This window comes from Prosopis cineraria, unplaced genomic scaffold, assembly GCF_029017545.1.
Source record: "Prosopis cineraria cultivar Desert tree isolate PC_DT_omini unplaced genomic scaffold, ASM2901754v1 PC3, whole genome shotgun sequence".
NCBI lineage: Eukaryota > Viridiplantae > Streptophyta > Magnoliopsida > Fabales > Fabaceae > Prosopis > Prosopis cineraria.
The window spans coordinates 10,348,069-10,420,157 of NW_026555334.1; the positions used below are offsets into that span (position 1 = coordinate 10,348,069).

A 72,089-nucleotide genomic window follows, 5' to 3' on the forward strand; every position below is an offset into this window, starting at 1 on the left:
ATTAAAATTTTCTGGACCCATTAGTTTAATCAGTAAATTGATGGATTACCCAGTCGAGTTTGAAGCATGCATTAACAACTATATAACTACATATTTTTTAAGAGCAGGTTAGGTTGGCCTTGAACCAATCAAATTAGCAGTTTTACCCCTAGTAAAATTGAATCGATAAATTGTTGAATTATTTATTTTGACTTGTTCAATAAAATGTCCTGCTCAAATCAACGATTTTACCCATGGTACAATTGGATTGATAAACTGTTGAATTATTTATTTTGACTTATTCAATAAAATGTTGTGTTGATAACCAATCTGATCATAATTCAAGTGTAAATTTCACCATTAATGTTTAAATCACATTGATTCAATTATTGATCTTGTTTCTAGTAACTTGGTTTTACCGGATTCTATGGAGTAAGAAAAATTACACATCCAAGTCGGGGAAAAAAAGAAATAGCATTGAACCCCTTGTCCTTGGATTGAGCTGGCTTAGGGTTGAGTCCTCTCACATCATGGAGGGGGTTTGATTATTGAGTTGGTCGAGGCGCTGAAGAAGGCATCCTAATTTTAGGGTGTCTAGGTAAATGCTTGAGAATAATGGATGGCTTGCGCTGCCCAACATTGGTGTTACTTAAAAAAAAAATGAAGATTTCGCCTTGCCCTTAAATTGTGGGTGAGCCCGGCCCCCTTCCAAAAATTTGTTTTATGAAAAAAAGAGAAAAGAAATAGCATTGAAAAACTAGAAAAGAAGGTGATCAAAACGTGGGAAGATATGTAAAGAAGAAGAAAGAAGAGAGAAGGAAGAAATGAGGAACAGTCCATTGTCAAACTCAAATGGCATGCCGGGTGCCTCATTGCGTTTGTTATGCTGCGGATCATAGTCAAATGCGAAAGCGGTTGTTTGGATGTTCGTTTAGAATTAATTCTAGGACTTTGCTCAAAACAAAAAAAAAAAGAATTAATTCTAGGACTAAAATTATAATTTTGTAAAAACTTATTCAAACACTTTTAATTTGCAAAACTTTATTTGATTTTTGAAACTTTATTTTGAAGAAGTTATTTTTTCCATTTAAGAATTAATTCTTAATATTTAAGCATTTTCCATTTTGTCTTATCTTTATAATTCATTCTAAAAAATTATTCAAACATTTTTAATTATCAAAATAAATTTTAAAAAAATATTATCTAAATATTATTATATTTTGTCGATTGATTTTTTCTATAACTAAATTTTTGTCAATTGAAATCCAAACACATTTTGGATCCAAAATGAAGGTCGGAGGAGACTGTACATTGGTTAATGGTTATTGGATGAAAAGAGAAGTGGTGGATAACCCTCCAATCAATATGAAAGAATATGAAAGTAGAATGATAAATAAATTTTAAAAGCATTAATTAATTTAAATTAGGTCTCAATTGTTAAATTTTAAAAAATTATAAATTTTTTTTAATTTTATAATTTTATTGTAATGAATTTAAAACTTATTTTTTAATTTTTAACATGATTAAAGAATAAAATTTTTTATTAAAATTTAAAATAAAAATTATAAATTTATTATAATAAAATTTTATAAAAAATTATAAAATTAAAAATTAAACTTATAAGTTTTTAAAATTTAAAATTTAAAATCTATATTAAATTAATTGATTACTCTAGATCTCTCTATCATTCTCCTCAATATCAATGGGTATGATTGCAACGAGTCGCATTGCATCGCCGTACACTCATTAATCATGTCCCTCACTTCGACTGTTCCACCGCAGTACAATCAAGCAAGCTAAGCTGCTGAAGAGACATTCGCATTCCGTGCGCATCAACATCAAGGACTCATCTGAGTCCTTAATTTTATTTGCCATTTTATTTTAAATTTAATTGAGTTTTTCAATATTTTTAATATTATATTATTAAAATTAAATTAATGAAAATATAAAAATATTATTATTAAATTTTGATTATTCCGGTGCTACCATGTTCCTCATTACAGTTAATAAGATCTGTATTATCTAAATTTAAGATTTTTTACTTTTATTTTATATTTATCGAAATAAAATTTATATATTTTTTAATAACTTTATTTATAATCAATTAACCGGTATAAATTTAATCTAAAATATCTAATTTAATATTAATTTTTTTGTAATTTTTTAAATTAACTATATAGATATATTTTAGATAATATAGATATAGTCTGTACAATCTAATTTAATATGAAAAATTTTATAATTTTTATAAATTAACTATCTAGATATATTTTAAAAAGTACAAATTTAAAATTAATTTTTTATAAATTTTTATTTTAATAATATAATTTCAAAAATGCCAAAAAATTAAAGGATTAAGATGTAATTTTACCTTTAAACTATTCTTAGAGAAGCAATGTTACCCCTACACTACTCATCGTACCAATGTTTCTCTTAAACTAATTAAAGCTAAGCATTGTTACTCTTGTTGTTTAAAAGTTTGCTACTATGGCTGGTAAGTGTAACATCCTGATTTAAAAAAAATGATAATAATAGGAATTTATATTATTTGAGATTATTCAGAAATAATAATATGGTTAGAAATTTAATTATGAATTAAAAACTTAGGTTTAAAATTATATAAGAAATATTTTGTTAATATATAATTTTAAGATTTAAAATAAAAAAATTATGTGTGTGTGTGAGTTAAAAAAATTAAAAAAAATGGTTAAAATAAAAAAACAGAGAGGCACTGTTGAAGTCCCACATCGATTGGATGTGGGAAGGTGAGGTGCCTCCTCACATATAAAAGGAGGAGGCACAGGCGAGGAGGAGCAGGGAGAAAAAGAAAAGTTTATGTAATTGTAAAAATTGTAACTAAGGACCCAAGATGCAATTTAGAGAAAATTGCAAGTAATGGCCCAAAAGTTTGAATAATTAAATTCAAACCTATAATTTTTTTTATATAATTTTCAGACCCACAATCCTATTTTTATATTATTTTTCTCTCTTTCTCTCACATTGCTCGGCGTCTTCTTGCAAGGGGGGATTATTTTCTTTTTCTTCAGGTATGTTCTAACTTCCTGTTTAGATTAACATTTAAAAATTTATTTAATTACAAAATTAATTTTATAGTTATTTTCTAAATAATATTAGCTTTCTAGTGATATGATTATTTTGTAGGATAGGGTAAATATTCTGATTAAGATTTTTCTATAGGATAGTTAATTTGATGATATGATAGATTAAAAATATAGGTTAAAGCTCTTAGGAATATAATAAATATTATAGAATATTTTCTTGAGGTTGAAACTCATGTTTAAGAATTTTTGAGTTAAACTCTAGATCTATATAGTTGAATTTTGTAAAATTTGAGATGTAGGGATGAACTTCTAATTATTAAATATTTATTTAAGTATGAATAGGTATTTTTGAGGATATAGAAAGGTGATTTGAGGCTTCAGGATAATTCTAAAATTTTTAATTTATTTTTGGACGAATTTTTAGAATATAGAAGGATGAAATTGTGATACTAGAAGTGATTTGAGGCTTAAAAATAGTTTATTAGGGTACGAGAATTTTAGAAAAGAATTTAAAAAGTTAAATGAGCATAAATCTTAAATTAGTGTTAATATGGATTATAAATCTAAGACTTTTTAACTCTTTAAATTAGAGTTATTTATTAATTTTAATGTAAAATTAATATATAGTATTGTGAAATAATTATGTAGATTATATTGACAAAGATAGTGGTGAAAAAGGAGTTGTGAAGGGGAACTTGTTATTCAAGATACAAAGTAACCATTATTAATGTGTTGTGATGGGTGTGTTTGTGAATGGTTATGTGTTGTTTTATTGCTTGGAAAAATTATGAATTAATAAAATAAATACTGTATATATATACTTGTTTGAAATTATTGCCAAGTGGGTCAAAAATTTATTTTTGTTTATCGTGATGAGATATTATTGTTCGGATATATTCTTGTTTGGATATTTGAATGATGCATGACTTGTCAGGGTATTTTAATATATGGTGTTAATGGGATTTCTGTTCGGTTAATTAGTACCACGTGGTAAGCCCTCATTGGACCCAATGAGTGGCGTGTTGCTTGGTCCAACTCATCTTTAGCCAGGTAATTTGGCGTCCGAGCATGGCGAAAGGAGGATATACGGTGCAGTCATGCAATTAAATACTTGTTCGGTTTGTTTGAAAGTATTGTTCAGTTAAATATTTTGTGTGCCCACTTAGCAATCGCATGATTAGTTACATCTGCATGCATCATTACATATTAATTTTTGGTTACTAGGACTTTTAAGTCTCATTCCCTGTGGTTAATATTTTTACAGGAGCGAGTCCGGCCGAGAAAGCATTAGAGGTGTAACTATGGTGTATGAGACACCATCTTTTACGTTGCCTCTTATTTTGGATTATACAATGTATCTTGTGCCAACTTAGGACATATCTTCTTTGTAAAGAATGTAAACTCTAATCCTTTTTATTAAAAGTATTTATATGACTAAGAGGATTATGTCTGTCCCTCTTGATGTATGATCTGATTTGAATATCATGTCATGAGAATTATGTCTGTCCCTTATGGTTTTAATTGCTTTTTTTGGATATTTTAAGACTTATGTTATGTCTTGGATGTATCATGGTAAGAAAATTTTCTACCACATAATGGTTATAATAATTTGCGAAAAATTGGTTTGTATTTTTGAGGGTGTTACATATTGGTATCAGAGCATCATGTTTTGAGCCTCTATTTTAGTGATACTTATTTAAACTTTTGTTTGAAACTATTACTTATGTGAATTTAATGTATATTTATTATGTGTGGTGCATTGCATATAGTCGATTGGCAATATACATTGTTGTGGTGCTTCTCATTGTATGGCCATTGTATAGTTAGGCTAATTTTATTATTTATATCTTGTATCCTTTAAGAGGGGAGAGAAAATGCCTGTTACTCGCGGTAACTCAGGATTCCAACATGAGCACCTACCACCGCCACTGCCAAATGAGGAGCCTGACTTGGCGGAATTGAGAATGCTTGTAAAAACACTAACAGACAAGGTTCAAGGATACGAACAAGAGTTGACAGAGCTAAAGAGGCAAAAGGTAACTAAAAATGGAGATAGGGCTCGTGTTGAGAGTCATGTGGGGGAAGGCAGTTCCTCACATCCTACCACTCCGAGAGATCATGAGTCTAGAAGGGAGGAAATTAGGCAGAAGGAACAGAGAGCCCCACCGACCATTACTGATGTGTGGGAAACTGTTAAGAAGTTTAACCCTCCTACATTTGATGGTAACCTTAAACCATCTGTGGTAGAGGAATGGGTGAAGAAACTCGAGTCCATCTTTCGAGTAGTCACATGCACCAGCAATCAGAAAGTACAAGTAGCATTAGTGCTCCTAGTGAAAGGAGCAAGAGATTGGTGGGAGATAGCAGGGGCCCAGGGATGATTCTACACTCACTTGGGAGGAATTCAAGGAAAAATTATTCAGGCATTACTTCCCATCAGAGTTAAGGTCTGAGAAGGAAGTAGAGTTCCATGCCTTTAAGCAAGGGAACCTCGATGAGGACACATTCATTGCTAAGTTTCAAGAGTTATCTAGATACTCCACGTACCTGCAGTATAGGGATAATTCTGAATGGAAGGCCAAGTGCTTATTGGAGAAGGCTAGACCAGAATTGAGGGAGCAACTGGCTCATCTAGATATCCGAGATTATGACAAAATGTGCATAAAACTACAAGTAGTAGCTCGCAGTAAGAAGGAGGTCGAGAGAGAGAACAGGGGTTATTTATATAGTAGACCCCCAACCTACCCTCGACCTACCGGAGGCATTATGAAGAAAAACCATCAGGGTTCGAGTAGCTCATGGAACCAAGGAAGGCAGAAAGGTCCATTTCAAAGGGGCCAAGGACATAGGAGCTATCATAGTAGTTATCACGGGTCACAGAGGAGCCCAACAGTATCTACCCCTGCCCCAAGTACAGCGAGCTCTTAGCAGTACACTAAATGCGGGCGCCGTCACTTCAGACAATGATGGGTCTGTTACATTTGTGGGAAACCCGGTCACATTGCAAAGTTTTGTGGGTATAACCAGAGCTCAAATATGAAGAACCCTTCCCAGCATCCTACTGTCTCTGGCCGTGTGTTTGCCCTTACTCAGGACACGATGAACTCCCCAGATGCCATTAGAGGTAATATCAAAATCCTTCATCATGATATTGTTGCATTGTTTGATTTAGGTGCTACACACTCTTTTATTTCTGAAACTTGTGTAAAGAACCTTGATTTGCCTGTGTGTATTTTACCTTTTTAAATGAATGTGTCTACTCCTGCGGGAGCACCGCTAAGGCATGCCTTAACCTAATGGTCGAGTTTAAAAATAAGAAAATAACTATAGACTTAATTATCCTACCACTGAGAGGTATGGATGTAATTGTGGGAATGAATTGGATGGCTACAAATGGTGCTATCCTAGATTGTAGAGAGAGGAGTGTGTCTTTATCTTCTTTGTCGGTGACTCCAGTTGAGACTCAAGATCATGTTTTCTTGTCGGCGGCGCAAGTTGATAGATATATGAAGAAGGGTTGCCAGGCCTATATGGTTTTCTTCTCTATCCAAGCTGAGATTGATGAAGGTATGAAGAATATCCCAATTGTCAAAGAATTTGCGGATGTATTTCCAGATGAAGTCTCTAGTTTACCCCCAAAGTACGAGGTAGAGTTCTCAATTGAATTGGTACCCGGTACAGGGCCAATTTCTAAGGCTCCTTATCGGATGTCCCCTTTAGAGTTAGCAGAACTGAAAAAGCAAATTGAAGAGCTACTTGAGAAGGGTTTTATCAGACCGAGTGTTTCACCTTGGGGATCTCCAGTCCTTTTTGTAAAGAAGAAGGACGGAAGCCTCCGATTGTGCATTGATTATAGACAATTGAACAAAGTAACCATCAAGAACAAATATCCACTTCCAAGAATCGATGATTTGCTAGATCAGCTTGTAGGATCCGCAGTTTTCTCAAATGTTGACTTAAGGTCAGGGTACCACCAATTGAGAGTAAGAGTGGAGGATATACCTAAGACAGCATTTCAGACGAGATATGGGCATTATGAATTCATGGTGAGGCCGTTTGGACTTACGAATGCTCCTGCGGTGTTCATGGATTACATGAATAGGATCTTTTGACCCTATTTAGATAAGTTTGTAGTAGTGTTTATTGATGACATTCTTATTTATTCAAAGGATGAGGAGGCTCATGGTGAGCATTTAAGAATCGTCTTGTGAGTTTTGAGGGAAAATAAGCTTTATGCCAAATTAAGCAAGTGTGAATTTTGGCTCCAAGAAGTAAAGTTTTTAGGTTATGTTGTATCCAGAGATGGCGTTACGGTGGATCCTAGCAAGATTGATGCAGTGATGAAGTAGGAACGGCCAAAATCTGTGACGGAGATACGAAGCTTTCTAGGTTTAGCAGGTTATTATCGTCGCTTTATTAAGAGATTTTCGCAAATTGCGATGCCCTTGACTAAGCTGACTAAAAAGGATGCCCCATTTATTTGGACTGATAAATGTGAAGCTGCTTTCCAAGAATTGAAAAAGAGGTTAACCACTACTCCAGTATTGACTATTCCTGACCCTGTGGTGCCATACACTCTGTACACTGATACTTCTTTAAAGGGTTTAGGATGTGTTTTGATGCAAGATGACCGAGTGGTTGCCTATTCCTTTAGACAATTGAGGCCATACGAGGAAAATTACCCTACACATGACTTGGAGTTGGCTGCAGTTGTGTTTGCTTTGAAGATATGGAGACACTACTTGTATGGATCTAAGTTTCAAATCTTCAGTGACCATAAGAGCCTGAAGTATTTATTTGATCCGAAAGAGCTTAATATGAGGGTAGCGACGATGGATGGAATTTCTGAAAGATTATGACTTTAAATTACATTACCATCCGGGTAAGGCTAATGTGGTAGCTGACGCCTTAAGTAGGAAGACTATTCATGCTATAAATTTGATGGTTCATGAATATCATTTGTGGAACAGTTTTCATGATGTTCCAGTATATGTGATTGAACATCAAATAGCCGTACTCCAGGTAGTAGATTTTGAGAGCAAATTCTGGGAAGATCTCAGAGTCTCACAGCAGAATGATGACTACTTGAGGAATATAAGGAAGGAGATAGTGACAGGTAAGGCCCTAAATTTTATCATCTCTGAAGACACAGTGATGAGGTATAAAGGTAGAGTTTGTGTACCTAATGATCCAAGATTGAGGAATATCCTTTTAGAAGAAGCTCATAAGAGCAAATATACAATTCATCCTAGTATAACTAAAATGTACCATGATTTGAAGCGAGGTTGGTGGTGGCCAGGAATGAAGAAAGATGTAACTGAATTTGTTTCTAGATGTTTAACGTGTCAGAAGATAAAGATAGAACATCAAAAGCTAGCTGGAACACTGCAACCGTTAGATATTCCAAAGTGAAAATGGGATGATATTTCCATGGATTTCATCACTGGATTGCGAAGAACACCCTCGAGTAAGGATGCTATTTAGGTGGTAGTAGACCGACTCACCAAATCGGCTCACTTTTTGGCGATCAAGTTTACCTCTACATTAGAGAAATTTGCTGAGATATACATTAAGGAGATAGTTAGACTTCATGGTATACCCTCTAGAATTGTGTCAGATCATGACCCAAGGTTCACTTCAAACTTTTGGGGTGTGCTACAGAAGGCTATGGGTACCAGACTGAGTTTTAGCACCGCATACCACCACCAAACAGATGGACAAACAGAGAGGACGATCCAGATTTTGGAGGACATGTTGAGAGCTTGTGCCATTGAACTACCAGGTAGTTGGGATAATCATTTGCCATTAGCTGAATTTGCTTATAATAATAGCTATCATTCTAGTATTGGGATGGCGCCTTATGAGGCCTTGTATGGAAGGAAGTGTAGATCGCCTTTGTGTTGGACAGAATTAAGTGAGAGGAGTATCATTGGTCCAAAAATTATAGAGCAAACTACCCAGAAGATTGCTATGATTAAGCAAAAATTGCTAACAGCTCAGAGCCGACAGAAGAGCTATGCCGATAAGAGGAGACAGTCATTAGAGTTTGAAGTAAGAGATCATGTATTTTTAAAGGTTTCTCCGGTGACAGGCATTGGTAGATCCATTAAGGCAAAGAAATGGACACCTAGATTTATGGGCCCGTATGAGATCTTGGAGCGAATTGGATCTACTGCATATAGAGTTGCATTACCTCCACAGATTGCAGGAATCCATAATGTGTTCCACGTGTCACAATTGAAGAAGTACAACCCGGATCCCTCCCATGTTATTGAACCTGAAGAAGTGGAATTGAGGGAAAATTTGACCTTTAGATCCGAACCGGAGCGAATTGAGGACTTTAAGGACAAACAACTGCGCAATTAGACCATCCGACTTGTGAAGGTAATTTGGAAGGGTGGAGCCCTAGGTGATGCTACCTGGGAGACCGAAGAGAGTATGAGGCGAGATTATCCACATTTATTTGCTTAGGTACATAGTTTCTAAGTTTACCAATATTAAATTTTGAGGACAAAATTTCTAAAAGGAGGGGAGAAATGTAACATCCTGATTTAAAAAAAATGATAATAATAGGAATTTATATTATTTGAGATTATTCAGAAATAATAATATGGTTAGAAATTTAATTATGAATTAAAAATTTAGGTTTAAAATTATATAAAAAATATTTTGTTAAGATATAATTTTAAGATTTAAAATAAAAAAAATTATATGTGTGTGTGAGTTAAAAAAATTAAAAAAAATGGTTGAAGTAAAAAAAAAGAGAGGCATTGTTGAAGTCCCACATCGATTAGATGTGGGAAGGTGAGGTGCCTCCTCACATATAAAAGGAGGAGGCACGGCGAGGAGGAGCAGAAGGAAGAAAAAGAAAAGTTTATGCAATTGTAAAAATTGCAACTAATGGCCCAAGATGTAATTTAGAGAAAATTGCAAGTAATGGCCCAAAAGTTTGAATAATCAAATTTAGACCTATAGTTTTTTTTAATATAATTTTGGGACCCACAATTTTATTTTTATATTATTTTTCTCTCTTCCTCTCACGTTGCTCGGCGTCTTCTTGCAAGGGGGATTATTTTCTTTTTCTTCAGGTATGTTCTAATTTTCCTGTTTAGATTAGCATTTAAAAATTTGTTTAATTACAAAATTAATTTTATAGTTATTTTCTAAATAATATTAGCTTTCTAGTGATATGATTATTTTGTAGGATAGAGTAAATATTCTGATTAAGATTTGTTTATAGGATAGTTAATTTGATGATATGATAGATTAAAAATATAGGTTAAAGCTCTTAGGGATATAATAAATATTATAAAATATTTTTTGAGGTTGAAACTCATGTTTAAGAATTTCTGAGTTAAACTCTAGATTTATATGGTTGAATTTATGTAGAATATGAGATGTAGGGATGAACCTCTAATTATTAAATATTTATTTAAGTATGAATAAGTATTTTTGAGGATATAGAAAGGTGATTTGAGGCTTCAGGATAATTCTAAAATTTTTAATTTATTTTTGGACGAATTTTTAGAATATAGAAGGATGAAATTGTGATACTAGAAGTGATTTGAGGCTTAAAAATAGTTTATTAGGGTACGAGAATTTTAAAAAAAAAATTTAAAAAGTTAAATGAGGCATAAATCTTAAATTAGTGTTAATATGGATTATAAATCTAAGACTTTTTAACTCTTTAAATTAGAGTTATTTATTAATTTTAATGTAAAATTAATATATAGTATTGTGAAATAATTATGTAGATTATATTGACAAAGATAGTGGTGAAAAAGGAGTTGTGAAGGGGAACTTGTTATTCAAGACACAAAGTAACCATTATTAATGTGTTGTGATGGGTGTGTTTGTGAATGGTTATGTGTTGTTTTATTGCTTGAAAAAATTATGAATTAATAAAAATAAATACTGTATATATATACTTGTTTGAAATTATTGCCAAGTGGGTCAAAAATTTATTTTTGTTTATCGTGATGAGATATTATTGTTCGGATATATTCCTGTTTGGATATTTGAATGATGCATGACTTGTCAGGGTATTTTAATATATGGTGTTAATGGGAATTTCTGTTCGATTAATTATTACCACGTGGTAAGCCCTCATTGGACCCAATGAGTGGCGTGTCGCTTGGTCCAACTCACCTTTAGCCAGGTGATTTGACGTTCGAGCATGGCGAAAGGAGGATATACGGTGCATTCATGCAAATTAAATACTTGTTCGGTTTGTTTGAAAGTATTGTTCGGTTAAATATTTTGTGTGCCCACTTAGCAATCGCATGATTAGTTACATCTGCATGCATCATTACATATTAATTTTTGGTTACTGGGACTTTTAAGTCTCATTCCCTGTGGTTAATATTTTTATAGGAGCAAGTCCGGCCGAGAAAGCACCAGAGGTGTAACTATGGTGTCATACACCATCTTTTACGTTGCCTCTTATTTTGAATTATACAATGTAACTTGTGCCAACTTAGGACATATCTTCTTTGTAAAGAATGTAAACTCTAATCCTTTTTATTAAAAGTATTTATATGACCAAGAGGATTATGTCTGTCCCTCTTGTTGTATGATCTGATTTGAATATCATGCCATGAGAATTATGTCTGTCCCTCATGGTTTTAATTGCTTTTTTTTGGATATTTTAAGACTTGTGTTATGTCTTGGATGTATCATGGTAAGAAAATTTTCTACCACAATAATGATTTTAATAATTTGCGAAAAATCGGTTTGTATTTTTGAGGGTGTTACAGTAAGACCTATTTTTTATGAATCAAGGTGTAATTTACTTCTAAACTATTCTCAAAAGAACAATATTGTTCTCACCATTTTGAAAATCATAAGCGTCTATTAACAAAAGCTAATGAGACTCACTTTTCATTATCTCTCTCTAGTAATGATTTAAAAAGCAAACCAAACTGGATAGTCAGATCATCAATTGGAGCCATTAACGGCGTGATTTGGACCAAAAAACTATTTTGATGATTGAGTCAGATTAGATATGAGTTATGCCATTATTAATCTAGAAAACTAGAGTTGAATCAGGAACTAAAGTGGTTTTCAAAATATCGGATGATTTTAAACATAATATTAAAAAAAGCTTAAAAAATTTAAAAAAATAGAAAAATGTAAAAAATAAATCATATTAAAAGCCAACTTTATTTTTAGATATTTTTCATATATAAAATATGATTTGGGACCATTTTTTTATATAAAGATGTTGATAGTTATAGTTGCAAAGATAGATACCATTATAAAGATATAAGTAGACTCAAAGGTATTATCATTTGCATCTATAACTGTCAACATCTGCATATAAAAAAGGCTCCAAATCATATTTTATATATGTGAATTGTCCAAAAATAAAGTTGGCTTTTAGTAGAATCTAATTTTAATTTTTCTATTTTTTTAAAAAATTAAGTTTTTTAATATTATGTTTAAAACTATCCGATTTTTTGAAAAACCACTTCAATTTCAAGTTCAACTTTGGTTTAATAGTAGCTTAACTCTTGTCCAATCTAGCGCAATCATGAAAATAATTTTTTGGTTCAAATCGAGCTGTTAATAGCTTCGATCGATGGTCCAATTGTCCGGTTCAATTTGATTTTTAAATCATTGCCAGAGAGATACAATGAAAATTGGGTCTTACTAGCTACAATTAACAAATGTTTATGATTTTTAAATGGCAAGGGCAACATTACTTCTCTGAGAATAATTTAGGGGTAAAATTTTACCTTAACTTAAAAAAATGGGTTCCTCCAGTTACAATAATAAATGTTTAAATAGTAGGGGATAATATTATTCCAATTTAATTAATTTAGGAGCAATATTGCTACAATAGGTAATTTAGAAAAAAAAAATATTGTTCCTCTAAAAATAATTTAGAGATAAAATTATATCTTAACTCAAAAAATAATTTTAAAATGAATGACAAAAATCAATTGATGATAAAACTGAAAGCTCATATGAGCCTTTGAGCTAATGAGCACGCCATGCTCATCATAGCATGGAATGTTATAAAGGATTCTTAATAGACTGTTTTTTTTTTTTTTTTTTTGAGTGAAAAGGAGAATTCGTGGATTGAAAAGATCAACTGTACAAGCAAAGGCCTTAAAATAGAAAAGAAACAGGCCAAACAATTACTACATCAAAGTGCTCAAAATAGAGAAAGCTTTAATAGTATGATCTACTATAACGCTAACATCACGTAGAATACCTTCAGCAGTGATTCCCCAGCAAAAATTGCAAGGTTTCTGGCACACTCCAATCTTCCAAGAAACATCAATGTGGGTGTTTGGAAGGAGATGTATCAGCCAAACTTCAAAATTTTTCTTAGAAAAATCAGCATACAAGTCAATTGGCAGGATTTTTTTCCAGACAGTAGTAGCAAGAGAACAGTCTTTCGAAAATATGCTCGATGGATTCCTGAACCGCAAGGCATAAAGATCAGGATTGATCAAAGGTTAAGGTCGTATGAAATTGTTCTACATTAGTGAGTAGCTAAACCCTTAAGAAGTAACCACAGGAAGGTTTTGATTCGTTGCAACATAGGGAGTTTCCATAGGCTCTTCCATTTCACTTCAAGGGTATTCCAATTCATAAAGTAAGTAAACACAGAGAAGGATTTGACACTGATATTTCCCATTTGCATTGAGAGACCAGTGACATGTGGGTTGCTCAAGGCCATGAACATTAGGGGAAACAACAACAACATGACATCTCTTGGCATCTCTGGAGGGAAGGGGCGCCTTAGAAGGGACCATTTCCATTGACGAGTATCAGTTACGAAAATTTGAGATTGGTTGGGTAAGTTCTAAAGGAGGAAGATCAACAAAAGTGAAGATTTTCAAAGGACCCATATCTGATCTCCTACCCAATAATCAGACCAAAATTTAAGGTCGTTACCACTACCCAGACTCCAATTGACATGGAGCATTGTGTCTTGCCAAACCGTGGTAATATTCCTCTAGAGGTAGGGAGATTTACATCTGGATATATCCTGCGGAAATCTGTCTGTCAAACGATATTAATTACCTCTCAAAACTTGTACCCAAAGTGTGTAGGGTTTAGAGACAATTTTATAAGCAAGCTTGGAAATGAAAGCTTTGCCCTGGGCTTCCAAACTTAGCAGACCACGTCCTACATTAGCTAAAGGTTGACAAAGTTCAGACCATTTTACGAGGTTAATACCCCTATGGTCATCTCTATCATTCCACCAAAATTTCCTGATTGCCTTCTCAATGGCCTTGTTATTCGGTGGGGGAAGTAAGGTGCTCTGTATTGTGTAGAGTGGAATAGAGCTAAGGACTGATTTCGCCAAAGTGATTCGGCCAGCAGGAGAGAGTGATTTACTCTTCCGTTTCAGCCATTCCAGAATATAATTGTAGGTAGTAGAGGTAACTTGGCCATTAATAAGTGGAACACCCAAGTAACGTCCCAGGGAATCGGTGCGTTTAAACTTTAAACCCAAGCTTGGAGCAAATGGGACGAGTAGAGGTGAGATTGACATTCTTAAAAAAATAAACTTTAGTTTTAGACTTACTAACTGTCTGCCCAGAGGAGGCACAAAACTGTTGGAACACCTTATTTATAATCTCAACTTGAGCATCAGAAGTGTTACCAAATAGAATTAGATCATCTGCATAGAAGAGGGACACCTTGTTGTAGACTTACTAACTTTTTTAAAAAAAAAAATTAGAGGGACAAGGCATAAAATTATAAGCAAGATTGAATTGCATCCTATTTACAAATGCATGTCATTAGGCTACAAGATTATTCATCTTCCATTCATCTTCAAGTGTTTTCCTGTCTAATAAGTGGTTCTATCAATTTAATGACTAATGTGCTAATGAATTTTTTTATATATTTATGTTAAATTATATCCTCTATATTCAAAGTTTTAAATTAACAATTTGTAAGTAATAAATTTATTTTTGATGGGAGAATGATGGTAAAATTTAAAAAGAATGAATTAATTATAATTAGGTCCTCGACAAAATTTTTTATTAAATAAATTATAAATATCAATTTAAATGGTTCTAAATAAGAATTTAACTTGTAAACTAATTGTTATATTTAGACTTTAAATATTTTATTTGCAATTGAAATTTATAATTATTTAAATTAATATTTACAATTGATTTTTCAAAAAAATTTATTAGGGATCTAAGTGTTATTAATTTTTTCTTTTGAGATTTAATTGTTATTTTTTCTTTTTTATAAGATGATGTTTAGAAAATTATTTTATTTTGAATTTGCACTTATAGTTAATTTAAAACATTATCTAAAATGCAAAAATAAAAATAATATTAAATTTAGACCATCTAGTTTTAGATAATTTATTAAATTAATGATAGATTTAAAATTTAAAATAAAACATTTTTATAACCATCATTTTATTATTTAAAATTTATAATATAACATAAAATAAATTGGATACATTGGCCATTGGCTAAAAAATCTTGCACCCAAAAGATATGGATCAAAGTTTTAAAAATTAAAAAATATGGCCGAATCACAATGATATACAAAAAATTTATTTTTGATATGCAAAAAATTTATCATTGATATATAAATAGTTTATCATTGAAAATTTGACAATGTATAAGGGGTATATCATTGATATATAATGGTATATCATTGACAAATATAATAAATCGATCATAATATAAAATATAATAAATATTTTACTGTTTGCTTTATTTGATCCGACAATATGAGTTACATCTATAAAAGCTTTTAAATAAGTTCAAGTTGTAAGTGTTAAATTTTGAATTGTAAATTCTCAAGTATTTGTCATGAATAAAAGGCCCTAAATATTTTTTAAGAAAAATCACATTCAAGTACTACTCAAAAAAAATTATTTACAAACAAAAATTAATACAAAATTAATTATTGTTAAAATGAGAACATAACTTTTTTTTTCTAATAAAACTTATTATTAATCTTTATCTCTAAATAATTTGTTTGAGTAGTTTTTAAATATAATTGTCCTTTTTTTAAGGGTCATCACTCATCATTTCTTAGAAAAATATTTGTAGAGGACTTTTAATGTTTAGCAAAATATTGTTTTTTTATATATATAAACAAATTTTTCTTTAATTTAATCATGTGTTTACAAGATACGCTCTTTTTCATTTTTGGTATAAGTTAAAATGAAAATAAATTTTGTGGATAACTTCGATATACTCCAACCGTTTAAAAATATAAAATATTTTTTAAAAAATTAAATGTTAAAAAATATAAGATATTTTTAATTTTTTAAAATATAATTATTATTTTTTAAAAAAATATTTTTATTAATAATAATTTTATATTAATTGTAAGGTATTTAATAAAGATAAATATTAAAAAATAAAATTAATTAAAAAGTAAGTAATTACTTTATTGAAAGTTAAGATGTAATTATAAATATTTTATAATTTTAAATGAAAGGAGTACATTTTTTAAAATTTGAGTATCCACATGAATTAATAATAATATTATTATTATTTGGATGAAGATTATGATTATGATTATACGCAATTTACACTACTTTATAATGTTCTTTACTTATGTATTACTTTTTATCAATTGTATTGTAAATAAAACAATGCTTCCAACTGTTATTATGTTAGACTTAACGAAATTATTCATTCTATTTGCTGGCAAAAAAAAAAAATATGAAAACAAAATTATTGTTAGGCTTTTCTTACCAAAAAAAGAAGCCAGGTCGAGAGAACGCCCGCAGCCAAGAAGATGAGAAGAAAGCCCTATTACGGACGAGTTTGATCGAAGGAAAGGAGATTAAGGGGGACGTGCGACGGAGGCGATTCGGTGACAACGCCTGAACGGTGAGAGCTAATCTTGAAGCAATCGTGCTATTGGACCGATTCCCCTAATGTATTTTTCAATTTCCGCTTCCGAAATTTGTTAGCTGTTGAGTGGGGAAATTCGAATCGAAATAGGGTGGAATTTGAGAGGGATAACAATAGATTTTGGGGTTATATGGATTTATTAACTGTTGGGTTCTGTTTATGCTTTCTGTAATACCATATTAACTTATTGTTTGTTGTTGCGTGCTGGTTTAAGACTGGGCTTATGAACTCTTTTTAACGATAGAAGATACGATGTTTAAACTCAAGAAGTTGGCTTAACGGTCAATTTGATATGCATCATTGGATTGACAGTTCTAGATCGATGTTGACTTCTATCTGCTGGATCGGCTGAAGATTGTGTTGGCATTGTTGAAATTACCCGGTCTTCAATAAGGGGAGAGCATGGCAGTTATTTAGAAGGGACCATATTTCACATAGTTGCCCCATTCTATAATTGTTAATAAGAAAAAAGTTGACTAATTGCGGGTAAAGGGTTATAGCTAAAGCTAAACGTGGTGATTAGGTTGATAAGGGACTTATCCTTTTTTGTTTTGTTGTTTTGGATTGAATTGGAGGTTTTGCTAAAAGATAACGAAAGCAGTGTAAAATAGAGTGAGCAACAGAATTTAATTGAATTGGTGTGTTCGTTTTGATTTCATGTTTTCTAGAATCATAAAATATGTGCTGAAAGTGATGTTGACAATAAGATGGTTTTAGGTTTCGGGTATGTAAATTGTTTAAGATTTTTGCTCTCTCTTTATGTTGAAATCATAGTTTTCCAATGAAGTGAACCATCTTTCGTTAATATGGATGCTGCTTACATTGCCAACAACCTCTATAGAATCAGCATTCACAGTTTGAATTGGAGAATTAGGGTTCTTCACAGGTTTTTTGTCTTTGGGCAATAGTTATATCAAAGAATGGGGGAACGGAAATGTACATAGTTCCATAATGAGATGATTTATGGTCTTTTGATTATGCGCCCTATTTTATGCACATACATTATATTCTTTTTATAATTATGGAATACTGCTACTGGGAGTTGTGAAATTATAATCTCTTGACGTTGTTAGGAGCATAGATTGGATGGGAATGAAAAGGAAAAATGTACAAGAAACAAGAAATGGCCCTTGTGTCTCTGTTTTAAAAGAAAGATGTATAATATTGAGTAGTAATAACAGGACATATCAGGCATCACATACAAAAATGGCTTTTGTCTTTTGTGATAACTGTTTCCTTTCTGTTAAACTGGCCATGAAAGACATGTTTTTTGTTCCTTTATCAAGTCTCCTGGAAGCATATTGTTTTAATTATAGATATTTCTTTTCATATTCTTCATTTAATTAAAATTGTTCCCCTTTCTTTTTTCTTCTTGCTGATTTGTTCAGCCGCTTAAATGGATCTGGAGACTGAAAACCGGCTAGCTGCTCTTCTTATGAGAGAAGCAGCTGAGTTGCGACGACAGGCTGAAAAGGAAGGTGTTCTTGCATATCTTCAACAGCCTAATAAACGTCATCGGCCAAATTCACGCTTCCTCACAGCCACTGTACTTGGGGTACAACAAGGTGGGTCCTATTTGCTGTTTTAGAAATATAACTTGGTCATTGTATAATTTGTATTCGAATTTTATTAAATACAACAAGTTTTATCCCATTAAATTGAGTTGTTCACATAGATTGCACGATATCATTGTGCTCTGTCTACAACCTAATCTTTGGGTATATTTTTAACCAAAGCAAGCCATTTTTTAATGACTCTTTTCTTACCCAAGACCATTTATACTTAATTTTCCTTTCTAATAGTTTGTAGAACTTCTGGATAAGTACTGGTGACAAAAATGTAAACTGCTTCCTTTTTATGAATTGTTTGGTCGGAAGCAATTTAACACCCCATCTCACATTGTCCACAATAATAGCTATCCACTTCTTTGTGACTTCTGATTCATGGACCTGCTGAGCATTTGTGGTTTAACCTCTTATTGTATCAAATATGCCTATTTCTGATTTGATATCTCAGTCTGCGATCAAGTTTGAAGTGGGTTCTCTTGTTAACTGTATGTATGTAAATCATGATCTATTTCTTACTGATATTTTAACTGAGACCTTGTTGTCTTTGCAAAGTAGTAGCATGCCGTTCAATCTTTGATTATTTTAAGAAGCATGAGAAAAATATTATTACATTTGCTTCAAGGTATCATATGAGCCGTTTTCTTTTTACATGCTGGAACCGACCAGTTTTTGGTACAAATCGTCAGAGGAATCAGCCCAATAATCTCAATATTTAACCATTCTTAAGATTAGAAAGTGCTGGCAACTTTATTAGCTAGAGGTGGTTGAGTTGTCGAGCCTGTTGCAATTGAAATTTATTTTTTGAGCAATTTGAAAATCCTCCTGTCTGTGTGTTTCGTTGTTATTGTGTTGAGCACAAACATTTTTGTCTTGAGCTGCTAGTTTATGTTCTTTTCTGTTTGTGCTTCTTTCTTTTATTCTTTTTCAGCAAATCGAGCTGTAGAAGTAAATGAAATGTGGCGAGTGCGGCAGAAAGAATTAGATCTTGATAAAAGGCGTGAAGGTACATCTAGAGATCAAAACTCTGGCGACAGAAGCCGGAGGGATGGTAGCTCATCAAGAAGCACTGGAAGGTTTGCCATGGATGATAATAATGCTACTCCCTTTGCTCCATGCTCTAGTAAAGGAGAAACTGACCATTGCCCGGAAGGTTTAAGGGATGAAGAGCTTGAGATGTTTCTAAACTCTAGGTTAATATATTATTGCCATTTGAGTGCCTTGATTTTGACTGGCTGATTTTCTAAGTTTTTAACTGATGAAACTCCATCTTTGCAGGACCAAGCGAGGCAGAGGAGCCATTGGTCCGAGGATGGACGAGACTGGTCCTTACCTTCCACGCCACTCTGGTGAGGAGCCAAATACAAGTTCTGACGTAAGCAACCGCCGTGTATATGGTCCAGAAAGGCCTGCATCTCTGAAGTCATATGAATCTTCTGAAGAGGAGGAGGTCCATGTCAAAAGAGGGAAAAGGGCTAAAAAATCTCACTCAGGGAGCTCAGACAAGGAGCATTCTAAGAAGCACAGATCCAAAGAGAACTCGAAACATAAGAAAAAGAAGAGGAAGGAAAAAGGAAGCAAGCATGGCCTCTGAGATGTATTCTGATATTTGGTAATTTACAAGAAAGTATTGCAACTTGCACGTTGTGTGCCAAACTGTCAAATTTCGATTACACGCATGCCTGACTGCTTGCTAGATATTTTCTGTAACATCAAATGCCATATATTTACAGCTAGTGACTTACCTTCTAACCTTGAGTGTCAATAAATTGAGTCACCTCTGAAAATTCTGGATATTCAAATTTACATATTGTTCACCAACAATATTCTCACATCAATATTGAGATTTGATCACATAATGTAGGTCAAATTCTTATCAACTAGATTAATTTTTATTAATAATTTGGCTTGATCTTTGTTACATGAAATGCTAGAAACTGTTGTAAGCCCCCTACGAACTGGGGGGTTCGGGACCAAGAGACGCAATTTTAGATCATGGCCCATTTTGTCTTCTTTATTGTACAAATAGAACTGAAGAAAGTATTATTGTAAATTTTTTATATTTAATTTAATTAATTGCCAGCTGAAGTACTGCTAGTGATAGATTAGACCTTGGAACCAAAGATCCTTAGGTAGTTCATGGCAATGTGTCCGAAAGTCTTCCTGGTGACCATATCCTCAAGTTGACCAAGAAATCTATCACGGTCCATGGACTATGCCTTCCAACTCTTATCCTAATTACCTTGCTGTTCATAGTTGGAAGCTGGAAAGGTTAGTAATTCACATCATCACTCATTGGATTTGAAACTCTCCTCTTTGCTTTCCATTTTTTTTATTATTTCAAAGATTAATATGGGGGGAGAACATATTTTAATCCTCAAAGTTTCACTTAATTTGCATTCATTCTGGTGTTTTAGATTTAGTTGATATATTATTGATATGGTTTCAACTTTCAAGATGTTGTAAGGGTTTATTTGGTTTCTATTTTTAAAAACTTTGTTCTGTTTGTGAAAAAAAAAAAATCATTTGGTTGGTGTTTTGAATTTAAAAATTTTTAAAACTAATTTGATTTTTTGTTTTGGAAACAAACTATAGTTGTTTTCGTTTTATATTTTTAAAACATATTAGATTTGACTATTGAAATCGATCTTCAGTTATGATCAACCATTATCATATACTATTATTGTTAACCATTGGTGACCATCACTATTAATCACTTTTTTAACTTCAAAATGATTTTTAAATTAATATAATCAAACAGATTTTTCATTTACTTTTGTTTTGAAAAATAAATTTTTAAAAAGTGATTTATAAAATAGTTTTTAAAAACAAAAAATGAGAACAAAACCGAACAAGCTCAAAATAAAAAGTTTCAAAATATCAAATAATTCAAATTCTCTAGTAAATATCAATATGGAAGTTTATTAGTCAACAACAGAACAATGCACTTTTGTTGAAATTTTATTTGACATTTATGGTATTTAAGGTATAATTTGTTTTGAAATTACAGGGACTAAATTAGTGCCAATAAAAGCAAGGATTAAATAATGAATTGAGTGAAACTTTAATACTTGGTTTGGATGAAAGGAAAAGTGAGAAAAAAAATAGGGAGGAGAAAAAACAAAAAAAATTCCAAAAATAATAATTTTTATTATTTTTATAAGTTTTTCCTTGGGAGAATTATATTAGAGTCACATACAAGAAAATTAATTACTATAAGGTTCATTGATAATTGAACTAAACTATATTGACAATACAACCAATTGTCAATACAGTTTAGTTCAATTATTAATGAACCTTATAGTAATTAATTTTCCTGCGTGGGACCTGATTGTAATTCTCTCTTTTTCTTTTTAGTTTTCATTCCTCTTTATTTGTCTCTTCATCTAAATGAAGAGTAAGGATCAAAACCCCATTTCCCTTAATTTTATGTCTCTCTATTTACACTCTCATCATGTCATATAAAATATTTTTTCATAAACAAATACTATTCCACCTTTCTCCTAGTAATTTTTTTTAAATTAAAAAGATAGGCACTAATAATTTAAAATTATAAGTGGGATTGAACTCACACTGAGAGAAAATATATGTGCCATTAAGCTACATGGCCATTAGCCTTAAGGGCAGACCAAAGTTACACTTGGATTGGATATGGCTTTCTAAAGGGAAAATTACTGCTTTGACCCCTTAGTTTTGCAGTTTTAATTTTTACCTTAATATTTTCATTGTGCATTCCTCATTTCCTGCACCTGCTCACGTGGCCTTTTCACTCAATGAAACAAATCTCTATTTTAACATGAGTTATTCTTATTTATCTCTCTTCATCTCTATTAGTAATAGTAGATAAAAATATAAATACATTCTTAATTTATTTTAATTTTTATTGATAATCATTTTTATAAATTATGAAAGTGTGAATTTTTTATAGGACAAGACTTAAGTACTTAGCATTTTATACTTAATATGCTTTTATCTAATCAAATCAAACAAGTGGATTTAAATATGTTAATAATATTAATAATAAGAGTTTATTATGATATAAATAATCTATAAAGAATACACATTGTCTTTATTTAATTAGAACAAGCATATTAATTATATAATTTTTCTTTCTTTGTAATCAAGTTTTTCCTTTTTTATATGTATTATTTGCAAAACTTTTTTCCTAAATTTTATGCAAAATTTCAATGTTAATTATTAAAATTTATTATTGACAAGTTTTATATAAAAAAAATTGAAGGTCAACTATCTTACAGGTAAATCTTAAATTTTTAAATATTAATCAATCAATTTTATACTTGCCTTCTAAGTCAGATTTCTTAAAAGAGAAAAGGGGGGGGGGGGGAGTGGGCCCATAGTAGATACTGCCGCAATTTAGTGAATTTACTTCCAACCTAACGTCACATCTTTAATTGTAGTTTATTGATAATAATTCTGCTTTTTAATTTTGAACGGACCATTGTGGTGATTTGTGAATGCAACATTTTCAAGTAACATCTTTCGGTGGCAGCAAAGAAATTAAAGGGGGATCACTGGTTCAAAACTGCAGTTGAAATGCTGTACTTTCTAGCAACAATGATGAAGATTGAATTAGAAGAGTGGAATGTAATTTTAATGATATCTTATTTAGGTTAGTTGGATAAGAGAAGAAAAAATATTCAATGATATCTTGTTTGACTCAAGCAGAAGATGAGAGGAGAAAGGAAGGAAAATAATTGAATATGTATAGATCTACTCGTATTTTTTATTGGATTACACCCTTGACAAATTGGATTAAGTGAGCATGCCCAACTTAGGTCAAATAATTATTTGTTTAATTAAATAATTAAGAGGGAGCAGATATGTAATTCCCAAGATATCCTTATCATTAAATATGGGGTGTAGTTTTCATTCAAAACATATTATCAATATACTCACTTTGATCTTATTTATAAATCACTTCTAATATATTTCACCGGATTTAAGAAAAACTTTAAATCTTATTAACTTTATCTTAAAATTTAATAATTTTTTACTTTTACTCTTAATAAATGTTCTTAAATCACATTGTTGGTAGGCGTTTAATAAGGATAAAAATGTAAAGAGAAGCATTGAAAATTTATGAATGCCCTATAAATATGATCAAATTTTTTCTTTTCTTTCTGCCCTATAAATAGGACCAGAGAAGTAACTCCTTTTACTTCACTTACTCTCTCAAAATCTCAAATTTCTCATTGTAATCTGAGATTTCTGTGTGGTAAAAGAGAAGTTTCATAAGTACCGGTGCATGTTTTTGGACCTTAAAATATATATATATATATATATATATAGGGAGAATGATAAGTAATGATCCATAAGAACATTAATATTAAAGTAGGATTTTTTAACATTGACATTTTTAAATTTCAATACTCTCTCTCTCATATTTCAGTATTTAAAGTTTGGATTTGATATTAATATTCTTATAAGGTCCTGTCATTCTCTCAAATATATATCATGGTTTAGCTAGTAGGGTAATTTAGGAATATTGAAACAAATCATGAGTATATTAGTCAAAGACACAACAAAGAATTACCCAGCCTCTCTAAATTCTTCAATTTTGGAGGAGAAGGTCGGGAAGGGAGAAAAAATTAAAAAATGTTTTTACAAATAAGGGCTCCCATCCTCTCATAATTTATAAACGATCAACAATTAAATTCATTTATTCTAAGAGAAATTGTTAAAAACGGGCCAAATCATAAAGATATTAATTAAAAAGAACTACAATTTGGAAAATCATTTTAAAAACCATGGCACTTAAAAAGAAATTAAGTTCGAATGAGATTTTGTGAAATGTGGATTTTGTTTTCAGTGCAATAAAAATGTGTTTATCAAAAGTTTATTTGTCAAAAATCAATTGAATAAAAATTAATTATTATAACAGGATGTTATAAAGCTACACTAACCATTGAGTTGGTTAAGGCACCAGTTCACAATCAATGATAAGACCATTTCAAACCAGTCATGAAGACATCAATGTATTTTAAATCATGTGTTTAAAATAAAAGAAATAATCATCTATTATTATAAAAATGAATATTTAAACCCAACAAATAATACATAATAAAAATGAAAGGCAATATCCATCCATACTTCATCTTCTCCTATATATTTTTTATTAATTAATAATTTACAATTTTACAATAAATACGTATATAAATATTTTTTTTATATTTGCTCATTTTTATTTCCTTTCAATGCTTAGTAGGTATGTGTGTGTATGCATAAATTATAATTTTAGAAATATGAATTAAAATTTAAAAAATATTCAAAGCGAGAATTTCAGTTAAGGACTAGGAAAAAAGGCTTAATTTCAAGTGAATCCAAGAACATTTTGAAATTTTAATTCAGTCCAGAGAAAAAAAGTAAAAAAAAAATTGATAGTAAAAAGATTAAAATATCCTTCACTTGTTATACAGAATCACAAGTTGTTAATTTTTTTAATATACTTATTAATTTTTCTAATATCACTTATAAATTACATCCGTTTATCAGGCAATTAGCAATATTAATTGTTAATTTATTAACTTTATTTGTTAATTTACTAACATCAGTTGCTAACTTTATTTATTAATTTACTAACATCACTTATAACAAGTAAAGTTAGCAATTTAAAAACTGCTGCTCCTTATAATTGAAAAATTAATGTTAAATCTTATATAATTATTGACATATTAATTCATATAATTTACAATTCATATTCATAAATTTACAAGTGAAATAAAAAAATTAACAACTAATGATTTTACATAATAAGTGAAGAGTATTTTAATTTTTTTATTATCAAAATTCTTTTAACTTTTCTTCTCTATATTAAATTGAAATTTCAGAATTTTTTGAATCCACATGAAATTAAGGCTTTACAATAATTCTTAACTAAAATTCTCTCAAATCAAATTATGGGACCACAACCTCAAAAGTCAAAACTGTGCAAAATGGTTAGTGTTTGTCGGAAAAACCCTTTAAAAACATTGAAAAAAAGTGCAGAAAGTTGAAAAATAACCATGGTCTTTTTTTAGAGATAATTTCGTAAATTCACTTTTTAATTTAATTTCTCTTGTGGAGCATGGTCTTTATAAGATGACATTTCAAATTGTTGGTCCTTTTTAACAAATATCTTTATGATTTGGTCCTTTGTAACCATTTGCCCTTGTTCTATGCAATGTAAAAAAACGAAAAATTCTTGTGACAAAAAAATTAGTATGCGCGTGAGACTGAGAGTGAGATTGTGAGAATCCGATGTTGGGGTATCTACTGTCTATGTCGGAGCCGCTGCTTATTAGTCGTGAATTGTGACTATTTAATATCACATCACACATATATATAATACATATAGTCCTGATTGCTTTCTAATGATCTTTTGACCAACTAGGCAAGTAGCTATTTATGTGGCTCCGATTTTCTGATTGATTTCTGATCAAAATGTACGACAAATCTGTCACCTTGTCGTGGCATTACTTGTCAGGCGAGGCTAAGGCCACTAACAGACACGGCTAAGATAGCGACAATTATTCATTTTAATATTCACATGAAACTATTTCTATTTTATAAATAATATTATTTTTCAAGTATTTTATTGTATATTAATAAATTAATAATATATTGATTTATTGATATCATTTTAAAAGTATACAAAAATTTTTCCGGAAAAAAAGGAAATTTATATTTATATTTTCTATAAGAACGATATTTATACTCAATTTAAAATTTAAAAAAAAAAAAGCAGAGACAGACGAGCTACCTATAACAGATACTTTAAGAGCAGAAACTCAGACAGGATTACAGGAACCACTTCCTTTGCTTAACAGTTTCAAGAAATAAGAATATTCCAGAAAAAGTAAGAATCTATTTTAAAAATAAGAATAAGAATGTAATTTCCAGACCAATCAATTTACATAACCAATTATGGGATGACTAAAAGCTCAAATTTTTAAAAAACTTGCAGGATGACTAAAAGCTTATAAAAACTAATATATGCATGGACGTTGATTTTAAGGGGGCAAATCCCCGAATTTAGAGAAAATTATGAGAAAATATCATACGTTTCACTATTCCACACTCTCTGATCTAAATATTTTACACCCTTAGCTCAACTTTAAAAATAATTGGGTTTCAAAAGAATTTCAAATATGTTCAGCTGAAAGCCAAAAAAATTTAACTCAAAAATTTGATAAAAAGAATGTTAATTGAATTTGTCAAGTTCTATGTGAATTTTCCTTCTTTGATTTAATTATGCTTCATAATTAACTTGAAACTAATATCATTGATATGCAAAACGAAACTCAATTTGCATCATTAAAGGAAATTGGTAGTCTTGCCAAAAAAATTGATAAAAACAAGTAGACATATAGTTTATTTCTTATTTTATACCCTCTTGAAGTTAGCAATAATGTTACTGATTGTCATAGCAATGATATAAAAACTTTAAAAATCTTTTCTGTTATGAAGTTTTTGAAAAATTGATTGCAAAATTGAATGAAAAATCCATAATGAATAATTCTCTAGTATTTATATTAAAAAAAAGTTTTCTTTAACATTGATAATAAAATAATTGCTCAATGATTTCAAAACATAAAATCAAGGGCTTTTTTACTGATATACTATGTATAATAAAAAAATTACTTAAATGCTACATCCTGAAAAGTATTTATCAGAATGTTACACTAAAAATTATTTAGACAAAGAACAATTTTGTAATTGTGAAGTAATCATTTACATCAGGAACGATTTTTTAGTTAAGAATTATTTTTTTATTCAATCAAAAGTGAAATCGTCCAAACCAAGAACGATTTCAACTTTTTTCATTGACATGACATAATATTCATTATCAACTATGATAATCTCTTACTTTTTCTTATCATTATTATTACTCCTTTTCACCTCTCCCAAACCTACTCAATTCAAATTTTATTACATGTCACTTTTATCATCTTTTTTCCACTCACCCACTTCTACTCATTTTTTATTGTTCATGCATTTACTTGATGATCCCGCATTATTTTTGGTTAAATACAGTACTTTTACTTTCAAACATGGTGGATCATCAAATGAAACATATGTCACCTCTCAATAGTCAATTTCTTTTAATTTATTAAATTAAAAATTGTCAATAATTATTAGACTTTATGAGAATTAATAATAAATGATTAAATTATATGAATGAAAAGTGAAAATTAATTTACCTTACAAATAGTGACTTCTGACACCACATCTTGTTCTCCTTCTCATACATTATGGTTGTTATTGTTGTTGTTTCTTCCCATCTTTTTGAAATTCAAGTGTTTCATATATTTGTGTTGTCAACATATTTAAATCAAACCAAAGTGGTTTAACTAAAGAAATCAACCGTCGAGGGGTGACGTATGCTTCATTGGATAGTCTACCATTTAAAAAGGTAGAAATGCTGTATTTAACCCAAAATAATACCAAATCATCAAGTAAAGACATAAGCAATCTAGGAGTGGGTGAGTTGAAAAAGGATAATGATAAAGGTTGCATACAATAAGACGTAAATTGAGTAAGTTTTGAAAAGGTGAAAAGGGGCAATGATGATAATAATGAGAGAAAATAAGAGATTATCACGATTGACAGTAAATATTATGTCATGTTAATAAAAAAAAGTTAAAATTATTTTTGAATGATTTCATTTTTTATTGAATAAAAAAATAATTCCTGACTAAAAAATCATTCTTAGTGTGAATATAAAATCATTCTTGAATTGAACGATTATAAGTATAACATTTTGATAAATACTTTTCGTGATGTAACATTTGGACAATTTTTTTTATTATTTATAATGTATTGGTAAAAAAACCTGAAATCACGCGAATGTACCTTCTCTTTCCAAAAAGGTTCCTAATTATTTTAAAATTATTAATTTTAAAAATATTACACCCTTGACCTAGTTTACTCGCACAAGCGCTGAATACATGATATCTAATTATCAATTAATTTATAAAAACCTTAACAGTTTTTTTTATATATTTTTATTAAAAAATTCGGTAAGCACTACCAAAAAAAATTTTCCATTCATATGATGTACCTATACTCCATAAATAAAATTCTCCAAAAATGCTAAAACCCATCACAGGAGGGAACTGAACTCCATGGATTAATGGATTCTTGAACATGAAACTTACAATTGAATTGATGCAATTTTTTCTCCTAATGGGAACAAAGGTGGTTCTGAAAAGAAGCGCAGGACATTAATTTGGCACATTTTTTACATAAGTTGCGCCAACCTCAAAACATGCAAAGGCACAATGAAGCATGAACCAAACCAAGTGTTGATTTGGATCCTTGGCAACAACTGTGTTAATTATGGCCTATCACCTTGTAATATAATCACACATTCCTGACCTATCCAACGTTCTCAACCCTAAGTTGCAATATCCATTCAGATAAAACAAGAAAATGACGCCAATATTTCGGGTCTATCTGTACATGACCAGAGGCTCTGTTTTGGTCACGAGTCCTCATAATGATGATCTGTCTCGTCATATATCTCCTCCTAGAGCAAGAAATGATGATGTTAGTGAGGTTTTTCCACAGGATAGTTTTGAGGTTTGTGTGTGTCTCGAGTGTTCAAGAAGAAAGAAAGCGAGTTCAGGAAGGGTGTTGATACCTGTAAGAGCTCTTCAATAACATCTTCCATTGTAATAATTCCAACAGCTTCTACTTCTTCGGGGAGCCCCGGAAGTGAGCTTCCGTTTATTTCCAGAATATCCGAGTACATGGCTTTTGGCCATTTTCTGGATCGAGAACCAAGCCTGGGAGAACTGCGTGTATTTGGAAAGCTTTTCCACTTATGCATTGGCTTCTTTTTGAAGAGAACTCTCTCAGGTGAAGGCTTAAAACCATCAATATCCACACTCCACTCTTTCGTTGAGCCTATGCCAGAGGTATGGATGGACCGGAAGAGGTTAGAATGAGCCGAAATAACCGGTTTCAATTCAAAGGTATCTATATTAAATGTTGGCAGAAGATAAATATATTAATCACAGTATTAGTGCTTACCATGTTTATCGGAAGATTGCTGATTTTCGCGCTGTTCTACAACAACAGCCATGTGGCTATGGCCTTTCTGGAACTCATTCAAAATGTCATACAACGGCATACTTCCTTGAACTCTGTCAAAGTAGACGGTTTTAAAGCATGAATTTGGGTGACATGTCACACAACGTACATCAGATTCCACATGGGATCAACACGCCTTCTAACATGGTACTATTAAATATATACCTTGGAATCCTTCGAATGGTTACACTCTTCACTGGTGCTTCATCTTCTGGGTGAATTGTCAACAAGTTCTTGACCTAAAATTAAGCAGCGCAGGTTTATGAAACACATTGCCAACGGAAAAATTGAGGATAAGTCTAACTAGACATCGAGCAAAAGTAGAAAGAACTTAAACCAAAGAAAAAGAATATTGCAAGAACCATGGATCTCATTTGATCAAATTTACTGCAGAAGACAAGCGTTATTGCTTTTAATTAGTCATTCAATTAAGGTTCCCAGGAATTTCTTGCGTTAGAAGACTTCATGAATGCAACCGTGTGTATCAGAATCAAGTACCGCACTTGATTCATAACTGAGCAACATGCAACAAGTACATCATCTAATAGTGGACAAACTCTCTCCATATATCCCATAAAAACTTGTGACTTACGAGAGCTACTTTTCTGCTACATAATTGATTACTGAGCTCATACTATGAGACATAAAATTTATTTCTCTATCGGCAATAAAAGGGATAAACATACCAGAATAAGTCCAATAATGTTTGTAGGTTGCTCATAGTAGACTGGGACTCTGCTATGCCCTTTCTCCAATATTAAACACATCAAGTCCCTGGTTATAACCAGGCATTCAATTATATTATCAAGGGCTGCATATAATACTAAGGAAAGCTTGTATTCTATAGTAACACATTACCTGTCAAGTCTTGCATTAACATCAATGGAAAATGTTCCAGATATAGGGGTCATAGCATCACTGGCAGTTTTCTCAGTTAGTTCAAGTGCCCCAGCAATGATTGTTGTTTCATCATGTGTCAGTTCTCCACCTTTTCCAGCCTAAATTTAAACATAGGACAACAATGTCAAACAGAAGATAAGAGTGCATGCATTTCAAAGTGAATGAGCCTAAATAGCCGTAAGAGAAGACCATAAGATGACCTTCAGTCACATTCCAGGAAAACTGCATCAAAAAAGGCAAAAAAGTGCAGCATGCTAGCAAAATAACAAGATGACAAATAACTAGTTTGTTCAACTTCAAGAGCAAGGGAGCAAAAATAAAATTGAAAACATTAGTTATACAATAGTAATAAAGATGCATCATGTAGCTCTCGTACAGACCTCATTACCGTGCATATCCACAAGTGTTTTTAACTCAGCTCTGCGGAAAAGGGCTGCATTTCGATGACCCAGCAGATAGTCTAGAAGCTGAAAACCACAGAAATGCAAAAATGCAAAGAAAGGGAAAACAAATAAATCAGGAATGAGCATATTAAATTTCTTGGCTTACTAGAAACAAAGTAACAGAATCTTTGCCTTATTTCTTTCACCTTGCTGATTGGAAAAGCAACTGGAAAGCATATCCATACAAGCACACGGACAATGGGTGCCACTGTTGCACCAATCAACAGACCATAACGAGAACAAACAGACTGCGGAATAATCTTCACACAAATAAAATTAAAAAGATGTCAGAGCATTTCTACAGACCATGCTGAATATTTGAGGATTAAAAGTTCTTCCTATGAGATGTAAGGCATGTGCTAGACAAGCAGCAATTGTACAAGAGCATGGTTTATTCACATAGCAGACAAGTCTTAAGCCAAATTTGGAAACTTCAACTGCTTCTTATGATCCAGTTCATCAAATTATTCTCATTCATGATTACGATTTCCAAATCACCAACCACCAGTGTCGAAAGGCATCTACCACCTCATTAAGAACAAGGCCGAGCCATGGACGATGAGAACGCTTTTGAATCTGCCATTTGCTTCTATTGTCATTGATATATAACGAAAAAAAGAAAATCATCTCACCTCACCAAACAGAAGAATCAATGTCACTGAAATCAGGATAGCTCCCCACCAAGCAATGAGAGTATCAAGAAAAATAGGAAGTGCCTAAAAAGCCCATCACCGTCTAAAATTAGCTCGATTTTTGAGTTATCCAATCAATCAAATTACACGGTAGAATGTAGGTTTTTGTTGTACCTCCATGGCCGCAGCATTGCAAATTAGCAGGGTACAGAGCAATAAATGTTGGTTTCTGACAACAGGCAATATCTTCGCTGTACAGACAAGTCGCACATTCAAAGAGCAGGAGAATTAATAGCCGCATAACATCCAACAAGGTAATGTAATTCCTATTTCTTAGAAGCCAGGGATTTCTCAGTTCTCAGTCAAGCGATAACAGTCACTTAGGAGTGCACCAAAAAAAATATTGAGAGGTAAGTTGTTAAGAGTTTCATTCATAGGATCTGAACAGACAACCACATTTAGTTGGAATTCCAAAACAGAAATCACATCAAGCCACCTCAATAAACTTTGCGTCGGATGAAAATTTTAAGAACAGTGAAAATCACCAACTGCAGAAGGCAATTTTCCAGAAATATTTCCAGCATGACGCTCAAAAATTCAAATCGTAAAACAAGTCATTACATAGGAAAGGCTCTTCGGTTTTGATCTCTACAAGCTTGACAATTAGCGACAAGAACTTACGAAATTAATAATAAACAAGTATACAGAAAGTAAGGAAAATTAATTAATTAAAACTACAAGCAAGAGAGAAACACGAGAAAGAACAAGAGATCATCAGCAAAGCAGATTACCAGCATACTCGCGATCCTTAGGAGTCCCAGACTTAGCGAGGACTTCAAGATCAACAAGACTCAAGGACATGAGGCCGAGGGTAAGGCCAGACATCAATCCAGCGAACAGGACGAGAAGCACAATTACGGCTAAGTACATGAAAAACTTGGGTTCACAGCAGTAAACATGCTCCGCCATTGAAGCGAACTCTCTAGAAACTTGAAACCAATAGTTGTTGTTACAAGGAAGCTACAGCAGTAGGAAGAAGCCCATTGTAGAAAAAGGAATAGCTGAGAAGCTAGAAGAGGGAAAAGAGGGTGAGAAAAAGCGGTGAAGACAGAAGCATAGGTTGCGACGGGGAAAGGAAAGCGACGGAGGAGAATATTATCGACGAACCAAGCAGTAATTGCTTATAATATATATACACATGAAGATTGGAATGCGAGACGGGGAGAGAGAGGTGGAAGGGGTTGCTATTTGCTTTGCTGCCTCGGATTTGGCGCTGATTGTCTTTTTTGGGGGTGATGAGCGGCGGTGCACTGTTTACCCAAAAAGTGAAGTCATTATTATATCGTACTCATTCTGTCCTCGTTATAAGTCATTCTTATTAATTTATTAATACTAATACAAAAAATATAAAAAAAAAAACTGTATAGAAATATAACAAGTTAAAGAAATAATATTTTTTCTATTTTATAAAAAATAATTTTAAAATTTTTTTAAATATTATTAACAAAAATCACATTATAACTTATAAAAGAGATTAAATAAATTTTTAAAATATGATTTATAAATAAAATTAAAAAAAATGTTATATTACATTGTATTACATAAAAAATTGGAATCAAAATCAACATTTTTTTATAAAATATATATTTTGTTATAAATTATTCTATGTACACTGTTGCTTAATTGTCTTTTACATTTATTTAATGTAGTGTTTTAATTAAAAATAATTAAATTAAAATATTTCTTAATTATAATATTTTCTTAAAATTTTATTAATTACTTCTTTTAATTTTTTATAAATTACTTCTAACTTATTTGTCAAAATCAAGATGAATTAGTTAAAATAATAAAATTATAAAAATAAATTATTTTATAAAAAGTGATTTAATATTTAAATTTTTTTAAATTAAAATATTTTATTTTGAAAAAAAATTTTGCTTGAAGTATTTTTCTGAATTGTTTATCAAATGTTGCGAAAATTAAGAAAAATAATTCGTATAAAAAATCAAAAAAAATATTTTAGGATATGAGTTATAAAAAGACAAGAGGGAGTACACATTTTTTTGGTCAGATATTAATTATGCGACCCAAAATGCCATATATTTTTAAGTATTATATTTTAAAAAATTTCATGTAATATTAAACAGACTTTTTAACAGTTCCCAACAACATGCAAAGATAGTTAAATTAGTTGTGATTGTGAATCTTGAAATATTTAATTATGTTGTAACATGTTAAAAACTTAAGAACTTATTTATTCTCTCTATATCACAATATAAGTTATTATTAATTAATGTATATTTTTAAAAAAAATTTAGTTAAAATATTAATTTTTTAAAAATTTTCACATCTTTTAAATAATGCCCTTGAATATGATGAATATAATATTTGAATTTGAATTATTTAAAGTACCTCATTAATTGCTTAATAAAATAAGTGTATAATTGAAAAATATATATATCACACCTAATCAATGTTTCATATTTTGGATTAAGTAAAGCTTTTATAAAACAACTTATATCGTAGCTCGGAAGGAGTATATAATAACTAATCTTTTAATAATGTATCACTTGATTAAAATAACAAAAATCATCAATATATACTCCATAATAAAAATTCATCCATGTATAAAATTCCATGCATCATACTTATTTAAAATCCAATTTGTTAGAAAATAAAAATGAGTTAGGTTTAATGAATGAGTGACCATTTGGTGCATTGTATTGTTATGTTGAAATGTAAACCATCTAAACTTATCTAGACAGTTAAAGTTCTAAATTTATATTTTTAAGTAAGTTTAATAACATGACTACAGTAGAAGAATTATTGTTCTGTTAGATTTTGCACCTATTAAGGAAATAAAAGATTAAAATCATAATAATCAAGTCAAAATAAATTTAAATTATTTAAATTTAATCTAAATGGTCTATATTATTTGTGATGAGCATGGAGTGCACTTTCACAAGGACCGCATTTGGAAAATTCACTTATTTCTCAACTTCATCATAATTCATTATGTAGAAGATTTTCTATTGGCTGGCATTTCACTATTGGTTGAAAGAGAATACATAAATCTTCCACACACACGTGTGCACTTTAAAATCTGGATTTAAATCTCATACATAATGTTAGAATCTGATTTATAAATATTACTTCCTTTATTTCATGCTCCTCCACTTTTTTTTTTAATGTACAAAAAAAAATATCTAATTCTCAAGTATAAAAAATGCAATTAAAGTATTTGGATTTGATAAATATATTTTAAATATAAAATCCCTTCTCAAAATACTATCATTTAATAATTGACTGATGTATTATTAAAAAATAATTGACTGATAGCTTCTAATAATTTAATTTATTAATAAAAATACTTATTAATAAAGGTTAAAAAGGAAAATTGTAATACATACTCTACATAAGAGGTTTTTTTTTATAAAAAAAAATTGATGATAAGACTAGGAGAACTCTATCAATTTTGTTATAGAAAGGAGCGGAGTGAGCATGAGAAATGCATGAAGCCAGGTTCATGCATTAAAAAATGGTTTGTATATGAACAAAAATTTTGTTTCTCAATCAACAAAAGTTAGTTCAGATGATAAAAATTTGATTCATAACCTACAAGATCATGACATTAAATTTCACTATTAATGTAAGGACTTTGTAGGTAATTTGTAAGTATCTCTACAAGCATTCTTTGAGTTTAAAAATATGTTTTAGTCTTAATCAATCTCGAGACCCATCTCACCTAGACTTTGTGTATATATATATATATATAAATATGTTTCTTATTTTACTCCCAGTAAATGAGTTTAGTATAGAGAAGTTGAGCAATAATTTTCCCAACACCTCTCATAATAAAGGGATAATTATGAGAAGAATTCTTCTAAACATTATATTAAATTATTCAATGGAGTTTGCAATTTTGCTTATTGTTTAGTAATGAAAGCTTTTCCATGTTGTTGCTATATATTAGATAATGTAGGAAGTATTTCATGTGTGTCACTCTAAGTATTATTTAAACTTTAAAGGATTAAATTGTATTTTTAATCATAAATTAAACAATTTTCTAAAAGGAAATTAAATCATCATAAATATTTGTCGGAGTAAAATCATCTTTAAATATCAAAATTGCTTCAATTCTACTCTTAAAGTAATGATTAATTTGAGCCAGAAACAACTTTGCCTGAAGTTAAAATAGGACAAGCCATGAAACAACATTTTATTCTGATTTTTTTTAAAATAAAATGTAGGTCTCTCTCTCATCAGATACAGTTTCAAGACAAATTATTACTATTAATAAAAATATAACTTTTAATTCATGCACTTTATTCATATTTTGTTATATATTCTTGTATTTTTTTAATGTTCTAGGTCCTAATATTTGTATTTTTTAATATTCTAGATCTCTCTAATATCTCTACACTTTTTTTATTTAGGAACCTAAAATATCAAAAAATAAAAATTTAAAAATTTAAAATATAAAAAAAATACAGAAACCTATAATAAAATAAGATTAAAATATAGGGATTAAAAATTATGTTACTTACTATTATTACTAATAACTTTCACTTAAAAGTGGTTGAAGAATAAACCAAGACAGAGTTGGAATATGATAAGCTTCAAGTTGGGGATTGGCCCATAACAAGCATGAGTCAAACTTAAAAAAAAAAAAATGCTCTCATTTACTGTTCAACAATGTTTTTAATATGAAAGTTGGGGATTGGCCCATAACAAGCATGAGTCAAACTAAAGAAAAAAAAATACTCACATTTACTGTTTAATAATGTTTTTAATATAATTATTTTTAATAAAAAATGCATATAAATAATAAAAAAGACATCTGCAAAATAGGTTGACATTTGCCCAACTCATCCAGTTAGATATGGATTGGCAAGTCCCACCTTTTCCCCCCTATTGTTATTTTATTATTTATGTGAATTTGAATATATAAATATATTATAATATAATTCCCTCGTAAAAATAAAACAACCATGGGTGGAGGGGACTAACAAAGGTCATGACGTCTTTTAAAATTTTAATTTTTTTAATATTACACAAATGTTACATATTTTTTGCCTTTCAAAAATTATGAAAATTTTGTATATATATGTTTTCGAACTCCATGATCACATTGTATGGGCCAACCTTTGAGGTTAGGAATTTGTTCTTCTCCATGTCAACTTGTGCATTTATGATCATTTGTTGCTCCCAAAGTATTTTTTTTTATCTTATTGAAAACTAAACTCATGTCAAGGGTGAAAGTAGCTTCTGCCCTGAAATTAAACTCACCATTTTTTTTTATCCCATATTTGATCGAGGATCATTTATTAATTCAGTGAGCAAATCAAGGGACCACGTTCCATAGAAATACTAAATATGATAATGCTAAAAAGGCAAATTAACTACTAAATTATAAGTTCATAAATATTTAGAATTTTAAATTTATTTTTTGTATAATATTTTCTTTCAACTTTTAAAAATGATAAAATTTAATCTTTATTATCAATAAAAGTTAATTTTAATAATTAGATGACTAAAAAATTACATAAAAGAATATTAAAAATTATATAAAAGGATCAAAAAATATAGTAAAATACTCAAAAATTATATATAAGGACCTAAAAAATAAAAACAAGAAAAATTTATTGATCATTTTTTGTCATTTTTCTAATCAATTAAAGGTTAAAGTTGACTTTTCTTAATGATAAGGGTCATATTATACAACTTTTAAAAGTTAAAGAAGAAAAATGCATAAAAATAAGTTTAGAATTCTAAATGTTTTTGCATCTATAGTTTAGGGTCAATTTACTCTTTTACCCATATGATAATTATCTCCGTAATCACAGCCTGCATGCAATTCATGTCTTTTTATTTTTATTTTGGTGAATTCAAGTCTATTTATGTACACCCCATTCAAAAATATAAAATATTTTTTAAGAAATTATATATTAAAAAATATAAAGCATTTTTAGTCTTTAAAGATATAATTATTATCTTTTTTAAAAGTGCTCCTATTGAATATATCATTTTATATTTATTTAGAACAAAACACTTAATTGAATAGGAGTAAATATGAAAAGTTAATATTAATTTAAAGATAAATAACTATTTTATTTAAGGTAAGATTTAATTAAAAATAGCTTATACTCCTCTAATCTTATTTATATGCTAGAAAAAGAAAAAAATTAATTTTATTTATAAGAGACACTTGTCAATTTTCAATATTCCTCTCTACATTTTTATTTTTATTAAATATTTTAAATAAAAATATTAATAATAAGAATTTAACATATTTATTAAGAATAACGTTGAAAATTTATTAAATTTTAAAATAAGATTAATGAGATATAAATTTTTTAAATTTTAATAAAATATATTAAAAATAATTTATAAATAAAATCAAGTATTTCTCAAAGGAGGTAGCGCGTGATTTACATGAACCAGCAAGTCCAGAGGCCACTTTCATACGGTCAACCAAAGGACTTGCTCATAGAATAGGATGACGATGGCAATACGGCCATAGGGTGACTTTTCTAGTCAAGTGGTTTAGCATAAAGGCGAACACAAATCTTAGTAACAAAAAAGCTAACAAGTCCACCAGCAAGGCAAGCTAACCGGGTTAAGTAAGCCGGCTTTCAATTGAATTGACTTTTAATTTTCACCAACTCAATCCCACCCTTTTATGCATGTTAAATGGGTTGGGCCCTATTCCAGGCTTTAACTAAAGATATTCAGATTAAGTAGGTTGAGTCATATTCTTACTCTAATTAACAAAACGTTTGGATTGATGTATTTAATTTTGAATTTTAAAATTAAAATTTTAGATTTAAAATTCATATACTTGAAAATTCTCCATTTAAATAGTGTAAAAAAATTTAAAAAAAATAAAAGAGAGACAAGTTGAGATTTGAAGCAAAATTAAAAGATTAAAAATGATAAATTTATTTCTATTATTCAATTAGTAAAATATGACAACAAGCAATAAGAGGAGAGTTAAGAGTAGTATAAGCACCAACAACAAAAAAGTTGGAGTAGCTAAAATTTTAAATAACTGCTATTTTTTTAAAAAAATAAAATTACAAATAAATTATGAGGAAACATGGATTTGGATCAAATACATCTAATAAATTCATATACTTGTACATATTAAAATAGGATATTTGATTTAAATTTAAATTTAAACCCAAATCCCTAGACAATCTGCTCAAGAAAGTTTGTATTAAATCGTTAATGCATTGCCCTGTGTGCGCCAAAATGCCACATTGAGCAGGGCATCAAGTTAAGATGAAGCTTGACCTAACCCTATTCATATGCAACCACAAATTTAATATCATCATAATAAATTTTTCAGTAAAGTTTTATATTAATGGAGCCTGATATCAAACAAAGGTTAGTTGAGCATAGGAAAAGTAGTTTGAAAAGGAAAAAATCACAGAATCAACATGCGTTTCTGATTAACGAAATTATGACCGTTTAAAACTTTAAATACAATATCTCTAGTTCGAATTAGTGTAAATGCAACAAACTGTTTTTTTCGAGAATTATACTGGATATTAAATTAAATACTATCTATATTCTGTTTAAAAAAAATACTATCTATATTTAAAAACAAAAAATAAGGAGAGAGCCACATAATGCAAGCCAACCTAATATAATACTACTTTAGTCTTATTTATAAAATACTTTCAACATGTTTTACCATAACTAAGGAAAACCATAAAACTTATTAACTATGTCTAGAAATTTAATAATTTCTTAACTTTACCTCTATTAAATACACATACTTTAACAATGTATTTTCTCTCTCCAATATTTAATTGAGATCTGAGAAAATTTGTATTGAAAATTTAATGAGTTGACTTATAAATAAAATAAAAAAATCTTCTCTCTCTACCCTATAAATAGGACTAGAGGGAGTATGCAATGTTTTTTTTTTGGAGAAAAAATATGAGAAAAGGTTATACTAGTATAGCTAACTTATTTTCAATTAAATCAAAATAGGTGTATCTTTAATATATTATTTACTCCCTCCATTCAAAAATATAAAATATTTTTTAAGGAGTTGAATGTTAAAAAATGTAAAAAAAATTAATATTTTAAGGTGTAATTATTGCTTTTTTTTAAAAAAAGCGCCCCTATTAATAATGACTTTATATCTATTATAGGGTATTTAATAGGGATAAATATAAAAAATAGGGTTAGTTTGAAAGTAGGCAACTACTTTATTGGGAGTGAGATTTGATTAAAAATACCTTACATTTTTGAACGGAGAGAGTATTCTATAACTAATTCTTGTAATTAATATTATTGATGCATTAAAATTAAAATATCTTGATTTACTTGGATAAAAATGTACTCCCTTCCCTTCATTAAAAAATATAAAATATTTTTTGAGGGTTTAAATATTTAAAAATATAAAATATTTTTAATATTATAAGATGTAATTAATATTTTTTTTTACTGAATATATGAGGTTCTTATCCAAAAAATATAATATTATATTTGATGAGGTTGGTCGGAACACTATATATTATATACTTCATTTATCTTAAATTATAAAATATTTTTAGATAAAATCTAATATATCAATAAAATTAATTAAATATACTTAATAATTTTATCTTTTTAAAATAAAAATATAAATTTTTAAGAATACTTATTATTTAATATATTGAAAAGAAAATGAATGAAAATTAATTATAAAAAAATAATATTAAAATAAAATTATTTAATATAATATTAATTTTATTAAAATATTTTATATTTTTTAATATTTAATTTTTTTAAAAGTGTTTTATAATTTAATAAGGGGAGTATTTTTTTAAATAGTAAGGCAAGCCCAAGGCTTGAAAATTAGGGGTGTTCACAGAACGGGACGAGACCGGGACACCCCCGTCCCGTGTCTCGTCCCGAAAAAAGATCGGAACTGAATTTTGATCCTGTGTCCCGTCCCGTCCCAAAAGTCGTCCCGTCTCATTAAAAGTCGGGACGGGACCAGGACAAGATCAAGACGTCCCGTCGTCCCAATAAATGAAATAATGTCAAAAAAAGATTTGGGTAATAATGTTCATTAAAATTTTAAATCATATAATTTGTTAAGTTTAAAATTAAAACAACACAAACACATAAATAACAATAATTTAAAATTAGTTATTAAATTATATTAATCACAACTACATATTATAATAACAAATATAAATGATCGTTGTGCTATAAGATTAGCAACAACAGGCAAGTCAAACACAACATCAAATCATTGTTCTTCTACTTTAATGAAGATATACTAAACTAATTACTCTTCTAAAAATAAGCAAGAAATATGTTATAAATAAAAGTTATTAAATAGATAGATATAAGAATAAATTATATTAATATAATTAATATATTATAAAGAAAAATATCGCCATGTTTACTCCATGCCATTAAAATTATCATTATAAAAAAACTTTAGTTTTAAATAAAAATTGTAAGTATTAAAATTATAATTGATATAATTAATATAAGTATAAATTATATTAATATAATTAATATATTTAAAATAAAAAATAATATATATAATATTCGGGACGGGATGGGACGTCCTGATGGTAATCCCGTGTCCCATCCCGTCCCCAACTCCTTTCCTGTCCCATCCCGTAAAATCTCGTCCCGATTATTTTCAGGTCGGGACAAGACTCGTCTCGATATGATCGGGACGATATCAGATCAATCGGGACGGGTCCAGACTAAACACTCCTGTTGAAAATAGATTAATAGGTAACCCGTGAAGCGTGTTACAATAGTTGCTTTCCGACTAGCCGTACGAGCGCACCTCCGCATAACTACCTTTCGGACCCACCCATTTTAGGCATTCACTTTGCTTTTTGTTTTTTTTTATATTAAATAAAGTATAGTTAATTAATTTAATTTAATCTATCCCAATTGTTTTAACTTTAAGTTTCAAGTGACTCTGTAGGGAATAAGGGGTATTGAACTTGAAAACTTTAATTATAAAAAAATCATAATTCGACATCAATATTTTTATGGGGTCCTTTCTTATCATTTTCTTAGAATAAATTTCAGAAACTTAATTTAAAATTGAGAGAAATTATAACAAGTGTATAATAAAATTCTAAAAAAAAATGCAATAACCAAATCAAGGTCCAAGGAGGTGGAAGCTCCTAGTTCTATTAAGTGGTCCATGACATAAATGAAAGAAGGGACACACACACACACAGTCCTTAATACTCCAATATTCATCTTTTTTAATTACAATTTGATGCAATTACGGAAGGAAAATACTAAAAAAAATTAATCAGTACAACTTTGTTTTATATTTAAGACAAAATAAAACTTTAAAAAATTTTCTTTGTATTAAGGACTGGAGCGATATTGGAGTATATAATAAAATATCCCAGAAATGCAATCTTTGAATTAAGGTCTTAGGAGGTGGAAGCTCCTGGATCTATTTTGTGGTCCATGATATAAATGAAATGAAAGGACAGGTATGCGTGTATATATGTATTTTTTAGGTTTTTGATAGAGCCAGTAATTCAGACTAAGCTCGACAGACTAGCCCGAATTGGTCCAAAAAATTTTAGGACCGGGCTTAAAAAAAATAATATTTTTTTATGTTCGGGCCAAGCCCGATCGGGTTTAGGCTTGGCCCGAATATCCGAATAAAAAAATATATTTTTAAAAAATATATAAATATATAATAAATATTAATTAATTTTTTAAATTTTAGATCATTTTATACTAAAATACCATATATTTGAGTCCTAGACATCGTTTAAGTATTAAAAAATATTTTATATTTTTTATAAAATAAAATAATTAATTTCAAAGTAAAAAAATAATTAAAAATAATTTTAAAAATTAAATTTGGATATTTGGGCTGCCTGAAGCTCTAAAGAATTCGGGTCAAGCTTAGCTATTCGGGCTTTTCAAGGACACGGGCCTGTTCGGGTTCGGTCCGAAGAGGCCCGGCCCACTCAAATTTCCGGCTCTAGTTTTTGACTCTTAAATTGATTATTTGTCAAGTATAAATACACGTGTGACACCTTTTAGATACGGAAATGATACTTTTGTCTATATTTATTATTTATTTATAATATTCGAATTTTAATTGAATGTATAATACTTCCTCCTGTCTTTGATATAAAATATTTTTACGAGTGTCAGGGATTAGATAAGAAATTAATATTAGTTAGTAATCTTACTTAATCTTGCTTTTTTTAAAAAATGATAATGTATTTTCAAAACTATATATCATTCTTAAAGAGTATGTGAATTCTATTTTCTAAAACATTTTGGAATAAATTAAAAAAACGCATTTTTTATGCGATCTAAAAGGGATCTAATATTTAAGAGAAACTAAAAAGGTCCGTTATTAAAGAATGGAGGGAGTAATTAACCATCATTAGATTGGATAGGAAATATTTTATATTATCTAAACAATTTCTTATAACGTCACCAAGAGTTTAACACTTAGCACCTAACTATTCAAAGATACAATGTGCACTCTTTTTTTCTTGTTTTAATAACTAAATTTCAAAAAATATTTGTCACATTTTTTAAATTTCCATTTATAATTCAATATTTATTTTTAAAAAATAAATTTTTTTATTAATTACAAGGATGATTTAGTTTAATTTGTTTAATTTTAGATATAATTATTATAATACTTAATCAATTTTCTTAAATTGTGTTAGTTGGTTATTTTTCTCTTAGATTTGAAAATAAAATAATATTTTTCTATTTTACATTATAAAATATTTTTAAATAAAATTATATATACCAATAAAATTTATTAAATATACTTTATAATTTTATTTTTTAAAAATAAAAATAAAAATTTTTAAAAATATCTTTATTTAATACTTCACTTATAAAAGAATATTGAAATGAGAGAACATAATTAAAGAGATAATATTAAAAAATATTATTAATAAAATTTTATTTATATTAAAATATTTTATATTTTAAGTTTTTAATTTTTTTTAAAATATTTTATAACTTAAGATGGAGGTAGTAAAAAGGAGATCAAAACAAAAGGTATTGGAAAATATGCACACACACGTGCGTGACATGTATGCATGTATAAAAGTTAATTAATAATATATAAGTACAAGTACAGCACCATATTTCGCCGGCGGTCAGGGACACCTTTGGACAAAAAAGAATGTATTATGGCCACGTCACCTGATTAGTGACTAATAATTAAATTTAAATATGATGTTGATTAGCATTTAAAAGTGATTGTTTTGTTTAAGAGTTTAATTAATTAATGTTAATATATACATTTGGTCTTTTAATTTTATATAAAATTTCAATTTTGTTCTCTAATTAATTTTATAAATTATCTTTTTAATTTATTAACCTTAATATTGTTACTTTCAAATAATTATTTTTTGTATTGATCATTGTGATTTTAAAAAATTAAATTTAATGTGTCAATATTTAAAAATAATTTTTTAATATTTAAAATTTTAATTTATGAATTTCTTTTTGATAAAATTAATAGTGTTAGAGTTATATCATTGAACACATACTTCATAAAATTAAAGAAATAAATTAAAATCTTGAATAAAATTAAAAGACCAAATATATAGTTTAACTATTAATTAATTAGCATGAGTATAAGTTTATTTGTGCAACCTTCAAAAATACATTTAAATTATACATGAGATGTGTTTTTGCCAAAGTTAATAAATAATTGAATTTTTTAAATATATTTTAATAAATGTAAACTGAAATTCAAGCGAGCGCTACGTCCTTTCAAATTTGAAAGAGCCACTTTTAACCTTATATGTATCATTCGTCCTTAGCAGCTCAAACAGATGACTCCATTTGGTTAATTTTCCTTCCCACTTTTGATCAGTAGAAAGGGATTGGCGCGTTGAGTGCGCAGCCTCAGTTATGTTATAATTGTTGTAGTTGTCACATACATTACTGTTTTCCACTTTCTTTTGTCCTTTTTGTGATAAGATTCTCATAAAAGAAAAAACCTACTTGGGTTCTATGTCTTCAAGATAATATAATCAAACCCTGTTTAGTTCCAACTTGGCTATTTTTAATTTTCGCAGTTCAAAACACAGAATGAGAAACTATAATTAATCTGAATATGCTTAACTTATTGCTTAACATATTATTCAATATGAACCGGTGTTGGACGTAGGGAAAATTACGTGGAACCATGACACAAGGATTATTAATTTGCAATAAGTGCGAGTGAAAAATAAGTAGAAACCATGACACAGATTAATTATTAATTCATCACAAAATATCTTTTTCTTTTTTTTTTCCGAGGAACTTACATGCAATGTATATACAGCAAGTAATAAAACATAACCTAAAAATTTATGGCAACAAGATTATACAATGTGAAGAAAATTGCTGGAACCAATTGGCAGACCCTTCGACTACTTAATTACCCATTTGATCATGTCGCTAAACGTCATCTAATCAATTTTATGCCTACTAGGTGATGAAATAAAAAAAAAAGGGGAGAATTTTAATTAAGGACTAAATATGTGACTTAATTATTAGTAAATCCTAAAAAAAATTTGAAACTTCAATTCAATCTAAAAAGATTAAAATGAAAATAATTTTAACGAAAAAAGATCAAAGTATCCTTCACTTATTAATTTTGTCCAAGATATAGAATTATTAGTTATTAATTTTTTTATTTTATTTATTAATTTATCAATTTGAGTTGTAAATTACAAGAATTGACCTGTCAATAATTATACAAGACTTGACATCAGTTGTTTAATTATAAGTAATAATATTAATTGTTAAATTGCTAACTTTACTTATTAATTTACTAACATCAATTTAAATTATTAATAGGTTTTGTAATTTATAACTAATGTCAGTAAATTAACAAGTAAAGTTAATAAATTAACAATCGATATGTTGCTGCTTGTTTGACAAATTGACGTAATTTACAACTTAAATTTATAAACTAATAAGTGAAGTAAGAAAATTAATAATTAATGATTCTATATATTGGATAAAATTAACAAGTGATGGTCTTTTTACCGTTGAAATTATTTTCACTTCAATCCTTATAAATTAAGTTAAAATTTCAATTTTTTTTTGATTCATTAATAATTAAGTCATATCTCTAGTTCTTAGTTAAAATTCTCCCTTAAAAAAAATTTATGGCAAAAAGTCAGGATATTTCTGTCATCTTAGGTGTCCTATTTTTTTATTTTACCTTTCATCTTGTAAAACTGATTTTAGTTTTTAAGGAAATTTCATTACAAATTATCTTCCATATCTTGCGCTGAATCGAAGGCTCTCATGTTTCTTGGCTTTTTTTTTTTTTGGTTCCATGGCAGCATATTGCCTTAAGTTTTTCCTTAAATAAATTATACATGGTCTTTTTATTCAATAAATTATTTAAAGTTTTTCTTTACAAATGCCTAAGTTTTTACTTAAATAGGTTTCTTTTTCCCCAGTAATTTTAATGGTCAACGGAGAATACGGCGATTTACCTAAGTTCAGGAGGCATAGGCGGGTTGCGCGATGATGTGTGAAAAAAAAGAAGTCCATGTGGCAAAACTTGATTGGAAGACTGGACAAAATGAATATCAAGTTATAAGTACCTAATTTTTTTGGGGTGAGTTTCTCCGATTTCCTTTTATTTTTTCACTGTTTTTTCATTATAAATCTGAATTGTTTAAATTAAATTTATATTTTTAAAAATTATTAAGTTTACAATTTTAATGTGTCCAGATCTATACTAATCTCTCCTCTACTTTTTTTTTGTTTGCAGAGGAGAAAATTCAGCTCCAAATATTTTGTCCTCATAATTATATAACACATCAGCAGGCATGTTCCTCATTAAATCAATGAAAAAAATAAAATTGAATTTAAAATATGTGTAGCCCTCTTGTGATAAACCGATGGATGGTCCAATCTCTTGCAAGCAAGTAAACGAATTAAAAAAAGGAGCATAATTACGTGTTCAAGAGTTTGTTCCATCCATTTAATTAGTTTAATTATTTGAGTTTTGAATGTTTTAATTCGATGGCATGAAATCCTGGAAGTTTCCCTTAACTTGGGATTTGGCTTTATTAATTGTTTGTGTTTTGTTGGAATCAAATTCAACATGTGAGGCTATACATATAAATATTAAAATTTGTAGCTTACTTGACTAAGCCTAATCAGAGTGATCTAATGAAGAATTTGAGTTTCTAAGACTCAAAAGCATGGTTATATATATATATATACTTTTATATTATGACAAAGGGCAAAATTAAAAATTAATTATCACATGACGGAACATTGTTAATAATCAATTTCTAGCTAGATTGCACATTGCGTAATTTCGCTATATCCATTTTAGAGAGCATATGCATAATTGTTCTTTAGATGCAAAGTTAAAAGATCTTGTTAGATTATGAAAATCAGATTAGTCATCGAGACAGGTAAGATATTGATTTAAGAATTAATAATTAAAATTGTAGTAGAGTCATAATTAGATCCACAATGAATAAAACATTTTAGGAGAGATTGATTCACATATCCATACTTATACTTTTTCTGTTTCTATATATAAGAGAAAAAAACTGTATTACATAATTTTAAAAAGTTAGTTAACTATAATAATTATGTTTGAAAATAAAAAAATTAAATTAAAATATTCTATGTTAATCAATATAAGCATGCATTAATTATTTCTCGTTAATATAAATTATGAGAGATGATTTAAGAAATGTATAATAAATGCTTGTTAAAATATGTAATTTTGCTTATATAAAAAAAGTAAAAAGTAATAGTTTCTCATACAAATAAAAATAGAGGGAGTATTTTCCTATTTGTAATATTTTCCAAGAGAAAATGAAAGTAGGGATGGTTTGTAAAAGACTTATATATTAACATTTTAATTAGTTCCTTATGAATTACTCACTCTATTAAAAAATATAAGGTATTTTTAGTTTTTCAATGTGTAATCATTATTTTTTTTTAAGTGCTACTATTAATAATAATTTTATATTTATTGTAAGGTATTTAATAAAAATAAATATAAAAAATAGAATTAATTTAAAAGAAAGTAAGTATTTTATTATAAGCTGAGATTTAATTAAAAATATTTTATAATTTTCAAAGAATATCCAGAAGCATTTTGCGTATCCGTCCAACAATATTAAAAAAACAACAGACGGCAGATGATATTCCCGACGATTCTCTCAATGATTGTTTATAGTTACACACTCACACACTTCACACTCACAAACATAGTTACGTGTGTGATGTGGAATCTCTGTCACTCTCTCACATGCTGCTTCTGATATGAAATTGATTAATTAATATAATTAGTTGATTACAGGCTGCATGATAGTTGCGAGACAATTATTAAGTCCCGCATCGGAGGAGTTTGAGGAAAATTTTGACTATATAAATAAATATATTATATATTTTAATAAATTAGTTTTTTTGAAAAAAGAGTAATAGCTCTACAATAAAATAATATCAAAATTAGACTCGATTTTGTTTAGTCGGTGGGCCTCTTCAATGGGCCACCCATAATAGAGGCATCACAAATTGGCAGAGAGAATTTTCAAATCCCACATCGAAGAGATTTGGAGAAAGTCATGGTTATATAAGCAAGTGCATTACACATACTAATAACCTAGTTTTTTGAAAAGAGAATAATAACCCCGTGACACAATGCTGCTCTACTTTTGGCAACTCAACATGTGTGATTGGAAAAGAAAGGAAAAAAATGTGGCTTCACGATTCATAATGTTAAATATTCAAATTATAATTGTTAACATTTTTGAAATTAATTTTTCTCCAAAAAACATAGCATAAGTATTTTTTTTTCTTTATTTAATGTTTCATGCTTCTTAAAATATAAAATACGATCTCCTCTTTTCCATTGGTTCTCACTTCTCAATGAAGAGTGAGAATAAATTTAAATTTTAAATTATTTCATTGTTGGCAATGTGGTGATTTGAAAAACCTAAAAATATTACCATATTTCACCCAAATTAATTTAAACATTTGTTTTATGGGCCATTCTTACCAATGGTGACTTCACAAGTATTGAGTATGCCATTGATATTTTTACTTAACATAATTGCATATTTTAGAATAAGCTAATTTGACTCTTTTAATTAATCGAACAGTATCCCTCGGGTTTAAATGTTTCAATAATATACAAAAGCTAAGTCATAATTTTAAATAAGAAGAATTATAATATATTAACAATACTGTATAATAAAATATAATTGTATATATTTCTGCTAAATAAAATAAAATGTTGGTATATATATTTATTTCTTATGAGTATTTACCTGTTAAAGGCAATAGATGTGAAATATCTCCCAACAAAAATTTGAATCTTAATTCCTCATATTGTTGTAAAGGATTAGCTCTTTTCATTAGATGCAATCTTGTTGGTAGCATATTTTAATTTTAACATATGAAATATATATACAAATAAATATAATAACTAAATTTTGGCAATTAAAAAAGGTTTCGAATAGAGAGACACTAGAGAATTTTTTCTGGTCATGAGATTCGACAGAATCCGAACAAACCCTTTGTTGCGTAATGCAATTGCGGCTGTCTTATATATATATATATATTTGATACAGCTAAGTTGAGTCGGAAAACAAGTTGATATGATTTTTAATACTTCATTGATAATAATAGTGCATTTTCAATGCATCATTCACTAAGAGCCACACAAATGCACCATTTACAGTTATGTGCTACAACCACTCACTTTGCCAGCTACAACAAAATATACAAAATATAATTGATTATCAAATAATTTCACGCATCAAAATATTCACTATGTATTTTTTATAAATAAAATATTTTTTAAAAAATTGGACCAGTGGTGTCCAACTTAACTTGATTCATATCAGTCAAAGTTTGATGTGATTTTCGAGAACTGGTTAGTATTAATTAAGGAAAATAAGAAAAGATTGAAAAGAATAACTATTGAACAATTACAGAATACAATATAATAAATTATATATATATATATATATATATCAAGTTTTATGAAGAGAGTGAGCTTTCCATCCATAGTTATGTCAAAATGGGATAACTACTTTCTCTATGTATAATATGAAAACTCAAAATGATAATAACACATTTATAAGTTGCGACATTGCATATTTGCATTCCTCTTTCCTCCTTATACGTTCGTGCACCTCTCACCACTCTTTTCTTCTCTTTCCTTTTCTTTTCTTTCTCATATTCAGCAATTTAGATAAAATTTGAATGGCCTGGATTTATTTTAATATTTTCTAAATGTTAACAAAATATTAAAGTTTATAATTAATAAATAAATTTAAATTACCAATATTTAATGTGAGCGGAGACACTGTATTATTGTGATAGAAGATCAGATTAGCCCCGGGGGGATTGGATTCGGCATGAGGTGGCAATCTTTGGCATGATTTAGGTAATAATGAATTTTGTTATTACTATAAGAAATATTTAATTTATTTAATCTTTCCTTCTCCAAAAGCTGATGCAACACATTTCATTATCACCACTAGGCTATTTTCTTATTCCATGATGTCCTTATTTCCAAATAATTAAGACATTGGAGTCTAATATTTTGACAAATTATAAACATAAAACCGAAAGATAATTTGGCACGTCACCTGCATCATATAAAAAATTACTAAATGTTCGAAGTCATTTGACCTTATATTAATATTGTGCTGTTCTGTCTTATAATTTATTAAAAGGTGATTGAAGTGTTTAGTACGCATCGTTATCCTCCCTGCCATGCCATTCTGTCAATTATAATAATATTAATTATGATGATTGTATTTTATAAAAAAATATCAAAGGATATTATTTTGCTTCTAGAAAGTAGTATGAACCAATTTTGTATTATATGAATTCAAAATATCCTTTGATAGCAAAAATCTAATGGTGATTTTTTAAATGCAAAAGCATCTCCTGGTAGCTCATGCTCGTTAAAGAATCTAAATCATGATTGATCGAGATTTTCAAAAAATTATTCAAAAAATAGCACCTAACCGAGTTTGTATTATATGAATTCAAAATATCCATCTCAGCACATCCAAGTGAAAAAGAAAGAAAGAAAGAAAGAAAAGAAAACGTCAGCACCCTTGCAAAGCCAGAGTTTGATCCACCGAATAATTTTCCTCCGTCAAGAAAGGGTAGACCCAAATTGGGATCCATTAATACAAAGACGTATTTCTGCTATGCCCAGCGCATCATCGTCCAAAATCTGCTTCAAACTAAAGGTGTATTTTTATTTTTAAAATATTTTTTTAAAGAGCACCCAACATCTTAATATTTTTATTGGAATAATTTTACCCTTAAAATTATTAAAATAAAGTATTTTTGTCCTTTTCGTCAAATTTTCTCTCAATCCGTTTGAGGTTAATGTTGAAATTTTGATGAGAAGGACAAAAATACTCTATTTTAATAACTTTAAGAAAAAAATTGCTCCAGCAAAAATATTAAGGTACAAGGTGCTCATTTAAAAATATTTAAAAAGCAGAAATGCACCTTAATCCTATTAAATATTAATAACGCTTTTCATCGAGCTGTCACAATTTAGTGTCACCTAGCCAAAAGGAGGCTTTCTCCAACATACTCCCTCTAATTCCATTTATAATGAAAAGGTTTATCTAATCTCATTTATAAGTTACAATGCAACTTTTTAGATAGTATTTAAAAAATATTTTTAAAATTATTTTTTATGAGTTAAAAAAAATAATATGACATTATTTTTTATATTTATTATATAAAATTATATTTAAAATTTTACATATTTTTATTTCTTTAAATTTTTTAATATTAATATTGATGAAATTAATAAAAATAATTTATAAAAAAAATGGGATGAGTGTATTTGTAGCAATTCTAGTGTTGTTCCCACCCTAGATTTTTGGTGGAGAAGCTCGCGCTTGAGCACTGAAACCAATGAGCATTCTTACTTCAGCAGTCAGCAGTCAGCAGTTCAGCTGCCAACTGGTCCCGCGGATATGTACTGCCTAAAAGATGAAATTGCTATGCGCCTCCCGCACCTTCCAACATACCAGTCCGAAGGTCTAGGCCTTGGTGTTGCTCACGTCATTATTAGCTTTAAAACAACGAAGGTTGAGAGTCATCCACGTGTCAAGAGAAATATTTTAAAAATTGTTCAAACAGTTGGGGAGAGTAAGAATTCTCCAATTTCCCTTGGGCCAATTTGCCATGTAGTCAATGGTCTCATTGCTAACATTGCAATATATTATTATGAATCTCAATTCGAAAGGTCACATTGATCGAGTATAATTTATAAGTCAATAAAAAATATAAATTCAAAGAAAGAATTTATTTAAAAAAATTAGTTTGTTGGGTGGAAGAATCTTTTACACTTATAAACCTCACACCACTTGTGAGGTTTTTTGATATAAGACTTGAGACAATGTTACCTCGTCGAGAGTCAATGTCCCTGATAGCTTCATTTTATGGCACTTTACTTAATCTCTTGTCAGTCAAAATTTTTCGTGGGTAGCTTTTTTTATGATGCCGGCCTTTGAATGAAAACATTAATGTGACCAATGTCATAATCACAAGCCTTTTGGGAAAAATTTACCCCCAAAAAGTGCTTTATAGGGAGAGAGTATTCAATTGATTTATAAACTACACTTCATCAATATGATCTTTTGATGTAAGACTCATAATATATATGTAGAGATCACTTGTTGCCATATGCCTTCTACGCAGATTGCATAGAAAAATCCCTATTAGAGTTTCTATTCCAAAGCTGCTTTGCATCATCGTCAAGAGAGCTTGGTGGCCTCGTTCATACAATAAGAGAAAGGACTTGATCTAGAAGGCCTCTCCCAAAGAGAGCCCAGTTCTAATCACCATACTCTATGAGAGTTAAACCACGAATTAGTTAATTAGACTCAAGGACAGTTTGGTTGTTGGGGTCAAAGTTTAGAAAAATCCATTACACTTTGATTATACGATTATCTTAACATTATCTTTTTCACGGGAAAATCCAACACTACTATGAATGAGAGAATCAAGGCATCATTAATAAATTACCCTCCTCCCCTGTGACCACTTGTAACTTATCTCTCCTATACACTTTGATCATTTCATTTTTTATTTCTTTTTTCATTTCATTCTTATTATTTTTAGCAACCAAACAAGCTTTCTAATGTAATTAACTAATTCAAAATGTCTTCTCTTAAGTTATTCTAGCCAAAGAAAAATGTCCATGCCAGCAAGACAAAAATGTTTATTTAAAAAAGAGGCATAATTAAATGGCACAAGACAATACCAACAAACATTAGTTTTTGTGAAAAGAGTTATGGTCATTTAAATACACGCTCTCATGTTAAGTTTGTGTCAATGCAAAAAAAAAAAAACATTTTTAAGAGACTAGATCTACTCTCATTTGAACCTGATAATATTTGAATTTAACTCAATGATATGGGGATATAATATGCTTTAAAAACATTAACTTGTACAGTAATTTTTACAATTTTTTAGAGCTGATATTATGACATAGGCTTCTCCTTTTACGATAAAGCTAAAATGAACATTAAAAAAAAAAATTCTACTCAAAATCTTAGAACAACTTTACGAGGAAAGAGTACATAAGAAAGGAAACAAGGCTTTAATAGTTTAATTCCTTTTCCTTTATTGCATAAAAATTGTGAAAAAAGAAAAGGGGGAGGGAACTCTTGCCGAAAATAAAGGCCAAAAATAACTAGGGGCATCTGGTAGAGCAGTATGGGGCTCTTCCTCCCTTAACCAAGGTCGGGGGTTTGATCCTTATTTGGATATGAAAAGCATTAAAACCTCTGACCAGCTGTCCCATCATTTGAGTTGCGCACAATTCAACAAATCTGAATTAGTTTGGATCGTTGATGTGCCTAGAAGATAGCCTGCCTAGAACATTGGGTGCAACATGCAAAAAAATAAAAATGAAATAAAGGCCCAAAATCATCACCTGTTCACACTTCCCACAATCCCGACAATTCATGTGAAAGGCAACCTTTTATTTGAAAAAAAAAAAAAACGTTGAGGAGGAAAAAAAAATGATGTTGTCCGAATGATTAGGAGGGTGAAGTTTTAAACATAAATTAAACAAATAATGTGTTTTCTAGAAATTGGAGAGAAATTGGAGTCATGTGAAAGGCGACCGTTTTTTTTGAAAAAACAAAAGTTGAGGAGCAAAAAATCCGAATGATTAGGAGGGTGAAGTTTTAAACATAAATCAAACAAATAATGTCTTTTCTAGAAATTGGAGAGAAATTGGTGTCTGGAGAGAAAAATATAAAGTTCAAATGTATGAGTCCAAATCCATGTTGCAACTTTTTATGTTTTTTGGTAATATCCATGTTGCAAAGTTGAACGTCCACAACAAAGCTAGTTTTTATTTTTTTTAGGCCTGTCAAGCCCAATAGCAGTTGATGAACGATCGCTGAATTCTTCGTTTCCCCTTGACTAGTGTAATTTCTCTCCTTATTTTTTTAAAGCACAGGGAGCAAGCGTATATCTTCCTTGGCTTATGAGAGCAATGGGCATACCTTTTTTTAATTAAATTATTATATACACAAGGGATGAATTCAAATCCTTAACTATTTATTTAAATGATAGGAGTCTCTACCACTTACAATTGGTTCGTAATTTTTTTTAAAAACATAACTTTAAATTTCTATACTTTATTTGTGTTTTGCTATTGATCTATGTACTTTTTTTTTCTTGTATTTTAAGTTTTTATTTTTTTATTTTTTAATATTTTAAGTTTTTTTAAAGAGAAAAGAGTATAAGAATTAATAATAAAATATGAGTAAAGTATAAAAATTTAGAGTTAGGTTTCCCTCCTTTTTTTGAAGGGATTGATGATTTTATATTTAAATTAATTGATGGGCTCTACATTCTTTTTTTTTGGGGCTAAAAATTACCCGTGTTACGATTTATGAGAAGGAGTTAAAGTTTAATGTAGTGTTTTTCTCTATTTTTAATTCTTAGACGATGTTAACAAGTTAATTACCTTTTATTAGTTTTTAATGAGGTGATTAGAGCCTCTGAAAGGAGCATTTCATAATTGGGTCTCAAGCAGTAACCTATTTATTTTGAGATATGTGTATCATGTTCTAGTTAAAATTATGCGTGGTTTCTTTAGTGTTGAAAATTCAACTCAGAGACAAAGGTGAAAAGCTGAAAATAACATATATTTAGAATCAAGTTAATTTATAGCGTTCAAATTTGTTAATAATATAATTGCATTTCTGATAAGAATTTAAATAAGGAAAAATTTCAATTATAGACTATGAATAAGACTTAATTATTAGTAAATCTTAAAAAAAATTGTAATGTTTAGAGGAATTAAAATAAAAATAATTTTAATGAAAAAAAAAATCAAACTAACATTCACTGATTATGTAGGATTATTAGTTATTAATTTTTTTACTTTATTTATTAAATGTAAATTGTAAATTATATGAATTTATATGTTAATAATTATACAAGATTTAATATTAAAATTGTTGAATTACAAACAACAATATTAGTTGTTAACTTTATTTATTAATTTAATAACATCAATTGTAATTTAGAAGTAAAGTTAGCAATTTAATAATTAATGATATTATTCATCTGATAAATAGATGTAATTTATAATTCATATTGATAAATTAATAAATAAAAAAATTAATAATTAATAATTTTTCATTATAAATAAAAGATAATTTAATTTTTTTTACCGTCAGCATGATTTATACTTTAATTTTGCTGAACAAAACTGAAATTTTAGATTTTTTTAAAGCTTACTAGTAATTGAATCTCATCCTGTTCCTTAATTGAAAATCTTTCTTTAAATAATTAAAAAAAACAGTTCTTCTGAATCTCGATCATTTAGTTCGTGCAAGATGATAGTATATGGTTGCTTATCTACCACGCGCTTTGCGCGCCATCACCATTCACAGTTCGAGCTCAGTCTAATGAATCAGCATTGCTGCAGTCTACTGCAGAATGCATGGCATCATCGGAAAATCATATGTTCAAATTAAGGCAAAATTAATTAATATTTAATTGTATAACTAATACCCTTGAGTGCTTAGTTTGCACCGTTCTTTATCTCATCAGTGTGAGCTTTGAGGACGACAACCTCAGATCTGAGCCGTGAACGAAGATATTTACCTTCTTTGATTTTGTATCAGGTAACCTCCTTCGAGCTTCCCAATTAACTAATCTTCAACTTCCGCCCTCTTTCTTTTGTTTACACGCATGCGTCTGGACTCTGTATACTGAAGATTATTTTCATATGATTTTTTTTGGTCACTTATTTTCTTCGTTCAAAGCTATGTTAGTCACTTAATTTTTATGCATGGATCTGCGTTGGTTGATATATTTTGAACATGTTTGTAGAAGTCATGAACCATTTGTAAATTTGTGCCAAAACATGACTGCAAAAATGCCTTGTATTGAGAACTTGCTGCTAAATCACATGCTAGGTTAGAGAAGCTCGTTGCTATCATCATGGCAAGGAGGCCTGTATATCCTGCTCGGGTCTCATCCAGTGGAGGAAGTGTACCTTTTGTGGCTTCCATTCGGTCTAAATCTCGCAATTCCCCCTTCCTATCGATCGGGCTTGTTGTCTTGGTACTTCTAAGTGCTATTCTATTTCTGTTAAATGAGTATCTGTATTCAAAGAATACCAGCATCCTTAGGTTTGGTATGAGGTATTTCTAATTTTCTATTAATCTGAGTGATGCTACTTTTTTGCACTGAACAATTCCTTCATTTCTTCCTGCCACCCCCTCTTCCAAAAATTTTGTGTTTTTACTTCAGGGTACTTGACACTGGCTTTTTGGCAGGACTTATTTTCAATAGGTTGTGTACTTAATTGATTTGTTTTTTAAAATTTCAGGGTGCAATCCTTCTCATTGGTTATTGTTATAGCAATTCAGGTTTGTAAATGACCTATTAATTGAAATCCTCACAAGGATCTTGAATCCATCACTCTCATGCTTGTGCATCAACCTCCAATCAACATAGTAACTTCAGACTAGGGATTTAGTCTTTTAGGGTTTCCCAAACATCCTTGTTGAGTGAATTTGGTTTTTGTCAATAAAAGGCCAAGCTAAAAAAGTTGAATTTCCAAGTGAAATACCCTCAAAGCAACTGGAAGAACATTGAGGAATAAAATTGAATATATTGATAAAAATTATAGCTTCATACTACAGTGAAGGAATTGCTCCAAAAAACTATAACTAGGTGAACTATATTCCATTTCAAAATAGTTTGAAAAAACAAAGAAGAAACTTCCTTTAAGCTCAATTTTCTCCCTTTCCATTTAAGCACCCACCTGTTTCTATTTTGGGGTCATACCCATTGCACAAGGGAAACAAGTACCACTCTCTTATCAAGTGAACCCTGCCATTCTTGTATCAGCTTATCAAGTATTATAAATAATAGAAATCCTTATGATGTTTTTTGTCACTTATGAAGCCAAAAACTGAGAAAAAATCATATTGATATGCTTATGCTTATGCAAATGATCTGTAGCTTATGTATTAGACTCACACATCTGACATCATCATCCAATGTTCTATTTATCGCTCTCAAATTATCAACTTTATAAAAGAAATAGACATAATGTAAGTTTTGTGAGAGATCTGAATTTAGAATGAGGATGGAGATATTCTGAATCTTGAACTTTCCTTTGCCTTGAAATTGCAGGTGGAGCAAACAGTGATCTAAAAGGGTTAAGTAAACTGGAAGGTAATTAATTGTAGCATTCTTGTGAAATTTTATTTCAAGCTCTCAAAACATTTTGTATGTCGGACAACTTTGTCAAATATTTATTTGAGACTGTAGTACTGATTTACTTCGATATCTTCTTTCTTCAAAATTTTCTTATTAGTATGTATATGCAGGTGGTGCTTCATGCACTTTAGACGTTATAAAAGCATTGCCAGTTTTGAAGAAAGCATATGGGGACAGGATACAAAAAGTTTTACATGTTGGCGCTGAGACTTGTTCTGTTGTGTCTAGTTTGTTGAAAGAAGAGGATAATGAGGCATGGGGGTTAGAACCATACGAATTAGATGATGTTGATGCAGAGTGCGAGAGTCTTGTCCACAAGGGCATTGTGCGTGTAGCTAACATAAAGTTTCCCCTACCCTATCGTGCAAAATCATTTTCTCTTGTTATTGTATCAGAAGCATTGGATTACTTGTCTCCGAAATACCTTAATCAAACTCTGCCAGAGTTGGTAAGGGTATCTGCTAATGGTGTTGTCATCTTCACTGGTACACGATACCCTTCTATTGCTTCTTTCCTTCCAATTTTATATATTTTTTTAAATCGGAATCTTAAAAAAGAAAAATAGTTGTGAACTAGATTTATGCAGGGCATCTTCTTTGGCATATTTATTTGACCATTGAAGGGATACATTGACGTAGACAATTACTAGAGCCATTTTTCTAATTTTGTGTATATCTCATGGAAAGGAAAAAGAAGATTGGGACATAAAGTCACTAAATCTCAAAATTCCAACCATATAATCAATGGAATGTGTGATGAATCACTGATCTTAGCCAATTTACAATTTGTCATGGCTCAGTATAATTGTGCATGATTTTTCTCCTTTTGTTATTTTCTCTTTCTTATTTGAAGTAATCAATTTCTATGTTACTAATATGAATATAAGTTTGTCCTAGCCTTACATTGTTTATAAATTAAGTGCTTTGTTCTCTCTCTCGTTTTTTGTTTCCACTGCTTGTGTTAGCTGTGCTGTATAGGAATGAATTTTTTGATTTCCTCTTCTTTTCCCTTATTATTCTTTTTCATGCATAGGTTATCCAGGTCAGCTTAAAGCTGGAGGCGGAGAAGTGACCAAGTTTGGTCGTCCGGTACATTACTCTTGTTTATTGGATTTCAATACTTGCCATCAGATGATGAGCATTTTATTTGGCTATATGTTAAAGAGGCCATGACCTCCACATCAATTCAATTGCTAATTTTCCTTGATTGTGATATCATTTTGCAGCTCTAAAATTGGTGATTAATGCATTTTAATTGATAGAATTTCAGAAAGTGCCTAAAATAAAATGGGATTCATGATCCTGAAAATATACTTTTTTTCTTTTGTTTTTTTTATTCTGTTTAGTTTTAACATTTTTAAAAAATCTAAATTTCAAAGGCAAAGAAGTCATTAACGTGTGATTTTGCATGCTGCTTGGGACAGTGACATACTTGGAGATCTGTAATTTATATCTGATAGTCAAGCGCTATGATATTGATCAATTCTTTCTATTCAGCTTCTTTTGGGCTTTGTGAAAGTTTTCTTTCAAAAGCATCTTAAATTTTGTCTAGGAAGTACTGAAGAGTTTGACTGTTGAAGTAAAATACACAGCGCTGATGGGATTTTGCTTTTATAGGCCAAACTGCGGAGCCCATCTTGGTGGATAAGTTTTTTTGCTCAGAATAGTTTAGAAGAGAATAAAGCCGCTGGAAAGAAGTTTGAACAGGCTTCACTCAAGAGTTCATACACATCAGCTTGCCAAGTTTTTCACCTCAAATCATTCCCCTGAGAATTTTGCTCTCATATTGTACAACCCAGCTTATAGTTAGAAATGACTCCTTCAGAGGGCATAGAAGGGCAATCCTCTTGAATCCTTGCGTTATACAGGAATTCTACAGGTCTTTTGTTTACATTCGAAATTCTGATGCTGAGAAGACAACAGAGGCAAGTTTTTTGTGGGTCTATCTAGGTTAATTAATTTTTTTGGGTAGTACTATATAGGTTAGTTACTAGGTTGATGCCAATGTCTACATAAAGTAGCTATGAAATTTGTAAGAATATCATGTAACCGCATGCTTTTATGATTTTGTTGTATAAGAACAAGACTATAGTTTCTCAGCTATTTGGTCAGGAGACTGTGAGTAAGCGAGCAAGTAGCGAGGGAGAATCTCAACTTGTGAGTTCTTGTTAAATTCTTTAATTAAGTATACTTAAGGATAGTTTTCTTCACCAAAAATAGCTTTAAGTCATTTGGCTAGACACATCTCAAGCTTTATATAGTCATGATCTATCTTTTAATCTTTTAAATGTGGGACTTTTTTTATCTTTAATATTCTCTCTGTTATTTTTTTTTCTTTTGTTCTCATTTTTTTGGGCCTGAGCTTGTACTTTTTTTTTTGGGTCTTAGAAACCTTAGGTTTATCCAATTTCTTCTTCTTCTTCTTCTTCTTCTTAATCTCTTGTTTTTTTTTTTCTCTTTATCTTTTCATCTTTCATTCCTTCTTTGTTTTTTTTTTGTTGGTTCTTGTCCCGAATTGAATGGCTCTTGATATCAAGTTAAATTCTTTAATTAAATATAGACACATTTTAAGTTAAATGTTTAAAGATAATTTACTTTATCAAAAATAGTTTGAAGTCATTTGGTGAGATATATTTTAAACTTTTATAAATATTTCACTCCTGTTAATGGGAAGTTATTTAAAGTTGACCTGATCATCAAAAGAAAGATATGCATGTAGTTTTTTTTTTTTTTCACCAGGATGTATATTCAAGACTAAACTTCTTGAAAGTAATTTTTTCAATAAGGGATATTCTTATTGGGTTTGATATTTGTTTTCAAACCAACAATCTTCAGATTTTGCTAAAATTTCAGGTACACTAGTTTTTCGGTAGACACAGAGGTATTCCTAGTATTCTTGAAATTCAACAAGCCCTTCTAGTTTATGAGATGATTAGAGATCAACTTCTAAATTATATACAGAAAGCTATGATCAATTTCGACATCTTTGTCCTTTTTGGAAGTATGAAGAATCCTTTCTTCATCTTCCTAAAGGAAGAATGAAGATATAAATACATCAAGACTACTCATCCAAGATTGAATCTTGAAAATCTTGCAATAGTAAGAGGAGAATGTGTTGCTTTGCTCAACCATTGGACTGCGATTCAGTCTCAAAGTTGTTCCATCACTCTGTCAAAGCGCAATGACAAATATTTGAGCCTATTTTTCATAATGCCCTTATATATATTGACGATATTTTGTTATTCTCAAATGATGAACAGGAACATAAAAAGTTGCTAGCCCAATTTTTGGAAATAATTAAAAAATGCGAATGTGTTGCTCTCGGCAAGCAAGAGGTCAAATTGGATCAGCCCAAATTGAATTTTGGGCAATGATTTTTCAAGGACAGTAGTGGCCCGGCTCTATGTCGAGTGAATTGCTTAACCTTTTTTTCTTTTTCTCTTTTTGGTAAACTGAATTGCTTAACTTTCCTAATGGAAATTTGAGGGTCAGACAAATTCAACAATTCCTAGCTGACCATACTAGTTAGTTGTCAAAACTTTCTAAGAAGAATCAACTGCCTTTGAGTATAGACCAAACAAAAGCAATCTAATACCTCAAAACTCAAAAGAATTATTCAGGATCCACAACCACTCAAGATTCCAGATATAGGACAAACAATCTTACAAATTGGTGCAAGTGAAGACTTTGGAGAGTCATTCTTATTGAAGAAATAAGTGGATATTAATTCAGATACATGCATACGTAACGTAGCTAGTTTTTCTGGCCTGAATAATCTAATTTTTTTTTTTGGGTCAGCGAATAATCTAGCTAGCTGACTACACTTAGAAAATTGTATCTTCTTCTTCTTTTTTTTGGGGCAAAAATTGTGCCTTTTAGTTGTAAAGCATAAACTGTAGTATGTAAACATCCAGAAAAATCATTATGGCTATCTCCCAAAGCATTGCATGCCAAGGTTCAAATTTTCACTGGGAGGCATTCATATTTAGTAGATAACTGCAGTTTAAATAGAATCACGCCCATACTCAATTAAAAAAAAAGAAAAAGAAAATGAATATTGCCTCAATTGCCCTTGATAGAGTACATATGATCAACCTGGATGAGTATATAGGAATTCAGTTGAATTGAATTCCGACTAACCAAGCAACACATGACAAAAATATTTGCTTTTTAATGGAATACAAAATATTTGTTTTTTAGCGAAAAATGAAAGGCGCAATGATACATCAAGAAAACTTGCAAATAATTATCTTATCTTATATACATACAGATTTAAACGCACAGTGAGGAAGCACTATTCATCTACTCTGTTATAGTTTATAAACGGTATTAATAATAGTTATTTTTTTTTATCATGGTCCTCCTGTGGGTTCTAATTGAAATTCCCCCTTACATTTTTTCTCAAGTAGTCAAAACTCCCTTTTTTATTTTAAATTTTTTTTACTATATATATATATATATTAATAGATACGTTTAAATTTAAATAAGAATACTTTATTTAATTTGAATATATGCATTTTAATTTTTTAAATATATTCTTTAAGATATAATTTATCTTAATTCAATTTGACATTATTCAGACTTTTTTTAATATCTAGATATTCCCATTCTTTTGATTTTGATAACTTGTATCTTTTCTCATTATTTAGTATAATATATACCTATGACATATTGCATTATTTGCATACATTTTAAGATAATTTTCTTGCATTATTGCATCATTGGGAACTCAATTCTTGCATATTTAGGTATTTTTAGGTCTTTAAAATCAATTAAGGATCATTCATAGCCTCAAGGTATTTGGGTCATTTTGATAATTTTTGGGCAATTTTGGAACATTAGTTTATTTTGTATCTTTTGTCTTTCTAAGATCAATGAAAGAAGTTTGATATTCAAATTCATTCTAAGTTACAAAGAGACATTAAAAGACATAAGTTATAAGATATTTCAAAATAAAGGTATTCATATTAGACTGTCATGTTTTATAATATAAGACATTAAAAATTATATTGTATCTTGCAATTAGCTTTGAATTTTGATTTGAAATTTTATACACATATATGATCATTCTTGTGTGTATAATTGCAAATGCAAATAAGGATTTGAAAGAAGATTAAATGGCCAAAAGATTAGATTACAAGACAAATTATAACACTAGAAGACCCTAGAGTAACACATGTACAAGAGTTAATTCAAGAAGCTTCTTATGACTTTAATCATGGAGGATTTCGACCAAAGAAGCCTTAATCACCCTTTAATCATCCTTTAACAAGCGTTTAGTGAGTTCCAATCAAGTGTGGAGCATCTTATATGAGCTATAAGTGCAACCAAGTTAACCTAACTTGAATGGTGGCCACATTTATTTTTAAAACTTCTACCTCATTTTGTTAATTAGTTTTCAGATTTTTCTTGACTTTGATCACCTAAAACCCATCTCATTTAACTTATTTTATACGTCCACATGCTGAAAATGAGGGTTTGGATGTGAATCTCAAGGTGAACACTTCATTTTACACATAAATTCATCTCTCTCACTTTTTTAAAATTTTTAGCACCACTTCATCTAAATTTTTTTTCGTTTGGCTCCATTTTTTCACACTTTCTTAGCCACATTCTTTCATCTCAAGCAAGTATTGAAGTTATGAAAGTCATTTAAGGAAGAATCTTTACATGGATTATGAAGAGAACCACCATGAATAGCTAGATTTTTATAATAATATTTAAATTATTAAATATAAAAATATTTAATATTTTGATAATATTTATTAAATTTTATTTTAATAAGACTTGAAGCTATTTAGTACTCTTAAAAAAAGGCTTTAGGATACGTAGTGCTCTTGAAAAAAGTTATAAGAGTAAATTAACACCAAAAGATATGATTAAAATCTTACATATAACTGTGTGTGCGCTCCACATACATGCCATGTTGGCAAAAAATAATAAAGTTAACAGCTCCTTAATAAAAGGGTGCTTTTGGACATTAAAAAAAATACTTTAAGAAAAAAATTATCTCATTTAAGAGTATAAAGTGCTTAGTACTCTTAAAAAATAAGTAAAGGTAAAATTGAACCTTAACCCTTAAATAATTTAATTTTTAAGTTATTTTTATTTCAACCTATTTATATCTAAAAAGTTAAATTTTAATAATAAATAGTTATATAAATAATATCAATCATATTTATTTTTATGTCTAAAAATTTTCATTCTCTTGATTTTAGTAACTTTTATTATTTAAACTTCTATTACCTTTATTTTTTTTCTTTGTTCACTCATGTAACTATTTTATTTTAGCCTTCTAAATACTAAAACATTCCCCCTGTATTGTATAGGGATAAAACTAGAGTTAAATGACAAATCTACACTTAAAGTAATCGGCCACGGGTGTCCAGTATTAAAAAGTAAGAAAGGGGGTATAAATACCTATAACGTTATATGAGTGGGTATTTTTTTTAGTTCACATCAGTAAAAATTAACACATGACATGCACAGTCAGCATTTAATACTAAAAACTAACGCCGTTAAGGCAAAGTTAATAGGTTGGTCTCTTCTACATCTACTCATGTAACGTTACAGGTAAATACCCTCTTTTTTGGCTTTATGATACTGGGTGCCTTTGGCTGATTACTTTATGTGTAGATTTGCCTTTTAACCTGTAAAACTGTAGGCCTTGTGTTATATAAAGTATTGGACAAGTGAGATTAGGATTGAAGTTGGCTAGTATCTTTTTATTATTTTTGTTATGAGCTAATGCAAAATTTAATCTAAATCTCAATGTCATCTAAAATTACCCAATACCACCTCCCCATCAATATTGGAATTAATTTTTTTCTGACCAAATTACACCTATTCTCTCACTTGCCCCTATGCCCCTATCCTCTGCCATGGCCATTTCCTCTCTCTTCCCTATCCTCTTGTCATCTCATCCCTCTCCCTTGCCCTTTCTTCTCTCTCTCCCTAACCAAATAACTTCTCTTGCACTGGTAGCATCTGATTAGTGTTTTGAAACTTAAATTGGATAAGATGGTTTGACTGGTCTGATCGTAACCACTCAACGAAATGGCTTGGTTCAACTATTTGGACCACTTCAACATTTGGATTGAGTTGACCAAGGTGGTTTCAAGAGAGTTAAATTTGACTTAGAAACCAGAGAAAGTCAACTTAGCCCAAAGCTTAAAAAATAAGAAAACTTAGCTCAGTTGCTTCGATTTACGATTTCTCTTCTCTAATATTTAGTTCTTTTTTGTCTTCTCTTTTTTAATCTTTGATTTTTCCTCTATGACTTAGGCTAAATCTCTAATGATCTCTCCTCCAATTTTAGCAATCTAACTTTTGCTATTGAGATTGAAAGCTTGTGAGTTGTGACATGATAACATGCTTCTAGCTCTAGCATTTTGCTTCGAAATCATGAGTAAGTGCCGACATACCTCTGTCTCCAGTTTCAGTCTAGGGGTCTCGCTTTTGGTGTCAAAATTCTAAGTATCATTGATAAAGTAATGTTTTATTTATCTATTTCTGTATATAAATATTATTTTTTATTTACTTTTTATATCACCGAATTGATTGCTGCTCTAATTGATTGAACCATGAGAATTGCAATTTATTATTATTTTTGATTCAATATTCAATCTAAATTTTAAAATATTACATCCGACGGGTTGTTATTGGACTTCAAGTTTTCCCTATACCATTAAGAGAAAAAGTACAAAAGCAAAAGTGCAAGAGTTTAGCCAACACCCGTGCGAGTCAAGTAGCATCACGAAACAACAAAATAACAGCAAAAAGAGGGCGGGGGGTTGGAAATCCCTACGCTAGAACACACTCAGCCATTTTTTTTTAAAATATATTTTAGTAAAAAAAGAGGTTATTGAAAAAAGAAATTATATTATTTTTTATTAAAATGAGTTTACAAATAAGGGAAGAACATTAAACCAAATATATATTTTTAAAATAATTAGCGTTTTAAAAATAATATTCTTAAATCTTAATAATCAAACATAATACTAAATCAATCGATGTCTATATAAAAAAATCAAATTGAATGCTATTTAAATTCATTTTTTTCTTACATAAAATGACAAAATTATCTGGATTTTATTTTGTATTTTTTAAAATTTCACTTCAAAGTGGACAAAGCATAAATAAAGTAAATGTAATAGTGTAATTATAATTAAAAAAATACTTCCTCTAAACCATAATATATAGAACATTAGATAATTTTTATAATTATTTTTTTAACTATATATTTATTTTATTTATTTTTTTAAAGAAATGATATATTAAAATTTTAATTACCATTATTAAAAAACTTATATAAAATATTAAATGTAAGTATAATTGAAAAGATGTAAACTTTTTTAAAAGATTAAAATTTCAACTAATTTTTTTTAAAATTGTAAATTAGTTTCAAATATTTCATATTATGATAAAAAAGAGTAATATTTTAAAATAACATGTTATATTCCTTCTGTTAAAAAATGTAAGATATTTTTTAAGGAGTTAAATATTAAAAAATATAAGGTATTTTTAATCTTTTGAGGTCTAATCATTACTTTTTTTTAAAGTATCTCTATTAATAATAACTTTATATTTATTGTGATGTGTTTGATAGAAGTAAATATAAAAAAATATAATTAATTAAAAAATAAGTAATTATTTTATTAAAAAATAAAATTTAATTAAAAATATTTTATATTTTTACATGTTAGTCTTTCTTGTTTTTCGTTGTATAAAAAAAAAAAGGTTATAAAATAAACGAAAATTAATTACACACACACGCTCAGAACAATTAAAAAGAAAAAAAGAAAACTATCAATTACAGAATCCATTCTGTGAAGCGATATTTGTTATGAAAATGCTGTGCCAAAATTAGTAACTCGATCTGTTATGGTTATAATGACGGCAAGCAAACAAATGGGTAGTTCAGAGCTCTAACATGTTCCATGGCCGCAAGGGACGCCAACCCAATCGCCAGCGCCAAGAAGGTCCCTCTCTTTCCCCTTCTCTCTCTCATTTGCTTCACTTCCATCTTCCTCATTCTCTCGCAGTTCCGAAAGACTTCTATTCCTTCGACAACAACTTCTCCTTATCACAGCTTCGATATCGCCGATGAGGAATCTCGGAGCACCGTTCGGGTCGGGTCTTGCGACTACTCCGATGGATCCTGGGTCTACGATCCGAAGGCGGCAAGTGCTAGGTACGACCACACGTGCAAGGAGATTTTCAAGGGCTGGAATTGTAGGCTTGGGAACAAATCGAACGCTGGAGACATTGTCAAGTGGCGGTGGAAGCCTAAGCGCTGCGATCTTCCGCAGTTTGACGCCGTTAGGTTTCTTCGGGATTACAGAGATAGCAGCATCGGTATTCTACTCTCCTTTTCCTTGATGGCTTTATCAGTGTATTTGGGATGCTGGATCTGCTGGCACTGGACTTAATAGCAGCTAGGACTGGTAGCATGGTCGTCTCTTACTATTATCTTTTTGTTTTTTTAAACTTAAATCCATTTGCATTTGAGCCATTTAGAAATGAAGACCATGTTAGTAAAGTGGTACATCACTTGATTACTTGGCATTCAGTTGATCCGTATGGCCTGAATGTTCTAGTAAGCGAGTATTGCCATTTTCTTGTTATCAAAGGATCATTACTAAAATGGAAGAATTTAATTGTGTTGTTTTCAATTAAAATGAAAGAGAACAAATCAAATGTTTTGCAATGCCAGAGAGACTCAAATTGTAGCCTTCCTTTTAATGGGGCAGTTAATTTTGCGGTTTTGGGTTGGATATTCGAGAACACTGAGCGGTTTGTTTTTTCTAAGACAAAAAAGTAGTACTTTAGATCTCGGAAGATTATGTGAATGTGATGGTCAATTTGATACTCTGTGTGTGTTTTTCCTTTTTTGAGAGTATTACTTTGATATTTGAAAGTAAATTTCGTTTCATGCCCACCTAGAGCTATTGCAGTTATGATAAATCTAAACAAAATTATGTTGTTGTGTATTAACTTGAACTTCTTGATGATGATACAATCTTTTGAAAAACCAGAATAGGTTCTGTGGGAAATTATACCAATTTGGCATTTTCAATGATTTATGGTAGCTTTAACTGGTTCTCCCACTGCAGGTTTTGTTGGGGATTCCTTAAACAGGAATATGTTTGTGTCGCTTTTCTGCACTCTTAAAAGTGTGTCCAATGAAGTGAAGAAGTGGCGACCAGCTGGTGCTGACCGTGGATTCACATTTCTGCAATACAATCTCACCATTGCATATCATCGAACAAATCTCTTGGCTCGTTATGGTAGGTAAGCTTTATTGTTACAATGATTTGATTTGCTATTCTTATTTTGAGCTCTTGTTGGCATCATGTACGATCGTTTTCTATTACTCTTTTTTGTTTATTACAACACCTTTTTAAGTTTTAAGTAACTCAGAACTGGATTATGATATGTTCTGTACTTCTGTAAGGAGAAAAGCCATTAATGGAGTGGAGCATAGGGGCAGAGTTCCCTCCCAATTACTTGTTTTTAATGAGAAAAATGATAGCAGCATCCTTCTCGTTGTTTCAAAGTGACAAGGGCAATTGGAGTTAGGTGGAAAGCATCTAATATTACCTTATACATTATTCCCTTTGATGTATGGTAAGGAGTTGAAACTGCTAGAATAATGATTGATTGAACAACGGGAGGCTAACCATCCCATTGGGAGGGTTTAAAAATTAAGTTGTGTGATGGGAAGGTTTTGTTTGGAACCCCTTTTTAACCCACTTTACTCTATTATTTTTACAACATCCATATGATGGCTTACAAGTTTTTCATATAGCACTCCATCCAAACAAACAAGCCTTGAGCGGCTATAAGCAGAAAGTAGCACACACGCTGAACCCCTTTTTCTTATATTTTTTTTTTAAGAATGTGAATTTCCAATTTTTTATTTGGTATTATTGAAGATTAAGTTTCTAGCAGTATTCAAATAATAAAAAGTATGTTTATCAGTTATATTGAGTGACTTCAGCCTCTAAAGGTTGTAAGAGAAGTTACATGCAATCCATTGTTGTGGTGTGACAGCTTTTGTAAGCTATTACTACGTCTATAAGTTGTTGATTGATGAGTTGACAGTTACAGCATATGGTTGTTGTTTTCTCGCCCCTCTTTTTTGAGTTTATGTGATTTACTTCATTTTATGCTATTAGTTAGACTGCAATATTTGAGCTGCACTTAAATGAAAATTGTTGTTCCCCTGATTCATTCAGATGGTCAGCTAATGCAAACGGTGGTGCATTAGAATCTCTTGGATTCAAAGAGGGCTTCAGAGTTGATGTTGATGTTCCAGAAAGCACATGGGCACAAGCTCCAAGTTTTCATGACATTTTAATTTTTAATACTGGCCACTGGTAATTTTTTATTATCTCCATGTTTCGTCAATTGATGATGTGTGATTCTACATGCTTTCATTGCTAATTTTGGAGAATGACAAATGAGGACCTGTAAAATTAATGTAAAATAAAGACCTATGAGTTGTAAATTCATGAAGTTTCATTTGTAAAATCCTGATATTTTGGCTGTAAAATGTCCTCGATATTTTTCAAATGTCTTTATTTGTCCTTCTTCCTCTCTAATTAGTGAGCTGACACTGCGTGGATTGTTCTTTGACATTTGAGAAGATTCCTGTTGCCTGCAGCAGATTTTATGATTTTTGAGATTCTTTTGGTTATATGAACAGGTGGTGGGCCCCTTCAAAATTTGACCCTGTAAAGTCACCTATGCTTTTCTTCAACAAAGGCCAGCCAGTAGTCCCTCCATTGCCTCCTGATCGTGGCCTTGATTTGGTTTTGGAGCACATGGTATGGCTAATGCATTGCTTTCTTATCCTCTCTAATGATCAAACCACGCATGCAATGTAATACTTGAGCTCTATAGTCAATTTATACCATGGCCACAGCTGGATTTATCCAGAATTAAGATCTCGAAACTCGCTTCTTCACATCAATTTGTTGCATATAAGAAATTATCCAGAAATGCTTCCTACAAGAATTGCTATCCCATGGCTGTGTTACTAATGAATGTTTAATTCCGATGTTCTAGTTCCCAACTTACAAAGATGAAGGGAGCTCTTTCCGTGGGGTTGTAGTCCTTAAGGGATAGGTGCTTATTGGATAGTGATAAAATTTGGTCTTTGGGATTTATGAACAGATTCTGCTGTTGTCATCAACTCTCATTTAGCCATAAAATTTTGGGGTGGGGGTCATAATTCTACATTTTGAACTGGTTTTCTTTACAGATACCTTATGTGGAGGGAAGGGCGAAATCAAATGCAGTAAAAATTTTCCGTGCTCAATCGCCCAGGCATTTTGAAGGTGGTGATTGGGATCAAGGTGGTTCTTGTCGAAGGCTTCAACCTTTATCAACAGAGCAGGTGCTTCCTCCAAAAATTTTGTGGTATCATGTTAATACATCTGGAAAAATAGAATTGGAACAAAATTGTGCTCATGAGTAGTTAAGTGATACAAAAGTCTGTGAAGAAGTTATTTGACATTCAGTTCATCTTTGCAATACCAAAATGGGGTTTCACTTACCTATAGTATTTAACAAGTCTCCTCACCCCCTTCTTTGCGTTAAAATTTCATTTGAATACAAAAGGAAGGGGTGGCATGTAACTATTTTCTGACTACCTAATATAGAGATTCTATCATAATGCCTTTTTAGAGAAAATGTTCATAAATGGTTTTTAAGAGATGACAAGCATTTTATGCTCCAGATTCTAGTTTCAGTCAGAATAATCAAAAGTGAAGAGCAATGAAACAACATTGTGCTAGCCATACGGGGTTAGTTCAAGTGATATGGATGGGGTGGGACATGGATAATTTTCAGGTTTAAACTCTCTTGATGTACATGATGCTGCTAAAACACAATCCAACCTTAAAATACTTAGGTATAGGAATAAAAATTCTTTGACGAAGCCAACTAATACTAGGCTTATCTTTAGTGGAAGGCCAAAATTGAGTTCACTGAATTATTTATATGATTTACTTAATATGTTGGGGTTAGTAAGTTTTGTTTCCTTTTCAGGTGGAAAACCTGTTCTCAGTAAAGAATAACGGGACAAACGTGGAGACTCGATTGGTCAATGAACACCTCTACGAGGCTCTTTCAGGGTCTGGTTTTGTTGTTTTGGACATAACTCATCTGAGTGAGTTCAGAGCTGATGCTCATCCATCGACGGCGGGTGGAAAAAAACACGATGACTGCATGCACTGGTGCCTACCAGGACTCACAGATACCTGGAATGACTTGTTCATAGAGCATCTATATAGTATCAAGAACAGAAGTTGATGATTGACTTGTTCATATTCCACTCAAGAAGAAGAAAAAATTGTTCATATGTTTCTTGTACTACACACGTGTTTTGATGACGTTTTATTCAATGACTCTAGTTCAGTATATGATAGTAGAGTACTTGTTTCCTTCTCAATTTTGTCTGAAGGTAGAGGAAGGTCTAAGAGAACACTTTTGAAAGTTATTGAACGCGATCTGTTAATTAATAATATTCTTAAAAGCTTGATAAATGATAGAGTACAATGGTGTCTTGCAATTCATGTAGCCGACCTCACCTAATGGGATAAAAGCTTGTTGTTGTTGTTGTTGTTGTTGTTGTTTAGAGTCAATTGATGATGAGATCATATAGTTAGTTCAGTATATGATAATAGTAGAATACTTGTTTTATTTCTAAATTTTGTCTGAAGTTACAGAGTGGAATTGATGATAAGATGATATCTAGTTCATATGATACACGTTTTGTTCTTCAAAAAGGAGTGTGGATTTAAATGTTCTATCCTAACCCGTACCAAAAAGCTTCAAACTTTTGGGGGGGGGGATTAAAACCTTGTTTTGATCCTCCCAAAGGTCATCAATTATCTTGTTACTCATGGAGGATTTTATAAGAAAATGACAATTAAACACCTCATAATATTAATAATTACAAAAATATTAATATCAGACTATAGTTCTTGTTTGCAATTAAAAAATGTAAATAGTTGATAAATTAATAAAATATACTTGAAATTATTTGTAATGTAAGTTGAAAATTTATAAGAGTCAATTATAAATAATAAATCAATTATTTGTAATTTTTTTTGCTATCAATATATAAATAAATCACTTAAAAATTTTTAAAAAATATAATTAAGATTATCTATAAGGTAAGTTAAAAATTTATAAAAGTCAAATATAAATTACAAGTTAATCATTTGTAATTTTGTAATATCGCTTGGAAAATCAACAAAATGAACTTGAAAATATTTATAATATTAATTGAGAATTTATAAAAATTCGTTGTGAATTTTAAACTAATTCATGTAAGGACCATAGTTTTTATTGAAATTTTAATAATTTATGGTATGTAATTATCATTAATATTGTTATGAGATTCCTAGTTGTTGTTGTTGTTGTTATTATTATTATTATTATTATTATTTGCCTTATTTGGTACTTCGCAAATCACAAGTCCGTATGTTGGTGACTTGTCAGTGAATGTAGCGATGGAGCCACATCTGATTAAAATATTATAATTAAAAGGGTTTTGAAACTTGAGAGGGACTACAAGAAAAACAAAAGTATACAGATAACGAACTTTGAGAATGCATCTAAATGTAGAGCTTTTTTTGTTTTGTGTTATTGTTTTGTGGGGGTGGGTGTGGGGCGGACACAATGTAAAAGCAGAGTACGAAAAAGAAGATACTTCCACTCTGAAATGGTTTAGCGAATAACATATACCAAATGAACAAGCTGGAACAAGC

General features: G+C 30.0%; 3 protein-coding genes and 1 pseudogene across 4 annotated transcripts; 3 read left to right on the top strand and 1 right to left on the bottom strand.

Moving 5' to 3' along the window:
- The first annotated feature begins 16,719 nt into the window (after positions 1-16,719).
- On the top strand, positions 16,720-20,252 carry LOC129306906 (uncharacterized). The gene is made up of 4 exons (XM_054947709.1): positions 16,720-16,876; positions 18,289-18,465; positions 19,397-19,658; positions 19,744-20,252. The coding sequence occupies exons 2-4, from the start codon at positions 18,297-18,299 to the stop codon at positions 20,057-20,059; spliced, it is 747 nt and encodes a 248-aa protein (XP_054803684.1). The 5' UTR covers positions 16,720-16,876; positions 18,289-18,296; the 3' UTR covers positions 20,060-20,252.
- Positions 20,253-28,577: 8,325 nt separating this feature from the next.
- LOC129306316 (DUF21 domain-containing protein At4g33700-like) lies at positions 28,578-32,815 on the bottom strand. Its single transcript, XM_054946840.1, has 11 exons — positions 32,326-32,815; positions 31,709-31,785; positions 31,535-31,618; positions 31,049-31,162; positions 30,840-30,926; positions 30,418-30,557; positions 30,246-30,333; positions 29,725-29,798; positions 29,500-29,612; positions 29,108-29,373; positions 28,578-28,993 (listed from the first exon to the last, which is right to left on the bottom strand). The coding sequence occupies exons 1-11, from the start codon at positions 32,501-32,503 to the stop codon at positions 28,949-28,951; spliced, it is 1,266 nt and encodes a 421-aa protein (XP_054802815.1). The 5' UTR covers positions 32,504-32,815; the 3' UTR covers positions 28,578-28,948.
- Positions 32,816-55,402: 22,587 nt separating this feature from the next.
- Positions 55,403-59,594, top strand: LOC129304586 (probable pectin methylesterase CGR3; annotated as a pseudogene).
- Positions 59,595-66,167: 6,573 nt separating this feature from the next.
- On the top strand, positions 66,168-70,765 carry LOC129305102 (protein trichome birefringence-like 13). 2 transcript variants are annotated; one of them, XM_054945029.1, is made up of 7 exons: positions 66,168-66,287; positions 66,351-66,663; positions 67,422-67,599; positions 68,547-68,687; positions 69,017-69,137; positions 69,575-69,709; positions 70,363-70,765. In XM_054945029.1, exons 1-7 carry the CDS (start codon positions 66,246-66,248, stop codon positions 70,624-70,626), a joined length of 1,194 nt encoding a protein of 397 aa, XP_054801004.1. In that variant the 5' UTR covers positions 66,168-66,245; the 3' UTR covers positions 70,627-70,765. The 2 variants fall into 2 exon arrangements, with proteins under 2 accessions (XP_054801004.1, XP_054801003.1); XM_054945028.1 differs by having other exon boundaries at positions 66,180-66,663.
- The last annotated feature ends 1,324 nt before the right edge of the window (positions 70,766-72,089 follow it).

Excerpts from the sequence above, each read along its gene's own strand:
- LOC129306906 (XM_054947709.1), top strand. The coding sequence starts at position 18,297 with ATGGATCTGGAGACTGAAAACCGGCTAGCTGCTCTTCTTATGAGAGAA. Across the intron at positions 18,466-19,396 it reads TGTACTTGGGGTACAACAAG|CAAATCGAGCTGTAGAAGTA; the intron begins GTGGGTCCTATT and ends ATTCTTTTTCAG. Across the intron at positions 19,659-19,743 it reads GAGATGTTTCTAAACTCTAG|GACCAAGCGAGGCAGAGGAG; the intron begins GTTAATATATTA and ends CCATCTTTGCAG.
- LOC129306316 (XM_054946840.1), bottom strand. The coding sequence starts at position 32,503 with ATGGCGGAGCATGTTTACTGCTGTGAACCCAAGTTTTTCATGTACTTA. Across the intron at positions 31,163-31,534 it reads TGATTCTTCTGTTTGGTGAG|ATTATTCCGCAGTCTGTTTG; the intron begins GTGAGATGATTT and ends ATTTGTGTGAAG. Across the intron at positions 30,927-31,048 it reads TTGCTTTTCCAATCAGCAAG|CTTCTAGACTATCTGCTGGG; the intron begins GTGAAAGAAATA and ends TGTGGTTTTCAG.
- LOC129305102 (XM_054945028.1), top strand. The coding sequence starts at position 66,246 with ATGGCCGCAAGGGACGCCAACCCAATCGCCAGCGCCAAGAAGGTCCCT. Across the intron at positions 66,664-67,421 it reads TTACAGAGATAGCAGCATCG|GTTTTGTTGGGGATTCCTTA; the intron begins GTATTCTACTCT and ends CTCCCACTGCAG. Across the intron at positions 69,710-70,362 it reads AACCTTTATCAACAGAGCAG|GTGGAAAACCTGTTCTCAGT; the intron begins GTGCTTCCTCCA and ends TTTCCTTTTCAG.